General features: G+C 32.9%; 1 long non-coding RNA gene across 1 annotated transcript; it reads right to left on the bottom strand.

The window, feature by feature from the left end:
- Positions 1-22,949: 22,949 nt before the first annotated feature.
- LOC130450135 (uncharacterized) lies at positions 22,950-44,057 on the bottom strand. Its single transcript, XR_008910544.1, has 2 exons — positions 43,983-44,057; positions 22,950-23,799 (listed from the first exon to the last, which is right to left on the bottom strand). It is a non-coding gene; the product is annotated as an uncharacterized LOC130450135 (long non-coding RNA).
- Between the last annotated feature and the right edge of the window lie 28,032 nt (positions 44,058-72,089).

The following is a 72,089-nucleotide window of genomic DNA, read 5'->3' as shown; positions in this document are numbered from 1 at the left end:
TAAATTATTTTTTAAATTATAATAATATTGTTTCAAATTATTAATTTGTTTATGAATAAATTCTAAATCTATATAATATATGAAAGTGTGTTTGGTATATATATATGAGATTACTGGTTCCTAAATTAATGGGTAATAATAAGTTATTTACGTTTGTAATTGTTATGTCTTCTGTCTTGGTCGACTTGTAAAGTAGTAGTAATATTAATACTATTGTCAGCTTCATTATCCTGTAACAATTTTTCTGTTTTACTTTTTGGTTTTCTAATTATGTTTTTGTGATAAGTTCCTTCATTTGTTTCTAAGGTGGATCATTTCTGTTTTCGTTACTCTTATTTATTATTTTTTCTTTAATATTAGCATTTCTATCTTAAATTTTTTCATATAATAATTTTGACGTTTCTTTGTGATTTTTTATATAATTGGATATTATTAAACGATCGGGATTATTTATATGACCTTTAATAATTTCAAATGGTGTAAATTGTGTTACAGAGCGAATCAAATTATTATATGCCAATATTGAATGTTTTATTAATTGATTAGGAGTTAAATCTTTATTATTTTCTTTTATACATCTGAAATGTTCAATAAGACTAGAGTGAAAACGTTCTACGGGTGAATTGGAATTACTATTTTTAGACGTTGTATAATGTAGTTCAATTTTGTGCAATTTGCAAAAATCTTGTAGGTCGTTGTTCTTGAACTCTGAACCACAATCAGCTGTAATTTTGTAAAGTAAACCGTGATGAGTGACATAATTTAATATATTATCAACAACTGAGGTTCCATTCACACTTGACATTGAATATGCTTGACCGTAACGAGAGAAAGATACATTTTCTCGTTATTGTTGAATATGAAAGATTTACTATCTTAATAACATTTAATCGAAGGGTTTATATTATATTTATCCATTTAACACAATTATTAATAAAGTTTTCTACGTCTTGTAACATTTTAGGCCAATAATATTTTTCGCTAATTATTTTTTCGTTCACTTTCAAATAATTAATATTATGCATTTCATATTGGTTTATTTCTAAAGGATAAACACTAGAGGCTTATTTAAAATTCTATAAATTGTCTTAAACGTTTCATTTGTGTTACATTGATTGTAATTTAAATTTTTGTATTGTTTTCTTTTTCCATTAGTTAAATAAACAAAGTTATGAATTATATTATTAAATTTCTTATATATATATATATATATATATATATATATATATATATATATATATATATATATATATATATATATATATATATATATTCCAATTAATAACTTTTTATTATTATAGTCTCTACAAGTTTACTAATTTTTTTATATTTTACTTATTTTATTTTCTATTCATTCTAAATCTTATCTATTCTTATAACATAATAATAAAAAAGAAAGAAAGGTCTTTGTATAAAAATCCATTTTATAATTTCTTGAATTGCGTACCATTTTAATGAATGATAATATCTACGTTTCCAAAATAGTTCTTCAATTAAACTTTCATATAGTATAGCATTTAATTTTCTATTGAAATATTTTGAACTTATTTCATTATTATTTCTATCAAATTCTTTGTTAATTGTTTCATAATTAATCTCAACTTCGTCATTTTCATTATTTATTTCTCTTTTATCAATGATATTACTTTGATTTTGTTTATCCAGTATATTTGTATTTAATTCAGGTTTTATAACATAACATTCTTTTTCTAATATATCATTATCTATTTTTATAACATCATTTATGTCTTTCTCTTCCATTGTCTCATCATTATTTATTTCTCTGTTTAATTCTATTACATTTTCTTTTACTTCAATTTCATTATAATTTTCATTCATTTTTAATTCATCTAATCCTGTATATTGTAATTTTACATTTAATTCCACTTTATCAAATAATTCTAATTTTCCTTTTGTATCATTATTCATTTCTCCTACCATTATAATATTTTCTCCTGAATTTTTTTCTGTTACATTTAATTTATCTTTTTCTTCTTCATCAAATAATTTACTGAGATCTAGTTCTACTTGTTCATTTATTTCTTTACAATGATTTAATTTCGATTCTTTAATTTTTATGAATTTTTGAATTTTTGGTGATGAATTATTAGATGTGAAATTTATTTCTATTATTTGTTCACTGGGGTCTGATTCGTTAGATTCTATGAAATTTTCAAAGAATCTTAATGGATCATTAGGAGTAAAATTTATTTGGTTGGAAATATCTAGTATTGTTTGCATTATTATTATTATTATTGTTATTAATGTTTACACGTCTATTAGGTTTATCGGAAAAATTTCTCGATGTCGTAGACATCGGTTCTGGTCTTGGTAACCGGTTTACAAGTATTTGGTTTGGACGGAAAACATTTTTCCTGGTGCCAAATACTTGTGCATTTGTCGGATAATTTTGCCTTCTTTGTGGCATAGGATTTACATTTATCGGTTGACTAGGAAAATTATTATAATTGTTATTATTATTATTATATCTTTCATTATTATAATTATTGTTGTTATTATATCTTTGATTATTGTTTTCATAGTTATTTCTGTTATAATTATTATCATAATATTGTCGGTAAAAAGAATTGTAATTACTATATTGGTTATTTTTATTATTTCTTATTTGGTTCGTTTGAACATTGTTATTATTATTATATTTGACTCTGAACTCATAAAATTGGCCATAGAGTTTTTCAAAATTTTCGAACTCATCAACATAAGCCATAGCATCCTCTAAGGATACAGGCTTTTTTAAATACATGTTATTGCGTATGATGCCTGAAAATCCTGCTATAAAGGTGTTCAAGGCTGGTTTTTCGCAATGGTTTATTTGACATTTTTTGTCAATTTCACCTAAATTAAATTATTACTGATTCTTTGGATTGTTTGACTTTTCAGCAATTGAAGTCTATTTCCAAAGGCTATCAGACACTCATTTTTAAATGGTCGTGTTCTTGTTAGTTCCTGTAATATGCAATCTAAATCACGTCTGTCTGCAAAGCATTGTATGAAAGCTTCCTTTAGTTTAAACCAGGAATTTAGTTCAATCCTATTTCCTACCATCATTTCTGCTTTATCTATTAATTTTTCTTGGATACATTCCAAGACATGATTATTAATATCCTGATCATTATATACCGAATACGTCTCTATTAAATTCTCACATCTGTTAATAAATTTGTTTAAAGTATTTCTGTTACCGTCGTATGATTTTATATTTTCCAATTTTAATTTAAATAATTCCCAATTTAGGGTTTTTGGACTAGCTGTTGCCATTTTGGTATAATCTGAACTATCTTTTAAGTTTAAATTACCAAATGTATTCAATAAGTTATCTAAATCGTTTATAAAAATTATATATTCAAAATTATTAGATTATCTCTTCCTTGTTCAAAGTTTGATAAGGATAGATAAAAAAAAGGAATAAAAATAAGGAAACTTGGCACTTACAGCTATCTGAAGTCCTAAAGTTCCTCGTTGAACACGTAGATCTAGTGCTGCTGTACTGAAGTACCTAGTCGGAATTTTTTATCGCACTTTGCGTGAAAAATCACGACCGCACTAATCCGAATGACTGCGCCAATTATAATTTTCGGTTTTCGAAAATTATTTTTAAAAATTTATTTTACACAAAATTACAATAAGTTGAATGAATATAATTAATCTCACAAGCGAACTAACTATAAACATTACTAAGTTGTTTACAATAAATCATATTTATAATAAAATAAATGCTGATGAAGTGTTTACGATATTTAATACAATTGCGTTTCATAAAATGTCCTTCAAGAATTTTCTTCATGTAACTGGGCCTCTCTTCTGTTAAATATCAAAAAATCTTAAAACTTTTAGTTGTAAACAACTAATAAAATCAAGTTTGAAACAAAAAAGGAATTTTTTGTATAATTGGAATTCGAAAGCGAACAGAATATCGTTTTAGTGAGAATGATTTTGTATAATTTTGTAGGGATTTTGATTTGAGAATCGCAAATTTAGTGAAAAAGTAATTTTCCGTAAGAAATTTTCATGTTATATTTTGTTTAATTTGAAAACCGCGAATATATATATATATATATATATATATATATATATATATATATATATATAGCAATTTAATAGTATAAGTATTAATTATCATTAATTATTTAAAACGTCGTTTGAAATATTATTTAAGAAATTTTTTGCTTCATATTGTTTTATTAATGATTTTTTCCATACAATGATAATATAGATATACAGGGAGAATCGATTGAGAGATATGACTTATTTACAACTAGGATAACTTGGTTATACGATATTAGAATAAATTAGATGTCGGTTATTTAGATTTACAGGGTGACGAGAAACTTTGGAATGGTTGAAAATAATGAATGTTATTTGTACTAGAAGTAATCTCGAAACAAAAATTCTTGTATATTTCAGCATTGAACTTCTAATTATTGTCCATACAAGGACACTCTGTATTCAAAGAGTGGAGCATATCAGCTAAACAACTATTCGAATATTTCTATTAATGAAAATTCGGTTTCATCACACCTCGTTTCTTTCTTCTTTAATATTGGACATATTCCATCACCTCTTAGCTATTTTTCTGCTAGAATGTTATTTTTTTCTGTATTACTGCACACACTGGTATGTCTTTATTATTGTTTCCTTCACGAAATCCACAATGTTCTTCCTGTTTCATTCAAAACTCCTACAAAGTATTTAGCCCATCTTTTAATTTTTCTTGTGAATCAATTAAGGACTCTTCTCTCGTTGTCCCTGATATAAGGTACTCTGTAACTCTGTAATTAACTGTGTCCTCTCGTGATTTTTTTGTTCTATTGGTAAAAGTTTATTAATTCTTTGTTTTTAAACTTGATGGTAAATGAAACTTTTCTCAGAGTTGACTTTAGTTTCCGTGTAAAATTCAAAAATGTGTTCAACTAATTTTGGTATACACCGTATTATGAATAAACTCTGAATTTGTGCACACTTTGTTTACTAGAAACAACTGAATTATAACATGTAACTCACCCTATACACATGATCTGCTGTCCAAAATGTCCATATCACATCAAATTAATTGTCAATAAATCAATAATAAAAGTATTCTTATTACGATCAAGTAATGCTATTTCTCAATAGTCTTTAATAAAAGTCTTGTACATTTTTTTTAAAAATACGCATTTCAGAGTTTACAAAAATACCCAAAATTATTTTCGTTCTTTCTATCGATGTCGGTATATAGTTAAAAGAATTTAATATTTTATGATGGACTTCCTTTTTCTTATTTTGAGGGATTGCAGCTTTTTTATACTTTTATTGGTGCCGAAATGTGAATTTATTTATTTTCGAGGAACATCACGTTCAATGGAACCTTTTTTGATCCTTTCATGTTTATTATTTTACAAAATTTTATATCCTCTCAATCGTTATTTAAGAACGATAACCGCCCGATACTTTTATGATCGTTGGGAAATTTCAAATTCATAGTATCAACATTACATTGTCTTTTTTCTATTTTCTAATATTATCGATAAACATTCGAAATTTGCACAAGATGACAAAAAATTTTTGCTTTGTCATATATGTTTTAAAAATGCCCAAAATTAGGCATTTGATTCAGTTTTTCACAACATTTTTAGTTCTTTTCATAAATTCCCAGCTATATTTGTTCGAACTTTTCGATAAATTCATATGTAATGTGTCTAAATTCATCGTTCACCAAGCAAATAATATATTTATTTGAAATTACTTGTAACCATTAATTGAAAATAAGACTTTAAAAACTAATATATGAAAGTACAAACAATACCGATAAAGTTTGATATAAAGCGAGGTTTCCTCAAATTTCCCGAATTATTATGGAGGGGTATCTTTATATGGAAAATAACCATTTTCTTCTCTATAATTTGAATGTAAATTCACTTATAAAAACTGAAACACATTATGATGTTTCACATACGGAGTAGCGAGAAAAACAAATTTGGTGTAATCTTAGTGGTAATCAACTAAAACGAGCTTCACGGAAAATTCCCGTTTATGAAAATTGTTACAGATAGTTTCCAATATACGTGTCGACCCAATAAATGTCTTTCGAACAATTTTACCATATTTTTGTAAGTTATTAAAAAAAAATGATGCGAAAACTTTTTTTCTGATACTGAGATAGGGACGAGGACCACATGATATTTTTGAAAAATTTTCAAATCACAGCATAAACATTATACTGTCATTCTTTTACTCTTATGTTTTGAAATATAATTGCTAATCATCCTTTATATACGGCAATGTTACTTTTCGTGCTCCATATTCTCAATTTTTTCAAAAAATCACTCAAGATGTATTATAATATGAAATCCTATTCACTGATTAGTAATTTCAGCCAATAGGTATATTTTCAAAAAAACAATGGTTATTCTATAAGAAATTCTTATGGTGAAGTTAAATTATTTCAAATATTCAAGATTCCTTCGGACAATTTCAAATATCAATTAATTCTATCACTCTATTTAGATTGCAACAACATTCTTTTATGTAAAACTTTCATACGAACTTTCTGCAGTAGCTTTCATATTTTCAATGTTACTGCAAAGCGTTATCATTTGAAAAATACAGTAAAAAAAATTCATTTGCAATAGAATACCAAGAAAGGATTTAAATATTTATATAATCTCTTCACCAAATTAAATTGTTATATATTATAAAGGCAATATAAAAATTTGAGATAACCATCCCATTAACAGTTTGACAAAAGTTAAATTTTGGGAAATGAAAGTTCAGTTAGCTTCGTAGTTTTCATTGAAATGATTTCATTTGTGTTACTTATTAGGTGTATATTGAGAATACTTATTATTTTCTAAAGATTATGATGTTTATATTGTATCCAGAATTTTCTTATTGTAATCACCAAGAACCAATTATTATGAGATTTGTCAAGAAATAATGAAACTATTGAAATTTTTCTTGTTTTATTTATCATGGAAATTTTCTTTCGACGAGCGAGCAAGAGTGGGACGAATTTTTCACTTATTTTAAACTACACGATGATAAATGAAATTATATTATAATTTCAAAAGATGCCAGATCTGAAGGCTAGGAAGGTTATTCGTATTATGCTTTTGGAATACAAAGTTTGCTTTCCAGCTTCCACAGCTTTAAGTTTTGACGGTTTATTTTTCAAAATTTTGGATTTTCTTAATTTAATAACCACAAATCAATTACCTATTATGAGAAGTTTAAAGAAATAATTTTTGGTTTAGATTTTTAGCACTAGCAACGCCATCTTTACAGAGAAGCTCATACTGAGCTTATTTTAATATTAATTTCTACTATTTCGTATGTCTCGGCTCTCGACTTTTTGTCACTTATTTACAAAACTGAAAGGAAGATGGCGTTCGCTATTTTCACACTAATTTATTTTTTCATTAAAACTAAAGTTGTATCGAAGTGTAGAAACATATTTTTTATTGAGTTAATGAGTTAATTATGAAGAAAATATGAATAGAAAAGTCTAAAAATTGAAAAACACACTCTTCGAACTGTCGATGATGGTCGAATACCCAATAGTGCCACCTCTTATTGAAAAGTTGTATTTCATTACTTTTAAGTAATAATTTCAGTAGAAAACATTTTTCTTAAGTGCCTACTTCTCTTTGTATCCGATATAAAATTATATTGATATACAGGGTGTGCCAATCCTGCTAAAAAGTTGAATATTCTTAATATTTCATTTTAAAACGATCAAAAACATTTTTTATTAGATGTCTTTGAGGTCCATAATTTGAAATTATTTCGAACAAGCGAAACATAATTTTAAAAAAATGTGGATGAGATTTTTTTTTAGTTTTTTGAGAGGTGTGGGTAAATTTAAATGATAATCGTAGGTAAATGAAAGACCTCTCTGTACTTAATTCAACTAGACATTACAACAAAAACTTTAATGACAAAAAGTAATGTCCATCGAAATAGATTAAATAAATTGCTTAACGGAAATTTTGAAAAAAAAAATATGTATGTATTATAATTATTTGATTTCTTATTAAGGTTCAAGTTATTTTTCAAACAATTTTAAAAAATGGAAGATTTGAATTTATTTTTTTTTTGTTTCAGGTGTTTGTGCGCGATTGGACGCGAAATTTTAACCCGTTAACGAAACGAAAAATATATAGTGTGCGAATCGATAAAGCGGTATGCCAAAAGGTAGGTGATTGTTGAATAAATAACGAAAAAACATATTTCTTCAATTCAAATTCAATTCAAACAAATATGTATTTCAAACTACAAATATATGTTTTTCTAAAATGGAAATGCTGCTGCATCAGGAGTATATAAATACATGTAGAATTCTATTTTCTATTATCGTTTTTCTGTGTCACGCTTCTTTCCAAAACTTAACCTGTTTGAAAAATAAATTTTTTATGTAATAAATTCTTTACAAATTAAATGTAAAACAATTTTCCTATAGTAAAGAAAATACTAAAATTTGTCATACACGTCTAAATAACATTTTTATAACAGTTTCAAGATTAATTTCAAATGAATGTTTTTTTTGTTATTTATTGGGTGTGCTATGAAAATTATTTCCATGATAATTTGTTGATGGTTACATACAGGAGTCATACAGGAGACAGGACACATACAGGATTCCAGGAACATTTTGATTGTTTACGTACGGAGATATCGTTTCAAATTCGTTTACATAATTACCTATTTATTATTAAACAGAGCCACTTTATTTTTGACTTAATTCGAAAAATTTTATTAAAATTTAGATTAAATATCAAGAAATTATACAATACATTATTTTCCAAAATGTCTTTAGAAACCATTTAAAATACAAAGATTATTTTGAGAATATTATCCAAATAACTTTGATAAAATTGATTAGATTCTGGTGAAATTTTGTGTAAACATTGATGGAGTAAATTAAAATTTGAAAGTTAAATGTCCACTCGTTTGGAAACGAGAAAAGAAGATGATATGTTTGAAATAACAATTAGGGCATTATGAAAGTTATTAGTTTCGATAAATTTGTTGAAAGATTCGAAAAAAATTGAGAGCGGCTCAATATATGAAAAATCCATCTGAATATGAATGAAGTTTTTCTCTATAATATTGAAACCAATTGCTAGTGGGTCTCCTGAAATCATCTTTGACACTTCGAAATTCCAGTCTTCTACGGACACCTCGTCAAATTAATTTCCAGTGCGAAAAGCCCAAACTTTTCTCCATTATATTTACGTTGAACGTTTCTATCGGGAATAAGGATTGGTGATTCGTGTAAGATTGATGTAACAACAGCAATATGGGTAATTGGTACTTGGTATTATGCTTTACACTTCTCTTTCATTGATCTTAGAGCCTTTTGAAAAGGCTAAAAATGAAATTCAGCGTAAAATAAAAAATAGCAGTTAATTTATATGAGCGAAAGGGATTGTTGATAGAAATTTCACGCACCCCACAACTCATTTTATAGTCTGGTCAGAAGAACTCTATGGATGAGATAGTTTTGTGAGGCTTAATACCTGGGGTTTTACCGATTATACCTGCTTTTCATCCATCACCTGCACTACATCTTTCCTCTCCATCAAACATTCAGCTGAATAATTTTTCTCTTCACTTTTACCAATTCATAATTTTCTGATTAAATTCATGTTTTGTGTCCTTTAAATTATTCTTTATATCCGGTGCGATCTCATCTTCAAACTAATAAAATCCATCTTTGACATTTCGATATTTTCCATCTCTCAGTTCAGTTGCATTTGCTCTGTGAAAAACCTATTAAATGATTGTAGCAAAATATTATTATTAGTGTGTTTGTCAGTTGAAACTAAGAAATATAAATAAAATTATATTATTCTATTTCCCTTCATTTCAATCCAAGGAAATTTAAATGAAGTTTTCAACATAAATGAGATTAAAGACTATATAATAAAATGATTTTGTTTCATTTGAACCTCTTCCTTTCAATTCCTATTTTAAAAATTGATTCATAGGTGGCGGCCGCATCTCTTAACTTTAAGGTAAGGATTTGTTGCAAACTGGAGACATTTTTTTCTTAATTTGTGTTGGCTTTGTATTATTGGCCAGTACTTAGAACCCGGAACTACTATTATGTCTGATGTGTGGAATTCCAATACCAACAACTACAAAAGTAGAAGATGAATTTTATACACTTCACTGTTAATCAGTTCACTGTTAATATGGAAACTGGAGCACATACATAAAGAGCAAAGAGAAGGTACAAGTAAGAATTAGTAACATATCGGAATATGCTAGATTCGTATTTGTGTGAATTTTTGTGGGGGAAAAGCTGATTTTTTCTATAATTTAATACTATATTTTGGATTTATTTAATTCACACAAGCCTCATTCTTGTGGGCGCAGAAATATTGATACATTATTGCATTCCATATGAATTATTAAAACTGTCATGTAACAAATATCGAGGAGTAATACAAAATTTTGAATATGAAAAAAATATAATATAAAAAATGATCTTTTCCAAAACAACATATGTGTGAAAAAGAACACCTCTGAGATGAAGAGGAGGCGCTCCATTATGTTAGAAACAAAGAAATCTAAACAAAATGAGTATTTACATATTGTAGTCTATGAGTTCTTAGCCTATCATAGAAAAGAATAATTTAATGAAATAAAACCAATATTATATCATTATAAAACCAGTATAAACAAAGTGACTCATTTTATTTTCTCAGCATATTGATACCAACGCAACGATTGTAATAAAAACATTTTCCTACTTTCCTCACATCGATTGTCAATATATATTTGCCTTTATCTGGCAATAAAAAATAATTGAAAATTGTCAAATATTGTAGGGGATATCTCGTTCAAAATATACAATTTTTTTATATTCTTTGGAACTACATTTGGCATTTGCTGGTCTGTCGACGATATTATATAACCAAAATGCTGCTACTCTATTTCACAGGTTAACATATTTACGTGTGTACTCTGTATTTAACTATTGCATATTGTAGAAAGTGAAGGTAATAAAATATGTGATTACTATATACATTTTTTCCCATACAAACTTTGAGGTATTTGTTTAATGAACAGGACAAATAAATATTTTTTTAAACACATCAAAAGGCTTAGTAGCTGAGCATAAATAAAGAAAGTGTTTTTTTTTAGGTCTTCCCAATATTGAAATGCTCCTCCATCTTTTGAATGTCAACTACAATTCATTGATGGAAATACAAATAATAATGAAAGAAAATTTGTAGGATGCCACTTCAAATTATTGTATTCATTATTTGACAGGAAAATGATTTTCCTATACTCAGTTGAATAGTTAGTATAGGAGCTAGTTTTTGAGAGAGAATTCCAGGTCAGTTGATTTTTTGTTATGTCGTTCTTCTTACTCTTTCGGTTAGAGTCTGGGCTACCTGGCTAGCAGTAGCAGTTGCGTTTGTTAATGCGCATCCTACCTGTACAAGTAATAATCCTGAATTTTTTATTAATTATTGAATGCGTAATTTTAAAAGTTTTGTCTTTAGATAGGTCTCCCAGACATACATTTTTTATTGCCAGACATTTTCAGTGTGCAAATTATTTATTCCTTAGAATCAAAAATTCAAAACATTTCAGAATGTCCGTATTTTTTATATTGTATTCTTTGAAGATAAAATAGTCTAAAGATAATATGCCAAAAAAATTAAAAACTCATGTAAAGTATTGCCCTATGATGCTAGTAGTCAGAGAGAAAGAGAGAGAGTTGTAGAATATGATCAAGAATGAGACAGAAAATAATTTCAAAATTACGTTACTTACATTCGTTCTATTCAGAACAAATTTATATATAAGAAATTAAAACATTGGAACACAAATAAACTTGGAATAAAGTTCTCCTATCAGGAAACTTGATTCATTTTGTATTTTATTGTCCAAATAGTGTGGCATTTTTTTGAAACTTATCAATATGTTCGGCCATTTCGTTATCAAATTTCGCAATTGTCTCCATAAGTTTAAAAAAATTGCCGTTACCTTTTTTGAAAAGTGTTTGAGTGTCCATCTTTTATTTTCCATTTGAATTAAATTTTGATTAAAAGAGTCGACAGTAAAACTTTTCTCAATTGATTTCTTCAAAGCAACCCATTTTCTAACACTCTCAAAATGCCTTTACTTGTTTCATGCCTTTCTAAATTCCGAGACAAATGTTGCCAGTCATATACATGCGGCCAACAGGCTGGATCATTTAATAATTTCTTATTTACCTTAAGAATATCTTCACTAACTTCAGTTTGTGTATTATTAAACATTGAACATGTGGGTCTTGGCTACATGGAGGTTGTGGTTCTTTATTGCTCCTGGACACAAATAACTTTTTTAATGATTCAGCTAATCGTTTTTTGTCTCTTTTTCTAACTTCCTTTTTCGGTATTGTGAATCAGAAAGTTTCTTTCGACCATCAGACGTCTAAATAATTGAACTATGATTAAAAATTTTGGCAAATTGTCTAATATAAAATAATTAAAACCTACCGTTCTGTCCGTTCACAATCAATGAATAAAAATAAATCAAATAGACACTGATCTCTTTCCCTAATTCGTAATATCGCAATCTTTACTCTTTGCTCTTTAGTTTTCAACTAATCAATTTAAATTAAACAAGTTAAAAAAAGGCTACGCAAACTTAGATAAACACGAAAACACGGCATTAGAAAAATAAAAAAATCCCACATTCTCAAAGTCGGCAAAGAGTCTAAGTGTCAAAAGCCAAAAGAAAAGCCGCGATCCCTTTATTCAAGTAATCTTCTAATATATTCTGTCATTTTTGAGGCAAGCGGCTTATTCTTACCTATTATCAACTATTTATTATCTTTCTTACGCCGCCCGATTCACCCGAACGCTCAACTCACTATTTTGGTATTGTAATAATAAGAAAACAATATTTCGGAGAAATGCCCCTACCAAAGAAAGACACTTTGCGCTTTGCGACTAAATATTGCATGATAGGGTTGCCATGCACCCCCGGCACGGCTCGGCCCTGATCTTTGGGAATAATATTTTTTTCTTTTTCCTGGATATTACCTTAAAATTATTTTATTAAAATATTTTTGAATTTTTTTCTCGAGAAAATTATTAGTTATTAAACTAAATTCAGTCTGAGGCTGAAGTTTCTGCTCATCACATAGAGATGACAAAAATACTTCTACTTTTGTTAACAAGTATGTGGAATGTCTGAAACTAATTTATTATACTAATTTGAATAATTTAATTCACACAAATTATGAATTTTTTTTTATTTGCGGGTTCAAAATGAGTAAATTTCTGTAACAACTCTTCATGATTGAGTTTCTCCATTCACTCAATGATTTTTTGGAAAAGTTTTTTATCATTAGACAAATGAAGAATTTGTTGTTCACCTTTATTCGGTTTACGATCTTTATTGCAGTAAAAACAAACATTATTAAGTTGTGGAACTGTTTCAATATCTTCAATGTTATGTCAGAAATATCATGAAAAACATTAGTTTCGTTGATACTTAAATCACAAGTCGAGCTAATAGCAACATCTAATGTTGACTGACTATCTAAACTTGGAGCAACCATCTTCTGAAAGTACCGCACTGTTGAAACAATAATTAGGATGTCCTGACATGCACTGATTATTTGAATTTTAAGCAACATGTTCTGGTATTATTTCACTATTTAAACTCAGTTCAGAATCTCCTGATGTTTGACTATTTAATCCCGAAGAAACAACCTTACATGCGATCTCATTCACGTCTTTCGCAATAGTTCTACTAATATCTACTGGAATACTCAATAATAAAACGTGCGGACAAAAATATAAATTTTGAAACGTTAATGACGCAAATGTGTGTATGTGAGACCTATCTAAAGACAAAAATTTTAAAATTACGCATTCAAAAATTATTTAAAAATTCAGTATTATTATCTAAACAGATAGGATGAGTATTAATAAACGCCATCACCAGCCAGGTAGCCCAAACACCAACTGAAAGAGCAAGAAGGACAACACATATAAAATCAGCTGACCTAAATTTCTTGTTTTCTAAACGTTGTCAGCTTCCATAATATAGAAAAACTATTGTTGATTTCGTTATTTGTTCCAATCGTTCGCGTATATTTCGTCAATTATTAAGGTTAAGACTACATGAAGGAACAGAAGTATAAATAATAGAGTATAACAGAAGCAGCAGCAGTAGCAAGCACATTTGTGATAAATTGTAACTTAACCTAACCTAACCTAACAAAACCAAAAATTTTGAATTATAGCATTGTGTAAACATTATATAATGCCTTTGTCATAGATCTAGTACTTCCATTTTGTTGATAGACTAAAAAATAGCAGCTGAAAAGACGAGAAACGATTGAACCTAACCACAATTGAAATGTGTTATTGATGAATCAGTTATATATGTAATACTCCTGTATGGACCGTTGGTATGGGAAAAAACGTCCCTACGTTACGGTGCCGACAATATTCATTTTCTCTCTCGTTCGACACACTTTATCTATACTGCGCATGCTTCATGCACGCAAAAGATGCGCAGAAGTGACTGAAGCGCCCGGAGAGAGAACGTTACACTATTTGTTTCACTTCAAAGTAATCTTTTTAGAAGAATTATCGTTGCTCTATGCATTAACTTGAAATTTATAAGTTAATAGATGATTCGCCACACTTGATTACACCTATTATTTTTCTCACAATTCTAGCTCGTCAGTAAATCACAAAAAATAGAAGTAGCAAAAGAGTCTACGGAATTCAAGTATCACAATCATCAGTGAGAAATTGTATTCTAATAGTAACGAAATACAAAACAAAGTCAGAAAGAAATGAAAATATTCCTCTGTCAATCTACTGAACAATATCTATTTTTCTGATTCAATTTTATTATGATCTACCATGGAAAAATCATCGCTGCTCTACGCATTAATTTGAAATTTAAAAATTAATAGATGATTTTCCGTTAACTTCAATAAAACATGTAGTTAAAGTATCTTGCCTTGTATAATAAATCCTTCTAATATTTCAAGCTTCTAGAAATCAGTGTAGTATCGTAGTGTCGGATCGTAAGGACTTTTTTCATATTCGAATGCTAATAATTTTTGAAATAAATCTATTTATGTGGTCTTAGTTTTTCTCATATTTGACCAGAAAACGAATATCTAATTCTTTCAAACGAAGGTTTCAACAAAATGGTTTTGTCTTTTTGGGTAATAGCACAATGCTATGCCAGAAAAAGTATCGAAATGTTTTTATTTTGAAACTGTCGAACTCTAATTCCATAATTTGTATCCCTTTAGGATTTTTTGGAAACTATTCGGTTTAATACGATCATGATGTCGGTCGTAATCATATGATAGGATCCTACTAAATGAAAATTTAAAGTTCTTGTAAAAAATGTTTTAAATTTGAAATTTCCATCAAATATTGGACGCGCCCGCCTTTCAAATACTGTCATCAAAATCTGGTTCTAGGTTAGGATCCACAATCAGCCGATAAATGATCTATCTCCTCTCAAATAATAATAGTGTCCGAGAAGCTCGTTTAATGATTTGACTTACCTGGAATTACATAAGCTAATTCAACAAGCAAAGATTAATCAATTTCTAAATGATCAGAAAGTCTTTCAGGAGTGTGTTCTAAATATGGAAACGTTTCGAGACCATATTTCTGATTGAAACTTTCTTGGAGGTCTCAATTTCAAAATCAGATGTTCTCTCCTTTTATTTCTGATATTTCCATTTCGTTTAGTTAAAAACTCTTTCTTAATGATATTTGATATGCAGCTCGCGTGTCTTTCAAATTCTCACAATTTTCTTACGTGTCATACTTTTATCGTTTTATTCTTAACTTGTTCCTGAGAAATGCGTTAAAGAAATTACTGTGCCAACGCTTGTGTTGGCGTCACAGAGCTGGCAGTGTGCCCAAGGTTCTGTCGATGCTAAAAAATTGCTTACGTCATTAAAATATATATAATATATATAATTGGATGTTTTCCCTGGCTTCTTCAAATTTTCTAGATCTTTTATAAAGAGTTGAGGTTAGGTTAGGTGCTTTTCTTCCTCTATTAGATCTCCTTACTGTGACAAAGTTTGGAAATTGATTGTACAGTTTGAATATTTGTATCTTGCCTATTGAAATTTCAGTTGAAGACATACAATTATAATTTGTTTTTAAATTGACTATAAAGCATCCTACAAGTTGGAGATTTGCATTTTTTTATTCAATCTCTTTACAGCAATTTCACTTATTTGTTCTTTTAAATTAGCTCAACAATATTACGAGGATTGCTACTTAAGTTTTGAGATATGGCATCACTCCATTCGTATACATTCAATACTGCATGAATATTTGGTTGTCGAAAAAGGTTTCGTTCGAGTTTGATACCGCATAATTTGGCAATCGCTCAAAAAAGAACTAGTGAAAATTAGCTGAAAAATCGTGTTACGTTTATAGGATCGTGAAAAGCGTCGAATCAAGGATCTATGCATATGATTCAGAAACTAAACAATAATTGATTGTATGAGTCTTTCAAGACGAACAAAATCCAACAAAAGTTGGAACCCAATGATTTCTTCTCATTTTCGCAGATCAAAAATAATTTGAGAGGTCAACGTTTTTGTACACCTGAAGAAGCGGTTGATGCGTTTTTTGAGGTTATCAGCGATTGAGACCGTGTAATCATCCATGTCCTGTCAAACCATGATATTTGCTTCCCATTGTCAACAAGAAATTTCCCTCGAACAGTTTGTCTTTCTTGTATAGAAACTGCGGTTTCTTTTGGGGGCCTTTTTAGGCAAGGCGCTAATTGGGAGACACGTATAGGACGTGTGAGGTAGCTTGACACGAAAGACTTGTACATGCTACACGTGCTGAGTGGTGGTGGTTTGGATTTGATTGACAGTCGCAACATTTGACAATCGAACAAAACATTTATATAAGAAATAAACAGCTCTCCGTATTCCCTTACCGCCTCTAGTAACTTTTCTTCTGCCATTTTGTGAGCTTGTCAATGTATTCAATTTTGTAGATTACAAAATTACGTGCTCTGCGTTACCTCAAACGTGCTATACGTCTCCCAATTTGCCTCTGGTCTTAAACTTGTACAACGAAAGGGTATAGAGGCAATCACGAATTAGTGCGCTTGTGAGGTTAGGTACATTATCCATAGACAGTTGATCGGACGATGCACTAGGTATGTCAGGAGGATTAGCACTTATGTTTCTTGACTATTTGTCTTTTTGTCTGTACAGGAGAATAAAATTCTGATTTGATAATAAGTATAAGTAGAGAGGAATACGTCCAAATAAAATACACAAAGTAGCAGAATGTTTATGGTGTGCTAACCCTCACCGAAAAACCAGAACATTGAGAGACCGGAACACTGAACTTGTCAATAAACACCTGAAAATGACTTGCACATCCCAGAAATAATACAGACAATAAAGGTAAATATCAACAAATTTTCTATAAAAACATACAAGGAAAACGTAGAAAGTAGATACCATTATGATTATGATAAGAATGATAAGAATGCATTAGAAATAGAATCATTAGATGTCAATATCGATGATCTTGATTTTATAATTCAAAGAGAAATCAAAAATGTACCTTATAATAACGAACCAATAGATGTTAATTTATTACCAGACTCATCATATTTAGATAATTTTGACGAAGTTGTGAGAGGCAAAGAAATAAGGAATATTGAAAATAACAAAAATGATCAAATAAATATTATATCCAAGTGCAACCACCAACAAAAGACGACTCTGATTCAGAAACCATACATTCTTCTCTATAAAATACAATATAAGAAATACCAATTTCAAACAGATCTCTAAATACTTATAAGAATCAAATATTACTAGCATGAGACGAAGTAAATAGCATAAGAACGAGGAGAGAAAAATATTTCGACAATATTCGTCTATTTGTAATTCTATCAAAAAGAGGTTTAGAAAATAACATAATTCTTCAATTTGTTAAAGAATATATTGATCCAAAACAACTATATGCACTATATTTTAGGGAACCTTTAAAACCAGAACAATAATTTATAGTTATCGTACAAAAATATTTCAAAAATGCATTTAAATTCGTTCAATGTATAATTGTTGTTAAAGAGCAGACAAATCACAGAGAAAGCTCTAGAATATAATCGACCGGCGTTCATTTGCTTAATTGACTTGACAAAAGCTTTTGACAGTGAGATTAAAAGACGTGGTTCACCTTTTATACAATAGACAAATACCGTTAGACATCATCAAAAAAATTGAAGACATATATAAGGACAACAAAATACAGGCCAGAATAGACGGACAACTTACAAAGGTAATAAACATAGGCACGGGTCTTCCCCTTCAATCCTTATATTTTCTCTGAGGAAGCTTATGATGCTGCCACTACAACTGATCGCCCACAACAAGAAAATACATCCATATCAGCTACTCCTCTAGACCAGCGATTCCCAAAGTGGTGGTCCTCCAGAAAATTTCGCTAGTCCGCAGAATCGTACTCTTTCTGTGCGTAGAATAACGCCGCGGGAAATAAGTCGTACTGCTGCTGAATGTTATATATTCTTAAGTTGTTCAATAACTTTAATATGCTCTACCCTGTCAAATGCCAGTTATGATATTTCGTAAGAAAAATATCTTTTTAAAAATAAACTTTATTTAATACAAGTTTACAGTTTCAGAGTTAAAAACAGAATGATTAAGAAAATGAAAAATGAATGATCATGATAATATAAAGTTCTTTTATCGTTAAAAGCTGACACAGATATTTTTATATAAAGTGAGCAAAACAACTTCACATAACTCCTCCCTCCTTAAGTTAAAACGACACCGTCAAAGGGGTTCTTTTGTTGGGGTTGTTGACTGGCTTTCTTCATCTTCTTCAGTTTGAAACGTCTCCAAAATATCCAGATTATTATGGCTGGTATTATGATTGCTAGAAGTCCGGGAATATTCCATATTGCAGGGTGTACTGTTTGATTTTGTATTGGTTCTGTTAATTCAGCTTGGAGTTTCAAATCCTTGATTGATTGTTTCTAGTTTAATGGGTTGTTTTGTGTACTTTTCTGTTCCAGCGAATTCCCAATCTAATTTTGGAAGTATCAGAGGGTTTACAGCGATTGTTTCTGGAGTATTACTAAACGTGGAATTTTCCGTATTGATTTGACAACCTGTAGGAATTTTGATTAGGGTATTTTGTTTAATCGATAGTATGCGTCTCTTTTATTATTATCATTATTTAATGTATGTTGAAAACGGTTTACAGGGCTTAATCTCATAACGAACTGAATATTTCTTTGCATCATGATGAATATAAGGCAAAAGGCTCTAGAACAAATTCTGAATTTATATGGACGTTACTTCGTATGGATTCTTCGATGCACTGTGAGATTTCCTTTTACACTGAATAGTTTGTTGCTGAACTCGCATCTGGAAACAAACAGAATTTTATTAAATACTAAAGCAAAAGTCGAAATTTATTAGTTACGATCGTAATAAAAAATCTTCTATTTACCAGCTGAATAGTTACGAAACTTTTGAAATATCATAAAAAAATTCAAAAGGTTATTCTATAAAGACACCAATAAGCACGTAAAAGTGCAAAGGAAAAACTATCAAATTGGTTAACACTTTAAAAACTTCCCTATGTTCTTACTTAAAAGGCGTTTCGCCTGAATGTGTTCTGTAATGACGCGTCAGTTTCGCAGGTACCGCAAAAGTTTTGGAACAAATCGCAGCCTTGCTTCAATAGTGTTACAACTCAAAATATGACGATTTTGAGTTATTGGTATCACTGGATTCAGAAAAAAAAGCTCTATCAATCTCAAAAAACCGTTCCAACTTGTGGGAGTTCAGTGGTCGCCAGGTAGCAGTTGAATCGGTGTAGACGATTCACTTGCTACCCCCTCCACTCGTCTATAGAGTCAAATCCTCAGTTGTGACATAGATTTCGATGAGATAACGTGCACGATTTGCTCAGTTGATATGTTATTTTGAGTTGTAACGTTCTTGATGAGTAAAGTTATTAATTTTTGGTGTGTTATTTCTTATTGTAACTATTGGTGATTGGAACGGCAGACTTTCATACAGGTAAGTCGAAATGTTACACTATTGGTGATTGAAAAAGCAGCTTTTCATCCAGCCAAGTCTAAATGTTGCACTATTGACGATTTTTCAGAATGAATCTTAACACACGAGGAACAAAAATATTAGGCCTTCTTGAACTAAAAACGCCTCTTGTTCGGGAACGAAATGTAGTGGATACAGCCAACTTTTCCCCACCACCTCTAGAGTCTTTACCTTCAGGTAAGATTCCTGTTTTTTCCAGCGAAGATGACGTCTTCCCAATAATTCAGACTCTGCCAACCACTACTGCTTCAAACGTAAACTCATCATTTGAAGACCTCATAACACAAGCGGAAATCGTTACAAACACGGATGGAATATTCGATCCAGAACTTGTCGAAGTTGAAGGGTACTCTACAGGTGCGACTGTTCATGATAATGCTTATAAAAACTATGACCCTAAAGAAGGACCTTCTTATTCAGTTGTAGTCGACGAAGAAACTCCAACCATCATTCGCCTCACTAAAATTATTCACAATCAAGATGGAAACGATCCTTCAGCTTCCCGTAGCAATGACGACGAGCAGGTTGACGATGAAAACCCGAACAGCAGTGACGACAGTGACTGGCATGAATCCGAAAATAGTGCTGAAAGTTCAGACTCAAAACATTCCTCACCTCTGGAATTTTCCAGAAAGCCTAATTTAGCTCCCCTTGAAAATTTCAGTCATGAAGAAGATGAAATGAGGCAGAAGAGAGGAAAAAGAAAAAAACGGCCATGCAACCCAGACAACTGGGTTATGAAGAAAACAAAAACCCTTCGAAATAGCGATCTTGGATACGTTTCTTACAAATCCAAACGCTCAGTCAGCGCCAGGAAAATCCGACCATCTTGTGAATCAAAATGCCGTTTGAAATGCTCAGAAAAAATCAAGGAAGACGTTCGCCAACAGCTTTTTTCTGGATTTTGGAGTTTAGGCGATGTCCAGCGGCAGAGGGAGTTCATCGTATCATACAGTGACGAAATAAAACCAAAATACAGATACTCCAGCACTCAAAACTTTCGTGCCATGAACAGAGCGTTCTATTTTGACGTGCATAACGTCCGCACGAGAGTTTGCAAACAATTTTTCATGGCCACACTTGACATAAATGCTCGAACAATACAGACTGCATTCTCAAAAAAATCCTCTACAGGATTCGTTGCCGAAGATCGACGTGGGAAACACAATAATCATCCAACAGTTGACCCAGAAATCAAGGAAAGTGTCCGCCAATTCATAAATTCGATTCCTCGAATCGAATCCCACTATTTAAGGGCTCAGACCTCCAGAGAGTTGATCGAAGGTGGCAAGAGCCTTGCAGACCTATTCAGGGACTATAAAGCAGGTCGGGAGCAAAAAGAGTTGCCCTCAGCAAATTCTATCATGTTCAATAGAATATTTCATTCAGAATTTAACATTTCCTTTTTTAAACCGAAAAAAGATCAATGTGATGTCTGTGAATCTTACAGTAATGCCAATGATGAAGAAAAGGAGAGTATGAGAGCTACATTCGAAAAACACAAGAAGGAGACAGAGCTGTCACGAGCAGAAAAAGGAAGGGACAAGGATAACCCATCCGGAGCTATAGTCGCAGTCTTCGATCTACAAGCTGTCATGCCATCACCAAGGGGGCTCGTCTCATCCTTTTATTATAAAAGCAAACTCAATTGCTTTAACTTCATCATCAGTGATTTGCATACTAGAAACGTAAATTGCTATTTTTGGAATGAGACAGAGGCAAAACGAGGAGCCAACGAAATCGGAAGCTGCGTCTACCTCTACCTCAAGGACCTCAAGGAACAACGCTCTGATGTTGAACTGGATGTTATATTCTATTCTGATAATTGTTGTGGCCAACAAAAAAATAAGTACTTGGTTAGTTTGTACATACACGCTACTCATGAATTGGATATCCGCAGCATCACACACAAATTCCTAATTCGTGGGCATTCCCAAAATGAAGGAGATAACGTGCACAGCGTAATCGAAAAACAAATTTCCCGACATTTACGTGCATCACCGATCTACATTCCAGACCAATATGTGACCCTGATTCAATCGGCGAAGAAAACAGGCCTTCCCTACAAAGTGCACGTTCTTAAGCACGAAACATTTTACGATCTTAAAGTCCTTACTGAGAGTTTCGGAAGCAATTTCAATGTGAACACCGAAAGATCAACGGTTACTTGGCATGACATCAAAATTATTCGTATAGAGAAATAGCACGCAAACTCCTTCTTCTACAAGACATCCTACGAAAATGAAGAATTCAAGGAGATTGACGTCAGAGGAAACAAGAGAAGTCGTCCCAGAACATCTATGCCGTCACAGATCTCAAGACAGCTGGTACTAGCTTATTCAAAAAAAATTCCTTTAGCAGAAAATAAAAAAAAAGACATTAAAGATTTGATTCAGAAAAGAATTATCCCTCAGTATTACTATGATTCTTTTTACAAAAATATTTTAGATCTGTAAGTCAGTCGGTATGTTTTCACGCCCCAAGAGAATTTATTTAATGAGATTTTTGTAAACTTACTTTCAATCTTAGTTCATTGTTCATTCTAGTTATTATCGTAAATTATTATTTTGTTTTATTGTTTATTACAATTATTAAATATTTTTGTAAATTTCTTGGATTTGCTACCTCGATAGAGGACGAAAAACAATTAAGGTTGTTTTTTCACTTTAGTTTGTTCAAATGTTCCTAAATAACTTAATGTGAGATTAGAGTTAAGTCTGAGAAACGTCAAATAACGTTATTTTTCACTAAGACTTTTGAACGTGATAAAGAACTGTTGGTGACTAGTTCCTACTTATATTATGCTTAAAGTGCGCTCATACCTAGTTCTATTTGAATTTATCTGTGATTTTTGAGATCAGATTATAAATCTGATTATAGTCTTGCCTCTACTAATGTTAAAAAAGGTAATTAAGAATTGTGATTTACTTATTAAATACAAGAAGGTATAATTTTCGTTATTAAACAAGAGTTTTTTTACGTTTGAAATTGTTCTTCTTTTTTCCCCAATTTTCCACTTTTTTTATAGTAAAGCAAGATCGAATCTACAATAAGGTATCGACTCAAAATAAAACGCAGTACTCACTGGAGCTTGTGGTTGTTGTAGTCATCAAGAGAGTGACATGTCAAAATATTTCCATCAATACCGTAACAACTCAAAATATTGAAGCGTCCAAAGCATGGATTAATCATGAAAACCGTTATAACTTGGAAAATTAGCTAATTTTCATGACTACGGAATATCAAATAGCGAAGAATACCAAATAACATTTGAAATTCGATTTTGAAGGACTATCTCACATTTTGTCAAGACCTTCAAGCCCAAAATAATTATATCAGCGACGGAAACAGTTTTTCGCGTTTCCTGAAAAAAGAGGATTTTTGAGTTGTGACACTATTGAAGCAAGGGTGCGAAATGTTACACCTGTAGGGATCTTCAGTTTGTTTGCCATGCGTACGGGCGTGATTTGTAAACGCTACTTTTGAAGTGTACATTGCTTCAGAATCCGTTGATTTATTGATAAAGTCAGTGGAGATCGTTAGATCCGGACTGCTGACGAGTTTTTCCACGGAGAGGGGTTCTTCGCTGAACGTTTGAATTTGAGCTATAGGTAGAGTGGCTTCGCTGTAGTAACCAATCATCTCTGGTATAGTCCAACCATCTTCTGTAACAATAAACAAATTCCATTCAACTATTTGGTTATAAAAATTGATATGTATAGACAATCTTTCAGTGTGAAATATTTGGCGTGTACTCTATAAGTGGACTGCCTACATTCAGATAATTATTACAACTATTCAAATATAATAAGAAGGGAATCTCTTCTTAATTTATTATGAAAAGTAATCATTTTTTTCAAGTTAGCTCAATGATTTTTTGACTACTTCATCTAATATTTGGTGCGTTAGTGAAAGTCAAATTAAAATTGTAAAAAAATAGTTGTGATTCGAGTGCCAATCCTACTAAACATACTATATACTTAAATGTATATATATATATATATATATATATATATATATATAGAAATGTGAATGATCCCCGACACTGCCACACGGCCAGCGGATTCCAAAGTGCAATAAACAATATTCACATAGTCAGCTCATTCCAAAATACGTATCAAATAAATATAAGTTCATTGCATTAAATTCGAGTTCATTCATTCGTTTTGTTATTGTTCATTGTTAGAATATTGATTTGTCTGTAAAGTTATTTTCTGTAGAAATTATAAGTCGTTTATTGTAAATAAAAATACTTTTTAAAAAAGGTTAAAAGTGTCTCAAAGAACATTTCTGGCGCTGCGAACAGGATCAAATTCGTACAGAAACACAAGTTTTCCTGGTCAACTTCAGTGGTTAAACGAGACGGTCCATCGAACCAAGGCGAGAAAAACGTAGTATGCAGAAGACATCACCAGTGATCATCCTCTTGTAAGTACAACGTTCCTTTTCACTTAATTTATGAGCACTTTTAGCGATATTTCTGAAAGTAACTTACATTTATTATTGTCAAATCTCTCTATAAACCCTTTGGACAGTTCTACTCCAGGTAATAGTTCTCGATTTTCTAAAAATCAAATTTTAAAAGTTCAAAACACTGATAGCTTGAATATGTCTCTTCAAAACAATGATATCTCCAGCCTCTGTGCCACTCTACCTGAATTTAGATCGAAAGATAATCTTCAACATTTATAAAATCGGTAGATAACTTAATTACGTTCCTTCGGTCACAGAATCTCACTCAACCTCAAAAATTCATATTAAATGCCAATATTATTTCTCGTATAAAAGGTGAACCTAGAGATTTTTCAAACTACTCAAATTTAACACTTTGGACTGATGAACGTCCAGCATTACTATCTAAATACGGAGATCGACGCTCCGAAGATATTTTACTAACTCAATTATCTACATCAGTTCAGTACGATAATGAGACCTATGACCAATATCACCAAAGAATCTCTAATAATTTAAATGATTTGCTTAAACACATAGCTCTTAATGATAATATAGAAACTGTAAATTTCAAAACCTTATACTTTAAAAATATTGCTCTCAAAACGTTTTGCACTGGTATTAACGAGCCATATTGTGAATATTTATCACATTTTCAAATAAATTCTCTCGATGAAGCCCTGCAAAAATTTATCTCCTACGATAATCATAAAAATCAACAATTATATATGAACTTTTTGAAGAGTCAACAAAATAGAAGACTACTCTCTATCCAAAAATCAAAACAAAATTCTATTCCTTCAAACCACAATAGATTTAATCAAACTTTCATGCGAAACCCTATTATTAACCCAATTCCCCCACGAAATAACTCTTTTTCAAACATCCCTATTTCTCCCATAAATAGAATCCAAAATAACCACCCCCTTAGAAATAGCAAAAGTTTTACTAGATCTCAGCCTAATAATACTTTTGGTAATAATCATACATTTAATAATCCATCTACCAGCAATTCTTTTGGAAATAATCCAAACCCCCTTGCTCCACAACACCAAAGAAATTTTCTAACTTCTCGAAATGTCCCACAACCAATGAGTGGTGTACAAACTATTTCTACTAGAAACCAACCAATGAATACTTCCACGAGAAAAACTTTCAATTTTAATGTTGATTCCCATCAAAATGAAAACTTCAACCCTAACGATACTATAGACTTTGACGATACAAATGACAATTTTGAAAACGAAAATTCTCATCCAGACGTCCAGGTTGAAAATTTTTACGAAGTCACTCACGAAGCACCAATTCAATAAATCTTAATAATATCCGTAACAACCCCCAACTACCATACTTCATTATGCCACAATCAAAATTAAAAGTTTTAATTGATACAGGAGGCTCAGATACAATTATATCTCCTAAAGCTTCTACCTTTTTCAACTCAAATCATATTTATAATAAGCCCGTCACACCCTTGACATCCATGAAAATAACACGGAAGTATAACTCCAATATTAAAAAAAGAATTTGACATTTTAGAACCCATCGACGCTAGAATTGCCGATTGGAGTAAAGACTTCGACATACTATTAGGAAATTATGACCTAGAACGCTTGCATGCTTTGATAGATTATCAAAGTAAATTATTTACATTAAAACGTCTTAATATTACTATTCCTTTTGACACCTTGCATAATAAAATTCCTGTAGACATCTTCAATGGCGATATTCTCCTACCCGAAACTATAATAAATAACATTAAAATTCCTGAATCTATCCATATTGTTGCAAACGGTTACATTAACGATATCTATTTACCAACTTCTTTGCCCTTAGAGCTTATACATGTCGAGCATTTAGATAAATACGAAATATGTAACAGTTTAAGTAAATTCGATCCTTCATTAATTCGTACTCAGTATTTGAACCAAGAAGAAAAGGAAAACATTTTGAAGCTTTGTAATAAATATAAGGATATTTTCTATGACAATAATTCCGATTTAACTTTTACTTTGGTCATTAAGCACGAAATAAGAACAAAAGACGAAAACCCAATTTACGTCAAAGGCTTCCGACATCCGAAAGCAATGCAAGAAGAAATTTCCTGACAGATTAATCAATTACTCGATAAAAAAATTATTAGACCATCCATGTCTCCTTATTCCGCCCCTGTTTGGGTTGTACCAAAAAAAAACGATGCTTCCGGCAAGAAAAAATTCCGTATGGTTATTGACTACCGCAAACTAAACGAAAACACTGTTGAAGATAAGTATAATCTTCCCAATATAGAAGACATTTTAGATAAACTAGGAAAAGCTACATATTTTACTACCCTTGATCTAGCCCAAGGCTTCCATCAAATTGAAGTCCACCCAAATTCAATCGAAAAAACAGCTTTTTCCGTACCACATGGTCACTACGAGTTTTCACGAATGCCATTTGGTCTTGAAAACGGACCTTCCACTCTCGAAAAATTGATGGATAACATTCTCCGACCTTTTCTCCACAAATGTTGTTTCGTCTATATGGACGACGTCATAATTTTCTCTATTGCTGCAATCTTTGAAACAACCCGAAAGGCAAATTTGAAAATTCAATTAGACAAATCTGAATTTCTGACGAAAGAAGTCGCTTTCTTTGGTCACATTGTGACTCCTAAAGGCATTAAGCCCAATCCTAGTAAAACAGAGGCCATTAAAAACTTCCCTATTCCAAAGACTGTGAAAGAAGTGAGATCATTCTTAGGACTCATTGGATATTACGGAAGATTCATCCCAAATTTCGCAAGAATAACATCACCCTTTTCTCGATGCACTCGTAAAGGAGCTATCATAGACCCAACGAATGTCAATTACAAAGAATGTTTTGAGAAGGGCAAACAACTCTTATGCAATGCCCCAGTTCTGCAGTACTCAGATTTTTCAAAACCTTTTGTTTTGACAACCGACGCTTCCAATATTGCCATTGGCTCTGTATTATCCCATTTCGTATTACTCCCGAACTTTGAACTCCGCCGAGCAAAATTATTCAACTATCGAAAGAGAACTTCTGGCAATCTTAGATTCCTGTAAACATTTCCGCCCATATTTGTATGGTCAAAAATTCACTGTCGAAAGCGACAACAATTCTCTAGTATGAATTTGCAAAATTGAAGACCCCAAATCTCGGTTAGCCCGATGGAGACTGAAACTGGAAGATTATAATTTCGATGTAAAGTACCGTAAAGGCAAAGAAAACCAGGTAGCCGACTGTCTTTCCAGAGTACAGGTCAACGCACTTTCAAATTCTTCTATTTGTGCCGAACCCCCTGATCCCCACGACTTCGATCTAGACGAATTCCTTGAAGAATTCGACAAAAATCAATCTCTCAGCGAGAATACCAAACACACCGCAACCGAAAACCCGATTTCCGGAATTCTTATATCTGAAGATCCAATCAATTCAGCAACAAATCAAATTATTATTGTCCCTAAATCTAGAGAATATGACATTATTTATAAGAAACCTTTCAAAAAACATAGATATACCGTAAACCTCACTGACAATTGGATAACAGAAATACCTGATGCTCTCAAAAAAATACTTAGACCAAATGAAAAATTCGCGATACATGTACCCCATGAATTTCGACCCTTCATCTGTGATTACTTTAAGAAAACTTTTGACTCGACCGTTAAGGCTATTTTTTGTGATAAGTTACTACAAGACATAGAAGAAGAACAAAGACAAATAGACTGTGTAAAAAAATATCATACCGAAAATCACAACGTCATAGTCGAAACCTATAAACATTTGAAAAATCAATTTTATTGGCCAGCCATGCAAATTACTATTTCTAATTTAATAAATCAATGCGAGATTTGCTTAAAAAACAAATATGAACGACACCCTTATAAATTACCTCAGTTAGGCCCATTATTAGGACAAAAACCTTTCGACATAATTCACATTGACTTGTTCCATTCCAAAAATTATTACCTAACGATTGTAGATTCATTTAGCAAATATGCTCAATGCTATAAAATCTCTGATAAAACTTCCGTATCAATTCTTAGCAAGCTAAGACATTATTTTTCCCACCATAATTATCCGAAAAAAATTGTTTGCGATAATGGCACTGAATTTAATTCTGCTGTAATTCATCTTCTAATTCCCCTGCTGAACGATTCCATTCCACCCTTATAGAAAAGCTTAGAACACTACGAGACCAAAATCCAGATGATCCCTTAGATGATACTTTCACACATGCAAATTTTAATTTATATATTTTATAATCAATCCACAGTTCCACTAACTTTTCATCTTTTTCAATTCTTTATGGCCCCTATGCCGAAGAAATACATTTCGATTTTGATCTTCCGCTATACGAAACATACAACCAAAGACATAAAGACGAACTCCAACCATTCATAATAGACTTATATAATAAACAAAAAGCAAAACGACAGAAAATTCTAGACAAACAAAATGAAAATACTGAACCAATTCCTGTAATCGATCCTACTAGTTCTGTCTACGTAACTAAGAAAAAACATCGACCTAAACTAAGCTCTCCATATTCTAAACTACATCCAAAAAAACAACTTAAAACTAAAATTGTTGGTAAGACCGATAAACAAAACACCACAAGTACTCACTTAAAATTCGCAAAACGACTTCGTAACGTAAAGAAAAAGAATATTTCAGATAGACCTTTACAGGACGACCCTATCCCTGGGACATCTGCTCAAGATACAAGAAATCCCCAATAACGGCTATTATGCAGAAGACATATAGGCAAATCAAATGAGATAAATCATTATCATAGACATATTTTACAAATGAATTTAGAAAAATTAACTGATACTTTAGAAACGAACCCTAATGACCTTTTCGATTCACCTTTAGAAAATGGACCTTTAGCCCCTTTGAAATTTCAATATAATCACCTTTTAAACGAAGCAAAAGATAATCTTCATAAAATTACCCATAAACATAAAAGAGCTTTGCTCAACTTCCTCGGAACCACTATTAAATATATATCTGGAAACCCTGATGATTATGACTTGGAATTATTGAAATCACGAATTACTGCTGTAGAGATTAAAGAAAATGAAATCATCAACAATCTTAATAAAGAGATATCTTTTGGACACTTTATTGATACGAGATTTAATAATCTTCTAAATTTGATAAATAATAATAGTAAAATAATTGTGGCTGCAGTAAATAAGTTATCATCCGATTTCAATGGATACGTTGCACTTCATAATGAAATTCTAAACCTTCAAACTATAAACGAATTCCTTTTGAAACTGATTCGAACTATAAATTTATCCCAACAAGACCTTTCGAATATTGAGCTCTTTACTTTAGATGAATTGGAAACTTTAAAACGAGAATTATTAGAAACATATTCTCGGAATGCCCTTTTAATCAGTGACGAACATCCCTATCAACTAATTGAAGCTTCTAAATCATTAGTTTGCGTTACCACCAAGACCATGCTCATAATACTGAAAATACCCATCCTTTATCCTCATTCTTACCCTACATCTAGAATCTACCCAATTCCCAATAATGATCACATTATGATCCTGCCACCCGCACATTACTACGCAAATAATAAATGGTACGAAATCTGCACCAGCTTAGCTGAACACATCATCTGTACGAAATCTATAAGATCGTAATGTAAAATCCCGAATATAGAGATTTGCACCAAGTCAATCACAACAGAGAACTTTTCACAAGAAACCAGCAATGTAATTCTATTAGGAATAGTTCATCCAACCATAATTCAAAACCAAGAAATTAGGAGAAGTAGCATCTTAATGACAAACGAGCCAATTAATATAGAAGGAATACGATACAATAAGAAAATTGCGCAAGAAATTACAGTGCCGCAAGTAGTCCCAATCAAGCTGCATCTGAAGCTCAAAATTATACTAGAAAAACTCCAAATTCCAGAGACGCACGGACAAGTTCAACCCATTGAACCAATTCCACTCCTGCCGCAATTTTAATAACAGTCTCTGTAAAGAAACGAAAAAGAATTTCCAAATTCTTATATGGTCCCAAACTACAACCCACTCAAATCCAGATTGTCCAAGATTTGTTCCCAGAGACTTCGAGGACGAAGTCAACAGCAAAGGAGGGAGGAGAAATGTGAAAGATCCCCGACACTGCCACACGACCAGCGGATTCCAAAGTGCAATAAACAATATTCACATAGTCAGCGGATTCCAAAATACGTATCAAATAAATATAAGTTCATTGCATTAAATTCGAGTTCTTAATTTGTTTTGTTACTGTTCATTGTTAGAATATTGATTTGTCTGTAAAGTTATTTTCTGTAGAAGAAAATACTTTTTAAAAAAGGTTAAAAGTGTCTCAAAGACGAACATTTCTTTATATATATATATATATATATATATATAAAGACTCTTTGCAAAGCATTGTTGAGGTACTCTGGGACGAAAAGTGTTTTGTCCATACAAACGTTATCCAAGATAACCTAGAGAAGATAGCGGTTTCAAATAACCTTGTAGTGTATCTAGACCCAAAAACGGCAGGAAAATCAATGGCCATTCGTAAAGTTGCAGAAGCCGTGCCTGAAATTAAAAAACTGGGTTTAATGAACAAACCAGAACCACAACAAGTAGCTTATATTGAGTCTACTAGTAAGGTACACTTTGATGAAACGGATGAACTACAAGAAATTGCGGAGAGTATATTTGTAGCCGGAATAGACGAATCCAAAGAAACAATGGAAGTGCTTTTTGAAATATATTGCTTAACGGCAAAAATAGCCGAACTTGCGCAGAAAAAAAGATATAAAGAAACTTACGGTAATATTTCAGAAGGAACTGAATTTATCTGAAATACGTAAAGCAGTAGAAATTGCTCTGATGCAGTTTGAACTAAATGTAGAAATTTTTGTCTCAGACGGTATGACACTAAAAAAACAAAATAAACGAAGAGAGTCAAGGGACGAAGCTTTATATATCGAGAGAGGAAATCGTTCGTATGTGGAGCTTTTGAAAGCAGTTAAAGAAGAAGTACATAATAGAAACTTGAACAATAAAGTAAAGGCAGCCCGAATGACAAAGGCCGGAGATTTGCTACTTACAATGGAGCGAAATAGCGGAGGAGCAGACGACATAGCTAACGCATTAAAAGATATAAACGGAGAAGGGAAGATAAGAAAACTTGGGGGACAGGAACCACGAGCGGTCTTACACGTCAGAAATATCGACGCGGTCACAAGTAAAGAAGAGATTGAAACAGCAATGAAGTCACTTATGGCCGGAAGCGAAACAGATTATGTTTCAGTCAGTATTCTTCGTCCTGGTTTCCGAGAGACTCAGATCGCAACCGTTCTAGTTGAAAAAAAAACTGGTAAAAAACTTACGGATAAGGGAAATATAAGAATAGGTTTTGTAAGCTGCACCGTTAGGCAGAGAGTTAATGTGCTAACATGTTACAAATGCTGGGGTATTGGACACACGGCGTGGCAATGTAGCGGACCTGATCGATCCAAATGCTGCAAAAACTGCGGAAAGGAGGGACACCAAAAGAATAAATGCACTGAGAAATCTTACTGTTTAATGTGTAGTGAATCTGGTCACAGACCACACACCATGCGTTGCCCAAGATACCGAAGAGATATCACAAAAGGCGATATAGTGGGAACAGGCTAAGAAATGGCTAAATTTGTACAAATAAATCTAGTTCGCAGGCGACCTGCACACGATCTGCTAAAGCAAACAATAATAGTGAACAATATAGACATTTCAATAGTGAGCGAACCGAATAAAATACTCATAAAAGATTCAAAATGGTACGTTGATGAAAATTTTGATGCAGCTATAGGCATTACCAATAACGATATTCGTGTCCTAAATAGCGGACGAGGCAAGGGCTTCGTGTGGATTGAATACACAGAATTAGTCGTTTTCAGTTGTTACATATCACCTAACCTTACATTAGAAGTATTCGGAATAATTCTGAACCAACTCAAAGACGCCATTGAAACGCGCAATAAGAAATGCTTAATAGCTGGAGATTTTAACGCGAATGCGGCAATATGGGGGTCGATTGAAAATGACAAAAGGGGTGATATGTTGTCTGAATGGGCCGCAGGCCTAGATTTGGTTTCACTAAATCATGGAAATACTCCTACTTTTTCCCGAGGAAACAGTTAATCACATATAGATGTCACCTTTGTCTCAAATGATATAAACAAAATGTTTGGGAGTTGGCAAGTACTGGACCAAGAAACATTGTCTGATCACAATTACATCTTCTTTGAGATACCGTCTTTAGAAACACAAAAAGTAGCTCCTGAAAAAATTATTAAAGGATGGAAAATAGAAGAAAAGAAAATCCAATATTTCATATCTGAGATAAAACAAAAAATACGAGAAGAAACAGACACCCTAAACCCTCAAGGTCTCATGGCGGCTATTAAAAAGGCTTGTCAACGCACATTTCAGCCCACATACAACTATAGTGGAAAGAAAAAACCAGTATACTGGTGGTCATCACAGATCAGTGAGGCCAGAAATGAATGCCTTTGTAAAAAGAGATACATGACACGTGCAAACAGAATATCCGGAAGCACAGTCGAAGAAAGAGAGAAAGCAAGAGCTGAATATAAAGAAAAAAGAAATTACTAGAAAAAAATGATAAAAGACGCGAAGAAACACTCCTGGAAAACTGTTATAGAGGAAGTTCAAAACGATGTTTGGGGAAAAGGCTACCAAATAGTGACAAAAAGATTTCTACTAAGACCTAAAACAAAAATCTCACAGGATATCATACTTAAGGAAGCAAGTGGACTATTTCCAAAATATGAAATAGCCACCTGGCCACATATTGACATGGTGAGGGCGGATATAATACCATGGACACAGGAAGAAATTGTAACGGCAGCAAATAAAATAAAACCAAAGAAGGCGGCTGGACCAGATAAGCTATCACCAGAGATATCTAAGTGTGTAGTGAAATACCTGCCAGAAAAGTGCCTCGATGTGATGAACAGACAACTGTATGCGGGGGAATTTCCCAAAATATGGAAAGTGGCGAAACTAGTGCTAATAGAAAAGCCCAAAAAAACGGACGATTTAAAAACGTCATACAGGCCACTATGTCTCCTGGACTGCATGGGAAAAATTCTTGAACACCTCGTCAAAAATAGATTACTTGCAGAAATAGAAGCAAGAGGAGGTTTTAGCAACTCTCAGTTTGGGTTTCAGAAAGGTATTTCCACTGTGGATGCACTAGCTAAAGTTCTAGAAATCGCAAAAGAAGCAAAACATGTGGCATGGGCAAACCGTAAGATATGCTTACTTGTAACGTTAGATGTAAGAAATGCATTTAACTCCGCACCATGGAGAGGAATAGCTGACAGCTTGAAAAAGCGAAACATATCGCCATACCTAATGCTCATGATCACAAGTTATCTAACGGACCGGACACTACTTGTAGGTAATACCATTATGGAAGTAACCTGCGGTGTCCCACAGGGCTCGGTACTTGGCCCTCTCCTTTGGAACTTATATTATGACGACTTGTTGCAACTGGATATGCCAAGTAGCGTAAAATTGCTGGCCTTCGCTGACGATCTTGCAGTAGTAGTAACAGGAAAGATAAAGACACAGGTAGTAGTAGAAGCTAACATCGTTATTCAAAGAATAGCTGAATGGATGCATTTGAAAAAACTTGATCTTGCACCTGAAAAAACAGAGGCGGTACTTTTGGGTGATCGAAAGGAAGCAAGAAGACTCACCATCGAAGTCTTGAATAACGAAATAATTATAAAAACCGCAAATTAAATATTTGGGTGTAACCCTAGACACAGGTGCTACAATGAAAAAACATATTGAAATCGTCTGCAAGAAAGCAGAAGCATCTGCTTTGTCTTTAAGTAGAATAATGCCGCAAAAAAATGGGCCTACAGCAAGTAAACGAAAAATATTATGTGCAGTAACTCACTCGATTTTGTTATATGCGTCTCCCGTATGGTATGAAACGCTGAAATATACCAAATACAAGGATATTTGCCAAAAAGTGCAAAGAAAGTTAGCTTTGAGAGTATGTAGTGCTTTCCGCACAGTCTCCACAAACGCGCTGTTAGTGATTTCAGAAATAATACCTATAGAACTGCAGGCTGAGGAACTATACAAAACAAAAGGCAAACAAAGGAATGAGAAGATAGAGATACGTACTGAAACATTAAATCGGTGGCAGGGCAAATGGGAACAAGCAGTAACTGGACAATGGACTAGAAGACTGATTCCAAATATTAGAACGTGGGTAAACAGAAAACATGAAGAGGTGAACTACTATCTTAGTCAAATGTTAACAGGACATGGCTGTTTTGAAGCATACTTCCACAGGTTTAAAATCAGTAATACAACGGAATGCACGTACTGTAGCCAAATGGATGACGCGGAACACACATTTTTCGTATGTGCAAAATGGAGCCCACAGCGAATTGAAGCTGAACAATGTGTAGAAGAAACACTTACTCCAGATAATATTTTACACCATATGTTATAGGATGAAAAAAAATGGAACATAGTATCGGTTATGATCCAGAAAATAATAGAGACAAAAGAAGAAGATAGAAGTAAGCACAGACTAAACTAAGTGTAAGGCAACGCTCGGAATGCTGAAGTAATACTTAACGGTAGTTCCAGCACTCTTCTCAGCAGGTGAATCCACGTATGAGGGGGAAGGGTTTAGTCGGTCGGCAGTACAACAGCCAATAGCCAACCCGACACTATCTAGGCACAATATTGATCAGCCTAGATGTCTGAGAGCAGATTCCTAATCCCCTCCCCCCCAAAAAAAATATATATATATATGTATATATATATATATATATATATATATATATATATATATATATATATATATATATATATATATATATATATATATATATATATATATATCCAGCGGTCAAATTGGCGTCGGTACTTTTACGGTATAGCCAGGAATCCTTCAATATACACCAATGTATATTTGCAAAATATATTCAACGGACAGGTTAGCAGCTTGATAATTTGGCAACGTTGAAATAGATATATTTGAGTTTATTAAATAACTTTCATTCTGCAGATTGGATGGCCGTATATGAATGTTATACTTGTAACGGAGGAAGTGGCATCTTAAAAAATATATTTAGAATCAACGTATTGGTTACGCCAAAATGTATGGTGATTTAAATGCATTTTGCTTTCTTGGTCTTAATTTACATATATCCATTTCTATGAGTTGTTTGAGCATAATTTGATTATTATTTATTCGAACGTATCGCTACATGTCGCAAGTATGTTTGGGACGAACCAAAAAATTAACCATTTTAGTTTAAAATTGTGATCATATTCAGAGATCCGTATTGAAGCTTATAAGCAAAAGGTGCCAATTCAAATCTAATTTTTTACTGACTATTCGAAGCAACATTCAAAACTCTCCGAACATTTAAGAGCTGATTAAAAAACTAAAAAACTGGACATTATTTCAGAGTCACCAATATGGTAGATCACAGAAACCCTTCTGTTGTCGATGTCTCAGAATAAACGTTAGTTTTATTTTGGTGCTGTTTTTTGGAAATTTCTCTATTCCATTTTTGTAATCTATGATAAGCAACCTGCATCCAGAATTGCTTATTTTTATTTTTTTATTTTATAAAAATATTGAATAGCTGAAAAAATTTTTTGGCTGATTTTGATAATACTAAGAAAAAAATAACTATTAAAGAGTCTCCTAGGGCTATTACAAGCGGGCTAAACACAGACAGACGAAAAAGGACCCAAACAAACAATATTGATGATAGTTATCCAACTGCAAATCTTCGTTATGCTTAAAAAATCGTAGGAAGAAGAATTTTCATTGGTTTATTGATCTTAAAGATGAAAGAAGAATCCGTGATGCTAATACAAAGATGGGTAGTTCTTTAATAATGATATGCGAGACCACATCCAGATTGAGTGATTTCAAAAGAGATGGGAATGCCATAGAGCATGCTTGGGATAAAATGGATAAAATACCATTGGCGAGCATGATCCTCGACCTGAATATTAGCTGTTGTTGAAACATTCCTTTTCATTAAATCCCTTGAAGAATTCCTTTGTTTTATTCTTTTATTTCAGCACTTTATCTAATTTTCATTATTCAAAGAGATGAGAAACGATTTTATGATTTTTGGTATTCAACAGTTAACAAATATATTCTCTTGTACCATAAAATTTTGTTTCAGCTTTTAAAATCTGATTAAATAAATATACTTAACTCTATCAATATCTTCAACTTTTGAACAGCTGTTCATTTTCAATTTTTTTGAATGTATTTGAATACAAATTCAGCATGTTTTGAAATTGATTACAATTGTTCAATAACGTCTTATTAGAACAAAGTTGAATTTTTCACATGAGACATTTTGTATCTTAGATTTCAATTTGTTGCAATTTGCCATCGTAACAAGAAATATTTTTTCATATTCCATATACGGTATTCCACTAGTTCCTCGTGAAAGTCGTATGCAGGTCACCACCTTCTGTACTTTGAAACGCACAACCCAAATATTCTGTCGTAGATAAAGGTTTTTAGGCCCACTCCAACTTAAAGATTTGATAAAACTCGAACCTCGTTTTGAAAAGTATATACATGTACAGAAGAACAACAAACTTTCTACAACAGTTTCACATTTTTGAGTCATCCTGTATTTCATTCTGCCAAATTTGAACAATGTGGCTCTTCTTTTAGATTGAATACCGAAACCTAAAAACTCTGAACTGTATAGTTTTTGTACTATTTAAATGTTGTTTATGAAACTTCCACCTATGAACCATTTGATTAGGGCCCTTAATAATACTTGCTGTGTCTAGCTGATTTTCATAATATGCTGATATGAATGCATCAAGCTATTCGACGCCATTTAAAGAAGAAAAATGGAGTTTCACTTTCGAAAAAGGATAACTCCTTCTTTGAAATTGATAAGCCTTAAGAAGTAGCGGTAAACGACTTGAAACTCTATCCATTTGCCGATTTTTCAATAAAATAGGGTCCTATTACGAATCCACTTGGAATGCTCCCATCTACGTTTACAGACCACCTAGTCTGACTGCGAAATGAAAATTTGTTGTAGAACAAATAATGTAAATTTGTGACTGTTCGCATATCTACTTTCATAAATTGTCCACTCGTTACCGAGTAACACAGCTGCTATTTTTTGCAAGAAGTTCTCTTCTCAGAATAATTTTATCGTGTCTTTGTAATTGCAATAAGCTGTAACTGATTCTTTGGGACTCTCATATTGGTATCTTCACTATTTGCTAGTACAACATGAAATGTAACTTTCTCTGTATAGTATTGAGTTCCTATTTTAACAAACATTAGTCTCATATACCTACCTCTTATAATGTTACTGATGTATTGAAACTTTTCTCTTTTTTCACATACTTTTATCCTAGCATTATTGTGGAAACTCTGCCAGTATGGCCGTTGGGCGGATTGAGTAGCTCAACGACCATGCTGCCGTTCCAAGCCCGGATAAAAGAGGAGAGTTGTAAGGCAAGGCTAGCTACCTACCTCATGTGAAACAGCCATTTACTCAGAGAACGAAGAAAGTAGCCTCGGATAGGACTGATAAAACTTATAACGACCCAGCAAAGTTAAGGAAAAAACGATTTTGGAAGCGACAACAATTGCGAATAGCCACCTGGAATGTTACATCAATTGCTAACAAAGACCAAGAAACCATAATAGAGCTTGAGAAACATAAAATAGACATATGTGTCTTGTCTGAGACGGAAAAGAAAGGAGCTGGCAACTTTAGAATCGCGGAGTATACATTGATATATAATGGGAAACCAAAAGATGAAAGAGCAGCATCGGGAGTAGGCCTATTAGTGCACGAGAAATACGACAAAAACATAATAGACATAAAGTATATAAGCGACAGACTGCTACAAACCACTTTTAAATTTACAGAAACAACTAAAACCCATATATTAAGCGTCTATGCTCCTGATACGAGTAAAAGTCAAGAAGAAACAGACTCATTCTATGATGAACTGCAGATCACCATCGATAAGATACCGAAGCAAGACGAAATTATGATACTGGGAGATTTTAATGGAAGGATTGGTAACGAGGTTATTAGTGGAATTAAGAATCGGTTTAACGAAGAAACACTCAACAGCAATGGAGAACAACTCATACAATTCTGTGCACATAATGAACTACGCATTAACAACACGTTTTATCCCCATAAACAACAGCACAAGTATACGTTCGAGAACACAAGAGGACATGAATCGATTATAGACTACATTATTACAAACAGAAATATTCATCCCTCAAAAATATTAGATGTCAGAACATTAACCTCAGTAAACACAGGGACTAACCACCATATGGTGCTAGCTATAATGCGGAACTGCGTACAAAGGAAAACCCAGAACAAACCGAAAGTGACAGAAAAGCTGAACATAGAAAGCCTTAGCGATGATACCACAAAATACCTCTACCAGCAAAGACTAAGGAAGGCAATAAATGAAAACAAGATCTTGAAAGATGATACTGTAGAACTAGCATGGAAAAGATTAAATACTAATATAAGGACAGCTGCAGAAGAGGCATTAGGCAAACGAAAGGTGAACCTGAACGGAAAGCCCAACACGAAACCATGGTTCAAACACGAAATCAAATCACTTGCGGAAGAAAAAAGGACAGCATATCTTCAATATAGAAGTCAAACAATTACATATGCTGATTACAAAGTCGTGAGGAATAGGACAAATATGGAAATACAAACGATTAAGAGACAATTCTGGGAGAAATACTCATCAGACATGGAAAACGACTTATATGGGGGACAAAAAAAGATCTGGAATATGATAAGGAACATCAAAAGACCAATCAATGAATACATCCACACGAAAACAATAACGTTAAAAGAATGGGAAAGGTATTTCCATGAACTCTACGGTGACATAATAACAAGCCAATCCACTGAACAGAAACAAGAAAATATATCTGAGGAAGGAGAAGACATCCAACAACAATTAATATCAAAAGACAAAATTGAAGCAACAATGCGCAAGATGAAAAATAGGAAATCACCAGGGCTGGATAACATTAATAACAAGCTTCTTAAATATGGTGGCAATGAATTAATAGACCAAATGCATGTCATGTTCAACAAGATATACGACCAGAGAAAAGTACCAGAGGAATGGAAAATAAGCATAACGGTCTTTAAGAAAGGGGAAAAGAAAGATCCAAATAATTATAGAGGGATCAGCCTCCTAAGCACGACTTCAAAATTACTAACAAAAATTATTGCAGAAGAAATCTCAAGTAGCGGCATGAGCGTAGAACAACAGGGATTTAGAAAAAATAGATCAACCATAGACGCTATATTCATCTTAAGACAGATTGCCGAAAAGGCCATAGAGTACAATAAAACCGCGTTTATGTGCTTCATAGACTTAACAAAAGCATTTGACAGAGTGAGATTACATGACGTCATTGAGCTACTAAAAAAACGAGGCGTAAACCAAAGGACAATAGACTTCATTCGGGACATGAACAACGGAAATAGCACATATGTAAGAGTAAACAACGAACTCTCCAGTAAAATGCCAGTATCAACAGGGATCAGACAAGGAGATAGTCTCAGCCCAATACTCTTCAACATTATAATGGACGAAATCATAAAAGAAGTCAAAACGGTAGGCAGAGGATACAGAATGGGAAAACATGAGTATAAGATAGTTTGCTACGCTGATGACGCGGTTGTGATATCTGAAGATGAGGATAATCTGCAAAAACTGCTACACAGATTTGAAACAGTTGCAGGAGAACTCAATATGATCATATCGAAACAAAAGACACAATCCTTGACAATAGCGAGAGAACCAAGAAGATGCAAACTGGCAATTTATAATAAAAGTGTAGAACAGGTTATGTCTTTTAAATATTTAGGGGTTAACATCACGAGCAATAGGAACTTGAAACAAGAAGTCAAAACGCAAACAACAGCAGCATCTAGGATATCAGGATTCCTTCGAACCGTGATATGGAGAAATAAATTTTTAAGTATCGAAAGCTAAACACGGATATATAAAACTTGTGTCAGACCAGTAATGACATACGCCATAGAAACGAGGGCGGAGACTGCAACTACTAAACGGATTCTTAGAACAACCGAGATGAAGACATTACGCTCAATCACAGGGAAAACACTAAGAGACAGAATAAGGAGCAATGAAATCAGAAGAATGTGTGACGTTCCGGATATAGTGAGATGGGCCAGAACTAGAAGAAGAGCATGGAGAGATCATGTCAATAGAATGAACAACGATCGACTGGCGAAAATCGCAAAGGAAGAGAAACCCAATACAAGTAGACCGCCTGGAAGACCACCAAAGCGCTGGTATGAGAGCTGGTCCTCGCAGTCACAACTTAGGCTGCCTCTTTGAAAACACAAGACACAGTCTTAAAATAAGAAGAAGAAGAAGAATTATTGTGGAAAGATAATTTTGAACTATGTATTCCAAAAAATAAATGGCGTTGAAATTTTTACGGAAAACTGGTCATATGTTTTGAAATACCCGGTGTAAACCATTATCAAGTTCATATGGTTAGAATTGGGAAATAAAGCAAAATTTAATATTGACTGATTACGAACTGATGATAAATTTGGCATAAACTGAACCTAGGATCGAAAAACCAGTAAACAATATCTCATTGAGATTTGTTTCTTCTACTTTTATTGATACTCTTACAAATTATTCTGATCATTTTTGTTGCTCTGTCAAGGGTTAGTAATTTATGCTTGTAGTTTTATAATGCTGCTCTTCAACTCAGGTTTTTTGCTTTTAACGTCTGACCCAACCATTCTGTATAATAAATATGGTGACAGTTCTTTATTATCAATTAGTCATTTATGAAAAATTACTCAGATCTAAAAACCTTAATAAAACTTCTAATAACTTTTCGCGCCCCGTGTATCCAATACTCACTGTATTTATATTTACATACTTATACATTTAACGGGATGGACGACTTCTCTAGAGTATCTCTACGTTAATAATAATTGGCGCCCCTTTTTCGATAAGCTTCGTAAAGGGTTGGCATGGCGTCATAACATCATTCACGGAGACAAGCAGAAAGTTTTTTCGTAGTTTTTAATAGTGTTGCAAGCAGTCAAAATGTCAAGACGTAAACGAAACGAACTAATTATGAGACTAGCATTAGCTCAGGAGAAAGACGGTATGTGTACTCAAAAATTTCCTAATATTGTGTAGATTATTTATCATGATAAAGATATCAAATAACTGTGACTTTTACAATAATAGATAGATTTCTTCGGACATTTTTCTATCTAATTAATTATGGATATGAATTTGGGATTTTATTTTGTGTATATGTTTGATATGTCTATTAGATTCTATTTAATATATATTTAATAAGAACACAGAGAATGCGTGTAAAATATATTGTTTTGTGCAAATTTTCGTGGGATATGTGCTGAAAATGTTAAAGTTACAACCTGTTAAATTAAGCGTAAGGGCATGAAAACAGTTTCCAGCTAATTGGTGGTGACATCTTGTGAATACAATACATACGTCATTATATTGTACAAAATAAAAAAAAAATATTATTTTATTATGAAAAACATTTCAAAATTTCCTCAGAGGTGTCATGTAGATGTCAGGGAGTTTTTGGTGGTGACACCTCAATGTATTCCGAAAAAATGTTTTGTAGAATTGACTGTATTTCTAAAAAATTTTGAGAAATTGGCTCAGTACATCAACAATATTATTATTATTTCTATCATTACCAATCTTGTTGAAATAACATTTGGTTTTAGTTTCAATATCGGATCCATCTCTTACTTCAGAATCCGAATATGTTCCTTCGTCCACCGTATCAGATATGTCAACGTTTGAGTCCTCGCTGCTACAAGCACCACCAGCTGAAACAAAATATGAACCACAGGATGCAAACAATATATTAGGAACTCTTGAGATGAATATTTCAAATAATATGAAAATTGATGTTTCAAGTGATGAAATCGCTGGTGATTGTCTTGCGGAAAGTACTAAATTAATGTCTGAACAATCTTTGAATGCAATTTTGGGCAGTTATGTAGAACAACATTTAGAAAACCTCCCTGATGGTTCCGTAATAGATATTAGTTATTTGAATGAAATAAATAACACACCTTGCAATACATCTAGCCAAGTTCCAACTACTACTAAGAGGATCAGAAGGAAACATAACTGTTTATTCTGCGGCATAAAAACTAGCAATTTTGTTCGACATATAGAAAGATGTCATTTTGATGAAATACAGGTACAAGAAATAATGTCTTTGGATAAGAAATCAAAGAAGAGGAAAAAATTAATTGATAAGGTACGTAGAGAAGGCGACTTCATATCTTCGAAAGTTGTACCAGTTATGAGAGTACAAAATAATACCAATAATTACATCGTTTGTAAGTTTTGTCGCGGGTACTATGCTCCAAAAAGTTTGAGAAGACATACGAAGAAATGTTTCTTCAATCCTAATCCATCACAAAAATTGCAATCTCAAATTGAAGGTCAAGCGATAATGGTAGGTCAATTCGGTCCCAATGATCCACTAAGAGTTAGTGGATTGTTGAATATGTTTAGAGCAGATGATATATCATTTATAGCAATGAAATATCCCATAATCTGTGAAGTTGGTAGGAGATATTTAAAAAGTCACAAAGAAAAACATTTGCGAGTGGTTGCAAAAAGGCAAATGAGACGTTTAGCTAGACTTCTAAAGACCTCGCGGGAAATTCTCAAAAACAATAGATTGGAACTACTTCAAATACTGAGCCCTAGTAAATTCCAAACTTTAATCAAAGCAACTAAGCTTATTGTCATTTGTCATTATTTGCCATTAAAATGGGAACTCTAATTAAGAATGCAATCAACGCAGCATTATCGTTAGAAGTACAAAATGAAAATTGTAGAAAAGATTTTGTCGATGAATTGAAAATATTGACAAGATTAATTGAAACTCACTGGGCGCAAGAAATATCAAGTGAAGCTGGACAGAATTTAATGGTTAACACATTCAACAAACCTTCTTTAATACCGGCAATACAAGATATTAAGGTAAGTTTGGTTATTCATAAAAACTTCATTTAAACTCATGATAGAGATTGATTTTCCAGTTAATTAAGAAATAGTTATCTGCTTATATATTAACTAAACGTCATATCGATAGCTTGGGAGGGATAAGCTTAATTTAAATTTGAAATAATATCGTCTAGTAAAATGTAAGCGTTATACCTTCTATTTATCATAATTATTAGAATACAAGTATCTACAAACTATTCCCATATCATAATTATACTAACATGAACTTCTAGGGACAACTGTTTTAATATTTCTGTGCCAGAAACTCAAGTCACAGTTTAAAGCTTACTTTGAACTGTGCTCAAGTATCCTTCAAAGATAATAAAATTCTCAAATTCTCCAAAAACGATAACACCCGGGCATCTATAAAGTCCGTTTCGGTTTCGCAGGTGAAACTTTCGATTTATTTCTTACATCACAAAAACCTAACATTTTGTGAAGTAGAACAATTTTGAAATGTGCAGTTTAAATCTGTCCATATTTTATTCTGTGCACAATTTGTTCAGCAAATTTTTATGATAACGTTATCGACTATTGTCACACTTCAAACTTATCCAATTTATATTAGAATGAAAATATTATTTCGAATACGTTGAAATAGAGAAATGTATGTGGAAAAAATACCTTTCTCGCCAATCAGGCGCCGAAAAATGATAAACAGTCTTATCGATTATTTCTGTGTTACGAAGAGGGTAGATATGAAGGTTCTATTTGGAAAAGAAGGAATATAAGAATCATTCTAAAATCAAACAATGTTGCATGTTAGTAATAAAAGTGGTGAATTTAAGAAATTCTTCGTTTCATTTAAAAGTCGATAACATTTATTCCTTATTTCAAATACTAGCGGAAGGTTTACAGAATACCTATTATAATATTGGATTGGATTTTTATTACCTCCCAGCACATGCCCCAAAATCCATATGTCCCTCGACCGTGTCGGGTTGAACCTTTTCTTATCGTCCTTAGTCAACCTCCTACCCGTATCTTATCTGACCCTGCATTATACCAGCATTCCGACACGTCTCAGTTGGATATACAGAGGAACTTTTAATAATCGATTACAATAATATGTTTGTCTTTAAATATAAAATTTTCCAGTAAATTATGAAAAGTAGCTATCGTGTACCTTTGATTACCTTCATCTTAATTCATTATATTCAATATTCTTGTTAATTACGAAACTAGGTTTGGTGTCAAATCTCTATCTTTTCATGTTGTAGCTATGAAACTGATATATTATTTGATTACCGACATTTGAAAACTACCTTCAAATGAACATAAAAGAAGACATGGCAAGTCTAAAAGAAAATTCCTACAATGAGACCGCATATAGGAATCTTATGGATTGTGTTTATTGTAGTATCATACTATTCAACAAACGAAGAGTTGGGGAATTGCAACGTATGACATTGGAAGTATACAAAAAAAAATAGTGACTTACTTCCTTGTTCAGAATTTGAAAATGTTCTCAGCGATACGGAGAGGATTTTATATTCTAGTTTAAAAAGAATAGTTATTCGAGGCAAACGGGGCTCGTAGATAAGAATGCAGGAGTGGCGATAGCCATTATAAATAAAAACTTAGAAATAGATAAGACGCTTCGAGGTGATAACTGCGTACAAATAGAAACCAAGGGCACCACTATGACGGCCGTTTATATATATATATATATACCCGAATATCAGCGATAGAGAATACCAAAAGGCCATAGATAAAACATTCGAAACGGCTACCAAAAACTACGGAAAACGACTATCCATAATGACCGGAGATATAAACGCGAAATCCGCAATATGGGGATCTCCTATATCTGATATCAAAGGACAAATGTTAGAGGAGTGGTTGGCCCAAACAGGATGGGTAGCAATCAACAACGGCCATCACACCTTTGAAAGAGGTAACTCTAAAACACATATAGATGTTACTCTCTGTCATACCAGTCATCATAATAAGATCACCAACTGGTGCACAGAATATGTCAACCCTTATACACACCATGGACATATTCGATATCAGATAAAAACGAAAGGAGCAATAGAAAAGATGAGCCCTAACAACAGGAATAGGACTTACTTGGACACCGAAAAGTACGTAGAAATATTAAAAAAAAGTAATGGAACATACGAGGAAATACTGAAGGCATATAAAGATGCCACCAGTAATGACGACGCTAATACCTCGATGCAACCATTCTGGTGGAATCCTGAAATTGAAAATGCCAGAAATGAATATAATAAACAAAGACGTAGATATACCCGAGAAAAACTCCCACAGCTAAGACAAAAGTGGGAAGACGGTATGAAGGAACAAGGCAAACTACTAAAAAGACTAATTCTGCAAGCCAAAAACAGATGTTGGGAGGACCTCATGAAAGACCTCGAAAACGACATATGGGGTCAGGGTTACAGGATAGTGACGAGCAAGATGGCTAATAGAACACAAGGCCAACTCAGTGTGAAAAGGAGAAAAAATATCCTCCGCACCCTCTTCCCTACAATAAGAGGGAGAACGACAAACAACGACGACGATGACGAACCCGCACTACACGAGGAACCTAAGAGTTTCACCAGCAATGAGCTCGATATAGCGATTAGGGATATTAAAAACGGCAAGGCACCAGGACCAGATGGCCTGCCAAACGAAGCTCTAAAAATCGCGGTGAAAACTAAACCGTTGCAAGTATTAAACTATTTAAACGAACTATTGAAACAACAACGGTTTCCCGACTGCTGGAAAACAGCGAGAGTCGTTCTACTTCCGAAGGAGAGTAAAGATTCAAACGAGGCAGGCAGCTACCGCCCTATATGCCTGATCAACTCTTTCGGAAAATTACTAGAACGTATGATTACAAATAGATTGGCTGAGGAGATCGAAAATAAGAACCTCTTATCTCCACACCAGCATGGCTTCCGACCCAAAAGATCAACGGTGTCGGCAATTAATGAACTAAAGGACATGGTAGGTAAAACCAGCCACAAATGGGGTGTACTTGTGGCTGTTGATATAAAAAATGCCTTCAATACCGCGAAATGGTAAAGTATAGTCATGGCTTGTAAGGATAATGGAATCAGCCCTTATCTAACGAAATACATACCGAACTACCTGAGTGGCAGGAGGGTGACTTCCAGCATCATATCACACAGGTGCACGATGGGTGTTCCGCAGGGCTCCGTCCTTGGACCAGTTCTGTGGAACATCATGTACAATGGTATCCTAGTATTGGACTATTGCCCAAAAGTTTCCACTATCGCGTACGCTGATGACCTCGTCTTCTACATCGTAGGAGACAAAGAAAATGAGGTCAGGAATAGAGCAGAGAACACTGTAGCTCTAGCGGTCCGTTGGATAATAACAAACGGACTTAAAATTGCTCCTCAAAAAACGGAGATACAGACGGTGAAGGGACCACGGAAAACAAATGGCCCCTTCAAAATGGTAGTGGAAAGACAAAGAGTCGTGGCCAAAAAGAAAATAAAATTTCTGGGAGTAATATTAACAAAAAACCTTAACTTCCTAGAACATATGAAATACACGGTATAAAAAGCCGATAAAAATATTGCACAACTACAGAGACTGATGACGAATGTGGGAGGGCCTGGTTATTACAAGCGCAGGGTTCTGTACCAGGTAATGCACAGCGTCCTCCTGTATTGCCCGCGGACCAAAAAGACGTTGAGGAGTAAAACTCGAGAAAAGAATCCGTAATCCTACGTTGTGAGCTACCGTGACTACGGGATGAATGGCTGCGCGGAGTCAGTCTCGAACGTGTGCCTCTGGGATACCTGGCGACCTCCCAGAGTATCTAGCCTTTGCGAGGTAAGGGCGCACTGCCTCGCCGGACCTTCATACGTCCCTACTCGTGGGAATCACATGGATAACAAACAAATAAGAAGAAGGAGGAGAAGAAAAGAACAGTGGAGGAGGAAGTGAGAAGAAAAGAGGAGGAAGAGGAAGAGAGAAGGAGATTTGAGTGGGAGCTGATGGAAAGGCAGAACAAGAACAAGAAAATAAACAGGAGTTCGGATAAAATAATAACGCAATCAACAATTATTGAAGTAGAAGAAGAAGAAGAAGAAGAAGGAAAACAAAAGGGAGATGAGAGCAGTGAGGGAGCACTGCTGAAAAAAAGGGGAAATAGAAAATAAAAAAGAAAAGAAAGAGGACGAAAAAACGAAGAAAAGAAGTTTTTTTTAATTATATTTGAAAGAAATTTTCTGTTTATTTTTCTGAAAGAAAGAATTTGTTCATGTTTTATTATACAAAATAAATGAAAAATCATTGTGTTTGTGTTTAGTAATCTTTGTTGAATTTCCTTTACCATCCATATATCAATCTATCATCTATTAAATTCAATCCAGTTATCTCCTCTTTTGTGTGACAACTAGTATAATTACGATGTAGACGACGAATAAATATCATTCAAAATATAATTTGTTATATCTACATGTCAAACTCTGTCAATTTCAAATTACGTATTTTCTTCTTGAATTAAATCACAATGCAATGATATAGGAAAGCAGAAAAACTATCATCTGCTGATCTTTACAATTACGACTTGAGAAAGCAATTTTACAGATTGATATGTTCGTTGATGACTTCGTATTGTGGGTTCCATATCTAAAGTGTCTTCTAATCTAATTCCTGTTTCTTATGTATGTATGTAGTACTTCTAGTTCTGTATAAGGTTTAGTGGATGATTTGAGTCGAGTAGATGTTTAGCAGAATGAGATTTTTCTGATTGTTTCAGTCTGTACGATCTTAAGTGTTTACTCCACCCCGTCTCATATCAAAATTTCGTATGGTTTGGCCGTTTCACTATAAACCTCCGTCCCGTTAGTCGTGATCCACCCTATATATGTTATGATTTTCTCAGTAGTAACGCCTCGATGTATTTCGAGAATATTTTTGAGATAACTGCAAATTTTCATTGCATACTTTCAAGTTACTATGACACCATGTCAGAAACCTAATAATCGAAAGAGATATCTCTCAGTGTTTGTTGACATTCCTTAGCATACTTAAATTACCTGATGTCTAGGTTATCTTTTCAAAAAACATCACAAATTCATATTATTGTTGTAATAAAAAATGAGAGCAGAATTCATAATTAATATAAAACAAAAAGTATTACTTAAAAGCAATAATTTTAATCAAGAAATGAAGTTATCAGACATCCTTCAAACTGTTTTGATAGATATAAGGATTGCCATATACTGGTCTTTATTGTATTAATGATTCACTCATTATTCAAAGCGATTCATATTGAATCATGGAGAGTTTGATGTTATGATATTGAGAATTCACTTTTACCTAACTGAACCTAATCATTGTTTTGTTGATTCATTGAGTATCTAATTATTACATTTTATGTCATAGATAATGTAACACTAACGATAATTATACACGCTCAGGGCCACCTGGTCAGGTTACGTTAGCTTCGGTTTGCAAAATAGAATTTTCTCAATTTTTCACATTGACTTGTTCAAAAATGGATAATCAACATTTTTGTTCATTTTATTACTTGAAGAAAAAAGATATTAACAATTATTCGTCAATAAGCGTTTACATGAACATCCAAAACCATTATTTTCTGATATTCTCATATCTTCTATAAACACTTGAGAGATTTTTATTGGATTTAGATGATTTTTAGATTTTTTTACAGACGAAAATTGTCGACATATTACTTATAACGTTTTGATACGTTGCCTCAGTTGATGAAAAAACAGAATATTATCAAGAGCAACATTGGTGCGACGGAAAATTTGATTTATACTAGTAACTGATATGATTACAACGATAATATTTCATTTTAAGATGAACCGTTGAATTGGCAACGTTGTGCGGATGCCTGAGTGCAAATAATATAGATATACAGAAGCCAAAGTGTCCGCTAAATGGTCAATATATACACGGATGCCAATGTGACCGTTCATTTAATCCTACATATACAAATAAGCGATACCAGAGCCATACAACAGAAACTCTGTGAACTTTAATTTAAAATCCATTCAAATATGGTGTAAATTGCACTCCGGCCCATTTTTACCTTATGTGATAGCTGATGAAATTCCAAGTCGAATGCACTATCTTTTTTCGATTTGTAAATTGGCATCTGTATATTGGATTCCACTTTACCGCTGATGCCACCTTAACCGCAATTTTAGCATGGGGGGATTCCACTTCACGCCGCTAATGTATATATATATATATATATATATATATATATATATATATATATATATATATATATATATATATATATATATATATATATATATATATAGATAAAGTGGTTTCAATAATCTGACTACTGTTATTGTTGGCTGTCAAGACTATACAGAACAGGGTAACTAATTTTATAAGGTAATGGAACTTCAATGGGGAATTCTCCTCAATTTGGGTTTTTGTATTAAATGAAAGTTCACATCAAATAACTATAGATTAAATATAAATTAATTTTTAATTCACTCTCTAAATACCTAAAATAATTATTAGAAATGTTGGTTTTTAAACTTTGAAGCGTTTTGTTGCTACAGCACATGTTGGCAACAGCGCTTTAGCATGCCTTCTCCGAGACAGAAACGGAAGATCTCAAAAACACAAACAAGACAGAGAAGGAAATGAGTTTATTGTGAATTTTATGACTTATTAGTGACTTATTTAAATTTTATGACTAGATACAAACATTATAATATTATTTCATTCCCTCATTGAGAGTAAGTTTAAAAATTAAAGAATGTAAGGTTGATTTTTATACAGCTTGTATTTTCAGGATAAATAATCAATATTTCAATATGAAAAAGCTGTGTTTTGTACCTTCATGTTTAATTCCTCGGAAAGTACACCCCATAAATTATTTATATTTGTTCCGAGAAACCCAGTAGTGGGAAAAACTTGGTTTGATGCTGTTGGGCGTACATTAGTAAAAACAACATCATATTGTTGTGAAGATCATTTTAATGTAAGTAATACAACATATTTAATATTGTGTTTATTGAAAATACTATAATTTCACTTAAAAAAAGATTCTATAGACTTTTCTTTTTACATGAGAACTGGGAAAAGTCCACGTATTAAAACTGGCATCACACCTCATTTATTTCTACAAGATAGTTGCAAAGATTTCAGTTTTTCACAACTTCAACAAAAACAAGAAATATCATCTGAGAGTGAGGAAAATAGTGAACCTGAACATGCATGCATCTCAACTACATCTAAAAATACTAGAGATGAAATGTACTTGGAGACATTGCCATCTACTTCTTCTAGTACTTCTTCATGGTTACAAACTACATCTAGTGAATAACAATTTAATAGTGATCTGAGTGAACACGAGGAGCAAAATGTAGACTTTAAAAATTTGAATAAAAAAAGAGAAATCCTTGCGATTGAAATGCACCCTCGATTTTATTTAGGTTTAACTAGTGAAGTTAACTATTTAGTGAAAATTATATATATTCATAAGCATATATCAGAAAGAGACATACTAGTAGTTTTGAAAAAGGTTAGATTAAGCGATACATTTTTTCGATTAGGTTTGTATTTTGGTTTAGGTTGTTCTTAAGTCAACAAGATTTTCAAAATGAATGTTTTAAAAATAGAAGATGTTATGAAGCACTTCATTTATTGGCCTGATACTGTGAAAATTTTGCAATTTTTGCCTATACCATTTAGATATAGATACGATAAAGTAGTTTCAATTATAGATTGCTTTGAGATCAGTTTTGAGAAACCTTCTGATCCAATATACCAAGCGATGACTTGATCACAATATAAAAATTGTAATACAATTAAATATTTAATATCATCGACACCTAACGGGTTTATAAATTTTATTTCAGAAGGTTACGGTGGTCGAGCTAGCGATTTGGTAATAGTTAAAGATTGTGGTTATTTAGAAAAACTGCCACATTTTTCTGCTGTTTTAGCTGATAGAGGATTCAAACACTTGAGTGCTATATTAGCTACAAAAATGTGGTTTTAATTAGACCTGTAAGTGTATCCACAAATGAACGGTTAACACAGGCAGAAGTACGTGAAAGCAGAAATATTGCTGCTCTTCGAATTCACATAGAGCGAGTCATTAGTCGAGTGAGAGAATTTGCTCTATTATCTCCACATTCTCACGTAGACATACATTTTGTCGGTTATATAAATGCCTGTTTAACTATAGCTTGTGGAATTATAAATTTACAACCGGAGCTAATTAAAATGACATACTAAAAGTAATCATTTCAAAGATTATTTAAAGATTTTTTGTAGACGATCAAAATTAATGTAGTCTTGACTACATTATAACATTTTTTTTATATAGTAATCAATTTCTTTGTTCTATCTTATCACAACATCAATGAATAGACCATTTTTAACATTTACAACTGTATAATATACATATTTGCCATTTGTGATTTTTTCTGTGTCAAATATAAGCATAAAAATATGATTTTCCTTTATTTAAACATTGTGTTTTAATTTTTTGTGGTCGACTATCATGACATAAGATTGTTAACATCTTTAAGCTTATACTCAAATATTGGCATTCCTCTAAATAGTAGACTACTAAAAAAAATTAAATTATAGATTAGATATCAAACTGTAGCGTTAAAAAAAATAATTTCTTTGACCTTTTCAAACCTCTGGTAGATATACTGAAATTTTGCAGTTTTCTTGAACTATACTAATTATGTTTAGTGAAGTTTAATATCTTACAATAATCTGGCCGGTCGGTAATGAGAGCAATAAAAAAGCGTGATCGGCTCATGGGATGCTAGTGGTACCTTTTATAACGATTCGTATTGGCTGAAGCAATGTCTGAGAAAGTCAAGTTCACACAGCTGCACGTTACATTAATTTATTATTATTATATTCTAAAAATTTACCATTTTTACTTTGATAAAAATTAATAATTAAACTACATTTTTAACATGCGCTTTTACAGTAATAATTATGTGACTATATAATAGCGCATGTTAAACATGTACTTTAATTTTTATTATTCTTTAATATTTGGTATTATAGTTATGTTATACATTGACTATCCTCTATGAATGTGGGACATTGATAATTTAATGGAAAAATAAGTGGAACCTCTAATAATAAATTTAAGAGCTGATTCGTCCTCGTGGGAATCAGATTCCGATTTAGATTAAAATAAAAATTCATCCGCCCTTATATCCATCTCAACCACCTTTTTTGAAAACAAAGAATTTATTCAGGAAAGGACCTTGTGTTGTTTATAAAGATTATTATTATTAATTATTATTATTATTTATATCGTTTTGTATGAATTTACTTTATAACCTTTGATACGTGTTTGAATAAAATATATAGCACGACATTTCTTTCTTAGATATTACTTTACAGTATTAGGTACCCTGCTTACATTTTTATTTAATATACCATAAATTTGAAAAACCGTCTAGCTATTTAAGGTTAGCGAAAACAAAATTACGATTAAAATAATAATTATATATATTTATAGACACTTTTTAAAAAATTAAGGCAACGTTTAGTAGTTAACTAAGTGAACGGAGATTTTAATGTATGAATGCTATGCAATTGATAAATAAAAGTATTATTTATATGATATGATATTAAAATAAAGTACAGTGAAACTCGGTTAAGTGGGACCTGGATAAGTGAGAAACCTCCATAACTGGAACTCATGCTGAGGTCCCAACACTTTGGCACTGAATTACCTCTGTTAGTGGGACGAGGTAAGCCTCTATATCTGGGATTTGTTCTTCAGATTTATCATCATAGTTACCTCTATAACTGAGACAGCGAGTAAATTTTATATGCATAAACCTCTGTAACTGAGATAACATTGTTTGTTTACTCATTCTTATTCTACCCACAAATTCCACACATAATTTCAAGTACGTACAAATTTTGAGCTTCAATTACCTTCAGTTTTAGTTTCGCTTTACTATCATACAGATGTTTATTTGAAAAATGCCAAAACGAAAGCTACAATCGTTATCATTACGTGAAAAACTGAAGTTAATATTCGTTTATGAAAATGGGAAGACACGCGAAGAAGTTTGTGCCGAATTTAATGTGCCAAAATCTACTCTTTGTAGAATAATTCAGAGTAAACATAAAATTTAATCACAATGTTCTGAAGGACAAGGAAAACTAAAACGTGTACGTTTATCAGAATATCCTGAACTTGAACAGTGTTTGCTAACATGGGTCAAGCAACTTCGTAACAAAAACGTTCCGGTAAGTGGATCGATGATTAAAGAAAAGGCACAAGATTTCGTGCGAAGGCTCGATATTCATAATTTTTGTAGCAGCAATGGTTTTATGGAAGGGTTTAAGAAAAGAAACGGTATAGTTTTCGAAGCAATTTGTGGAGAAAGTAACGCTGTTGATGTTAACAAATGTAGCCAATGGATTGAAGACCTACCACTTCTATTACGCAATTATTCTGTTGATGATATTTTGAACGCAGACGAAACGGGTTTATTTTACCATCCAGCACGCCTGGGATACCTTCCCAGAAGTCTTTTGAAGATTTTCCCACCCACAAAAAAAAGGTTAGGTTAGGTTAGGATTAGGTTAGGTTAGGTTAGGTTAGGTTAGGTTAGGTTAGGATTAGGTTAGGTTAGGTTATGTTTAGTTAGGTTAGGTTATGTTGGGTTAGGTTATGTTGGGTTAGGTTATGTTTAGTTAGGTTAGGTTAGGTTAGGTTAGGATTAGGTTAGGTTAGGTTATGTTTAGTTAGGTTAGGTTATGTTAGGTTAGGTTATGTTAGGTTAGGTTATGTTTAGTTAGGTTAGGTTAGGTTATGTTAGGTTTCGTGCCCGGAGAGGTCGAGTCGAGGAGGCAGGAAGTGAGTCAGCCCAAATCCTCGACGCGAGTTCCCTGGGATGAGGTTTGGTCTACCCGACACGACGCGTCCCAATGGCTCATAGGGTGTCTCCGAAAGGTCCCGAGTCGCTCAACTTTTTGTAAGAGGAAACATGACCGACCAACCTTCTCGGATAGGTGATGTATAAGGAACAAATGCGTTCCCCAATAATTGCCCGCGGACCAAAAAGACGTTGAGGAGTAAACCTCGAGAAAAGAATCCGTAATCCTACGTTGTGAGCTACCGTGGCTACGGGATGAATGGCTGCGCGGAGTCAGTCTCGAACGTGTGCCTCTGGGATACCTGGCGACCTCCCAGAGTATCTAGCCTTAGCGAGGTAAGGGCGCACTGCCTCGCCGGACCTTCATACGTCCTACTCGTGGGAATCACATGGATAACAAACAAATAAGAAGAAGGAGGAGAAGAGAAGAACGGTGGAGGAGGAAGTGAGAAGAAAAGAGGAGGAAGAGGAAGAGAGAAGGAGATTTGAGTGGGAGCCGATGGAAAGGCAGAACAAGAACAAGAAAATAAACAGGAGTTCGGATAAAATAATAACGCAATCAACAATTATTGAAGTAGAAGAAGAAGAAGGAAAACAAAAGGGAGATGAGAGCAGTGAGGGAGCACTGCTGAAAAAAAGGGGAAATAGAAAATAAAAAAGAAAAGAAAGAGGAGGAAAAAACGGAGGGGGAAGAGATAAAGGTGAAAATGGAGGAAATAAAAAACATGATAAAGGGGGATGCGGAACTAACAAAAAAATTTGAAGAATTAAGGGTTTTAGTCGAAAAAAGTATTTTAAATAGAGGGTATGAAAAAAGAAATAGGGAATGCAAGGAAGAGGAGGAAAAAAATAGAAAAAAAGAAATAACTAAACAAATAGAAGAATTAGACAATAGGGAAAGGGAATATGAAAAATGGGAACGTATAGCAAACGAAGAATGGGAGGAGGAGGTTTATAAAAAAACAAAATGGGAAAGGGAAAGGGTAGAGGAAGTCCTAAGAGATAGAACAAGTAGCGCGGTAATAATAGGGAAAGAAGGGGGAGGGGAAACGGTAGAGGCCATAAAAAAATTAAGGGAAGAAATTTGGGGAATCCTAAATGAACTAGAGGAGGGACAGACGGATATAGTAGAGAACAGGATTAAAACAAAAAACAGGGAGCGTGAATGGCACGATTATTTGGCTAGGATAGGGGAGGGGGAAAATTCAACATATGAAGCCATAAAGGAGATGGCTAAACTGGTTGCGGAGAGGGGGGAAAATAGTCAATGTAATCATCGGAGAGGGTGTCAGGAAAACTAAAATAAGACAAATATTAGAGTATGTAGGTAGGAGGGAGGACATGGAATGGAAAGTAATTACGAAGGGAGAGGAAATAACAGGTGGAGGAAAAAAAGGGGGAGGGGGAGAGTCGCTGTTTATAAAAACGGGTGATAAGAAATTCTCGGATGTTTTAAAAAATATAAAAAATGTAGTAAATGTTGAAAAAATAGGCGTTAAAGTCGAGTCCGTCCGGAAGACGGGAGGGGGTGACCTCCTGGTAAAAGTCAAGGGCCAAGGGGCGGCCGAAAGTCTAAAGGAGGAAATAAAAAGTAGGATTGGAACAAAAATGGATATGACGGTGAGGAGAAAAGAATCAGAGGTAGACCCTTCGGTCACTCCATCGGAACTAAAGGAGGCCGTATGTGAGTGGAACGGAATTGATAAAGAAGAAATAGAGGTGAAAGGCATGAGGGAGAGCAGGGGAGGCGGACAGACGGCCACCGATAAGAAAAGAAAGAGCGGCTGCCCTTAGATCGGCACAGAGAATAAAGGTGCATTGGCAGTATTGCACCATAAAGGAGAGGTTTACCTCCCTTAGATGCTACCGTTGCCTGGAATATGGCCACAGCACCTACAACTGTAAAGGTAAAGATCGGAGTAGGTGCTGCTTCAGCTGGCACCGACACAAGAGTGCCAAAATGAGGCATGGTGCCTCTCTTGCGACGATAAAGGACACAGGACGGACACGATGACGTGCCCTAAATACAGAAACGCAGTATTTGGTAAATAGCGACTGGAGATATTAGAATTAGGGTTATAGTATTTAAGCATTGACACGCCTTTAGGTTAAAATAAAAATGGCCTCTAGCAAGACCGGCATCAGGGTTCTGCAGATAAACGTAGGAAAGGCTAAACTATCCCATGACCTGACCCACGCTAAAGCTGCTCAACTCGAAGCGGATCTTCTTATCGTTTCAGAACCGAATAAAAAACTGACTGAGGGGGGTGGTTGGGTACAGGATAAGAGAAAGGACATGGCGGTATTCTTCAGAAATAGGGATATTGGGGTCAGAAACATACAAAGAGAGGCGGGCTACGTCGTGGTCGAGCTTGATTGCGAGATCACGATCGTGGCTTGTTACGTTTCCCCCAATATCTCTATGATTGATTATAGAAAAATAATAAAGAAAATAATGAATACCGTCACCGGCAAAAAGAACTTTCTGATCGTCGGGGACGTTAACGCAAAATCGTCTCAGTGGGGATCCCCTATTAATGATGAGAGGGGCGACCTCTGGGACGATTGGATGGCCCAAATAACATAATAGCATTAAACAACAAAAAACCCACGTTCGTAAGGGGCACTAGCAGGAGTCACATTGATGCGACTCTTGCTAGTGAGGGGTCATCCAGAAAAATTGTAAATTGGGACGTTCTCGATGATCAGATATTTACCCACCACAGGTTTATCACCTTTGACATTAAAAGTAAAACAATCAAAATAAATAAAAACAAAAATAATAATAAAAATATAAATAAGGGAAAATTAATAGAGAAAATAAAAAATATAGAAACAGACAACAAGGTGGTGAACTACGAGTCTCTTCAGTTAGTACTAAAGGACATTAAAGAAAAAGTACTAAAAGAAAACAAAAACAAAAAAAATAACAACAGGCAAATGCCATATTGGTGGAACGATGAGATAGAGAAACTCCGAGAGGATTGCCTCCTTGCCCGGAGGACATACACAAGAAGCGGGGGCGAAGAAAGTTATAAGGATATTTACAAACAGAAAAAAAAGCTCTGGGCAAGTTAATAAAAAATGAAAAGAAGAAAAGATGGCGGGCCATATGTGAGGACCTAGAAAAGGATATATGGGGCGACGCATATAAAATCACAATGAAAGCATTGAAGACCGTCGCCCCATAAAACTTAAACGAAGAGCAGCGGCTAGAGGACGCGTCCCTAAAAAAAAGGGAAGAAAACTTCTCTAGGGAGGGCAGCATCGACGCGGCTCTACCAAAATTCACGACGGAAGAAATCCTGGCCACTGCCGAAGATATCAAGCAGAGTAAAGCCCCCTGATGGCCTGCCACCAGAGGCAATCAAAACCCTGATCAAAACGAGGCCTGAAACTATTACATCCGTTTTTAACGAACTACTGTGCAGGCAAGAGTTTCCTAGAGAATTAAAAATAGCAAATTTAGTATTGTTATTAAAACCTGGGAAACCCCCCGATTCACCGGCCTCATATAGACCGGTATGCTTGTTAGACTGTCTGGGAAAATACTACGAAATCTTAATAAAAAAAAGGTTAGAAAAATTCCTGGACAGCAGTACAGCTCTGTCGGATCAGCAGTACGGCTTCCGCAAAGGTCGTTCAGCAGTGGACGCCGCAAAGTGGGTACACGATGCGGCAAAAGCTTCGAGAAGAAGATGGGTGGTCCTTATAATGCATTCAACTCGGCCAACTAGGGCCTAATAATAAAAAAATTACAGGAAATGAAGTCCCCAGGATATTTGGTAAACGTAATAAAGGACTACCTAACGGAAAGGAGGCTATGCGTATCGAGAAGGCAACAAATCCAATTGACCGCCGGAGTACCCCAAGGGTCGGTACTAGGGCCGACCCTTTGGAACATACTATATGACGGGGTACTCCGACTAGAACTAGAGGGCGGCGCCAAATCGATCGCATACGCTGACGATCTAGCTATATTAGCGGAAAGCGATATCAATTGGGGCATCGTAGATATAATTAAGGAAAACTTGATTAGAATAAAAAGCTGGATAGAGCAGATGGAACTGCAAATAGCAGTAGAAAAAACGGAAATAATAGTGCTTAGAGGATCTAGAGCGTTCCGGGATCGAATCCAATTCGAACTCAGAGACGGCCAATTTGTCAATTCCCAAAAAACGGTAAAATACCTAGGCGTAACCTTCGATAATAGACTGATCTTCTCGAAGCACGTGGCAGCAGCGGTTAAGAAAGCAGGGGAAAGAACTTCCGCCCTACAAAGGATGCTACCTAACATAGGTGGCCCCGGTAGCCAAAGGAGGAGGGTACTATTAGAAAATATTCATTCGATCCTCCTCTATGGGGCACCGGTATGGGCGGAAGTTATGAACATACGAAAATATAAAAATTGATACATAGCCGCACAACGGAAACCGCTGCTTCGGGTCTGCAGCGCATACAGAACTGTATCTGCAATTGCGCCGCAGACGATTGCGGGCGTGATCCCCATTCACATAATGGTGGACGAGAGGGTCATAATCTACAGAAGAGTCCAGGCTGACAGGGAGAACAACACAGAACGGATAAGAAAAGAAGAAAGAGAAGTCAGCTTGGACAAATGGCAGCGAGAGTGGAGAGAGGAGGGTGCCAAAGCCGCGTGGACAAAGACACTGATACCGGATGTGACGGAGTGGTACAAGTGCGCACACCGCAGAACGAATTACTACTTACTACTATATACGCACGGAATAAAAAAAAACGAGAGACGACCTATGCTCCACCTGCGGATTTATATATAATTTATACAAGTTTTTAAATTTTTATTAAATGTCTATACACAAATTTTAAAGTTTTATATATACAGCCTAGATTAATAAGCTTTTTTTATATATACAATTTTAAAAATATACAGTAAAAATTTTAACGTAGAATTAGATTAGGATAAGTTCTTTTATATATATATATATATATATATATATATATATATATATATATATATATATAAAATTTTAAAGTAGGCTTAGGTTTTTATTTTTACAACAGCCAATTTTAAACATAGTATAAGATTAGGATAAGTTTTATTTATACTCAAACTAATTAAAGTTCTTTTATATATACAAATTTTTTAAAGTAGGGTTTAAGCATAGGTTTAGGTTTTTATTTATACAACAAACTTTTAAAGTAGGGGAGGTATTTTATCTGTACAAATTTTAGGGACTTAGTGTTTATAGATATATGTTTATACGGTATTTATTATGTGCTGTCCCTTGTATTTGTTTTTTTTTGTTCTTTTTTTTTTTTAAATTACAGACCCACAAGAAGAAAGAAAAAGGAGTTTAGAGTAAAGCCGGCGCATGTGACGCAATGTTCACTAAGAACGGTTCCACAAGCGTCGGTGGAGAAGAGGGTGGGTTTTTAGCTGGTAGGCGCCCGGGTAACGGGTGAATCCAGCACGCCTGGGACACCTTCCCAGAAGTCTTTTGAAGATTTTCCCACCCACAAAAAAAAGGTTAGGTTAGGTTAGGTTAGGATTAGGTTAGGTTAGGTTAGGTTATGTTTAGTTAGGTTAGGTTAGTTTATGTTAGGTTAGGTTCCACTCCTAAGAGCTGTAAGACCTTGACGTTGGTGGAGTGGTTCAGTAACTTCCTCTCTTCTCGGGCCGTCTCGGCGGACGGGGGGAGGGGAGTGAAGCTAAGAAACAGCTCAAAAAAAACAGGAGTAAACCTGGAGAAAAAATCCGTAATCCTACGTTGTGAGCCACCGTGGCTATGGGATGAATGGCTGCGCGAAGTCAGTTTTGAACGGTGCCTCTGGGATACCAGACGACCTCCCAGAGAATCTAGCCTTAGCGAGGTAAGGGCGCACTGTCTCGCCAGACCTTATTTCGTCCCCACTCGTGGGATTTGCATGGAAAATGTAACAAAACAAGAAAAGACGTAGGAGGAGAAATATCTCGTCGGAGACAGAGACATCTCTGTCTCACGACTGAAAGAGAATAGTAATTGATGAGGATTGTACGTCGTCTTCTGGTGAAGACGGCAATAAAAATATTGACGAGGATGAAAAAACTGTCGAGGATGACCTCGCCCGCTCTTCGAACGGGAGCTGATAAGGAAGCACAAGGAAATGGTGAACAAATCCTTCTCAACGGTCAGACAATCGACCATGATGGAGGAGGAGGACATAGTTGAAGAGGAGAAGGAGTCAAGCGAGGAGTTTGACTTCAGAAAGTCTGACCTATTCTCGATCCTACTCGGTATCGAGAAAAAGGTCACCACACCCTACTGGTGTCAAAGCTCGAATAAAGAGGAAAAAAAAGCAAAGAAAAAATACTGGAGGGAAGAAAACTCCAGGAATGACGAAACAACCCCAGAGGCTATTAAACGAAAGCTCAGGGAGGTCGAACAGATCCTCGCGAGCCTTAACATCAACAACGAGGAAATTAAAAGGAGGATGGGGGAAATGAGAACCCTCACAAACAAATTCACCAAGGTTACGGATGGAAAAAATAATACATCCGATATTACTCTAAGCGGCATAAAATGGTTATTAAAACTATTAAAACCCAAAAATTAGATATGAAACCCATTTTTTTGGTTTTTATGGCTAGCTTTTGGGTTTTATAGATATTTTTTGGGTTTTTATAGCTAATTTTTGGATTTTTCTAGCAATTTTTGGGTTTTTATGGCTGATTTTTGGGTTTTTCTAGCTAATTTTTGGAATTTATGGCTAATTTTTGGGTTTTTATGGCTAATTCTTGTGTTTTTATAGCTAATTTTTGGGTTTTATAGTAAATTTTTGGGGTTTTATAGCTAATTTTTGAGTTTTTCCAGCTAATTTTTGGGTTTTATAGCTATTGTTTGGGTTTTTCTAGCTAATTTTTGGGTTTTCCCAGCAATTCTTGGATTTTTATAGAACCCAAAAATTAGCTGGAAAAACTCAAAAATTAGCCATAAAATCCAAAAATTTGCCAGAAAAACTCGATAATTAGCTAGAAAAACTCAAAAATTAACCACGAAAATCCAAAAATTGTTAGAAAAACCCAAAAATTAGCTATAAACCCAAAAAATAGCTATAAACCCCGAAAATTAGCTGGAAAAACTCAAGAATTAGCCATAAAAACTCAAAAATTAGCCACAAGAACCCAAAAATTAGCCATAAAAACTCAAAAATTAGCTGTGAAACCCAAAAATTAGCTAGAAATACTCGAAAATTAGCCATAAAAACCCAAAAATTGGCCTTAAAACCCCAAAAATTAGCCATAAAAACCCAAAAATTAGCCAGAAAAACTTGGAAATTAGCTAGAAAAACTCAGAAATTAGCCATAAAAACCCAAAAATTAGCCATAAAACCCGAAAATTAGCCAGAAAAACTAGAAAATTAGCTAGAAAAACTCAGAAATGAGCCACAAAAACCCAACAATTGTTAGAAAACCCCAAACATTAGCTATAAAAACCCAAAAATTAGCTATAAAACCCAAAAATTAGCTGGAAAAACTCAAAAATTAGCTATAAAACCCAAAAATTAGCTGGAAAAACTCAAAAATTAGCCATAAAACCCAAAAATTTGCCAGAAAAACTCGATAATTAGCTAGAAAAACTCAAAAATTAACCACGAAAATCCAAAAATTGTTAGAAAAACCCAAAAATTAGCTATAAAACCCAAAAAATAGCTATAAAACCCGAAAATTAGCTGGAAAAACTCAGAAATTAGCTAGAAAACCCAAAAACTGCTAGAAAACTGAAAAATTAGCAATAAAAACCCAAAGAATAGCAATAAAACCAAACAATTAGCTAGAAAAACTCAAAAATTAGCCATAAAAACCCAAAAATTTCTAGAAAACCCCAATAATTAGCAGAAAAACTCAAAAAATAGCCATAAAACCCAAAAATTAGCTAGAAAAAGTCAAGAATTAGCTCGAAAAAATCAGAAATTAGCCACAAAAATCCAAAAATTGCTAGAAAAACACAAAAATTAGCTATAAAAACTCTGGAATTAGCTAGAAGAACTCAGAAATTAGCCACAAAAACCAATAAATTGCTATAAAAACCCAAAAATCAGCTATAAAACATTAAAATTAGCTAGAAAAACTCAAAAATTAGCTATAAAAACCCAAAAATTAGCCATAAAAACCGAAAATTAGCCAGAAAAACTAGAAAATTAGCTAGAAAAACTCAGAAATGAGCCACAAAAACATAAGAATTGTTGGAAAACTCCAAACATTAGCTATAAAAACCCAAAAATTAGCTATAAAACCCAAAAATTGCTAGAAAAACACGAAAATTAGCTATAAAAACCAAAAATTAGCCAGAAAATTTCGAAAATTAGCTAGAAAAACTCAGAAATGAGCCACAAAAACCCAAAAATTGTTAGAAAAACCCAAACATTAGCCACAAAAACCTAAAAATTGTTAGAAAAACTCAAACATTAGCTATAAAAACCCAAAAATTAGCTATAAAACCCAAAAATTAGCTAGAAAACCCCAAACATTAGCTATAAAAACCCAAAAATTAGCCATAAAACCCAAAAATTAGCTATAAAAACTCAAAAATTAGCTATAAAACCCAAAAATTAGCTGGGAAAACTCAAAAATTTGCCATAAAAACTCAAAAATTAGCGATAAAAACCAAAAAAATTCTAGAAAACTGAAAAATTGGCAATAGAAACCCAAAAATGGCTATCAAAACCCAAAAATTAGCTATGATACCCATAAATTTTTGGGTTTTTATGGCTAATTTTTGGGTTTTATAGATATTGATTGGGTTTTTATAGCTAATTTTTGGGTTTGTCTAGCAATTTTTGGGATTTTATGGCTAATTTTTGAGTTTTTCTTGCTAATTTTTGAGTTTTGCCAGCTAATGTTCAAGTTGTCTAGCCAATTTTTGGGTTTTTATGGCTAATTTTGGGTTTTTCTTGCTAATTTCTGGACTTTATGGCTACTTTTTGGGTGTTTATGGCTAATTAGCAACAAAAACCCGAAAAATAGCTATAAAACTCAGAAATTAGTCATAAAAAATCAAAAATTAGCCATAAAAACCCAAAAATTAGCTATGAAACCCAAAAATTAGCTATCAAACCCAAAAATTAGCTAGAAAAACTCCAAAATTAGCCATAAAAACTCAAAAATTAGCCATAAAAACTCGAAAATTAGCCATAAAAACCCAAAAACTAGCCAAAAAAACTCGAAAATTAGCTAGAAAACTCAAAAATTAGCTATAAAATCTCAAAAATTAGCCATAAAACCCCAAAAATTAGCTATTAAACCCAAAAATTAGCTAGAAAACTCGAAAATTAGCCATAAAAACTCAAAAATTAGCCATAAAAACTCGAAAATTAGCTACAAAAATTAGCCATAAAACCCAAACATTTGCCAGGAAAACTCGAAAATTAGCTGAAAAAACTCAGAAGTTGGCCACAAAAATCCAAAAATTATTGGAAAAATCCAAAAATTAGCTATAAAAACCGTAAAAATAGCTATAAAACCCGAAATCTAGCTAGAAATACTCGGAAATTAGCCATAAAAACTCGATAATTATCTAGAAAAACTCAGAAAGTAGCCACAAAAATCCAAAAATGGTTAGAAAAACCCAAAAATTAGCTATAAAAACCCAAAAAATAGCTATAAAACCCGAAAATTAGCTAGAAAAACTCAAACATTAGCCATAAAAACCCAAAATTTGCTGGAAAACTAAAAAATTAGCAATAAAAACCCAAAAAATAGCTATTAAAACCCAAAAATTAGCTATGAAACCCATGAAAATTAGCTAGAAATACTCAAAAATTAGCAATAAAAACTCAAAAATTAGCCATAAAACCCAAAAATTAGCCAGAAAAACTCGAAAATTAGCTGTAAAAACTCAGAAATTACCTATAAAACCCAAAAATTAGCTAGAAAAACACAAGAATTAGCCATAAATACCCAAAAATTAGCCATAAAAACCCAACAATTAGCCATAAGAACCCAAAAATTTGCCATAAAACCCAAAAATTAGCTAGAGAAACTCAAAAATTAGCTGGAAAAACTCTAGAATTAGCTAGAAAAACTCAGAAATTAGCCACAAAAACCAATAAATTGTTAGGAAAACCCAAAAATTAGCTATAAAAACCCAAAAATCAGCTATAAAACCCAAAAATTAGCCATGAAAAACCAAAAATTAGCCATGAAAACCCAAAAATTAGCCATAAAACCCAAAAATTAACCAGTAAAACTAGAAAATTAGCCAGAAAAACTGGAAAATTAGCTAGAAAAACTCATAAATGAGCCACAAAAACCCAAAAATTGTTAGAAAAACCCAAACATTAGCTATAAAAAAACAAAAATTAGCTATAAAACCCAAAAATTTGCCAGAAATACTCAAAAATTATTTTATAGCTAATTTTTGGGTTTTTATGGCAAGTTTTTGGGAATTTGTGGCTAAGTTTTAAGTTTTCCTTGATAATTTTTGAGTTTTTCTAGCTTATGTTTATAGCTATAAAACTCAAAAATAAGCTAGAAAAACCCAAAAATTAGCTAGAAAACTCAAGAATTAGCTCGAAAAAATCAGAAATTAAGCACAAAAACCCAAAAATTGCTAGAAAAACACAAAAATTAGCTATAAAAACCAAAAATTAGCCAGAAAATTTCGAAAATTAGCTAGAAAAACTCAGAAATGAGCCACAAAAACCCAAAAATTGTTAGAAAAACCCGAACATTAGCCACAAAAACCTAAAAATTGTTAGAAAAACTCAAAAATTAGCTATGAAACCCAAAAATTAGCTAGAAATACTCGAAAATTAGCCATAAAAACCCAAAAATTGGCCTTAAAACCCCAAAAATTAGCCATAAAAACTCAAAAATTAGCCATAAAACCCAAAAATTAGCCAGAAAAACTTGGAAATTAGCTAGAAAAACTCAGAAATTAGCCACGAAAACCTAAAAATTGTTAGAAAAACCCAAACATTAGCTATGAAAACTCAAAAATTAGCTACAGTACCCAAAAATTAGCTAGAAAAACTCAGAAATTAGCTAGAAAACCCAAAAATTGCTAGAAAACTGAAAAATTAGCAATAAAAACCCAAAGAATAGCAATAAAACCAAACAATTAGCTAGAAAAACACAAGAATTAGCCATAAAAATCCAAAAATTAGCCATCAAAACCCAAAAATTAGCTAGAGAAACTCAGAAATTAGCTGGAAAAACACAAGAATTAGCCATAAAAACCCAAAAATTAGCCATAAAATCCCAAACATTGCTATGAAAACCCAAAAATTAGCCGTAAAAATCCAAAAATTAGCTATAAAACTCAAACATCAGCTAGAAAAACTCAAAAATTAGCCATAAAAACCCAAAAATCTCTAGAAAACCCAAAAAATTGGCAGAAAAACCCAAAAAATAGCTATAAACCCAAAAATTGCTAGAAAACCCCAAAAATTAGCAGAAAAACTCAAAAAATAGCCATAAAACCCAAAAATTAGCTAGAAAAAGTCAAGAATTAGCTCGAAAAAATCAGAAATTAGCCACAAAAATCCAAAAATTGCTAGAAAAACACAAAAATTAGCTATAAAAACTCTGGAATTAGCTAGAAGAACTCAGAAATTAGCCACAAAAACCAATAAATTGCTATAAAAACCCAAAAATCAGCTATAAAACATTAAAATTAGCTAGAAAAACTCAAAAATTAGCTATAAAAACCCAAAAATTAGCCATAAAACCCTAAAATTAGCCAGAAAAACTAGAAAATTAGCTAGAAAAACTCAGAAATGAGCCACAAAAACATAAGAATTGTTAGAAAACCCCAAACATTAGCTATAAAAACCCAAAAATTAGCTATAAAACCCAAAAATTGCTAGAAAAACACGAGAATTAGCTATAAAAACCAAAAATTAGCCAGAAAATTTCGAAAATTAGCTAGAAAAACTCAGAAATGAGCCACAAAAACCCAAAAATTGTTAGAAAAACCCAAACATTAGCCACAAAAACCTAAAAATTGTTAGAAAAACTCAAACATTAGCTATAAAAACCCAAAAATTAGCTATAAAACCCAAAAATTAGCTAGAAAACCCCAAACATTAGCTATAAAAACTCAAAAATTAGCTATAAAACCCAAAAATTAGCTGGGAAAACTCAAAAATTTGCCATAAAAACTCAAAAATTAGCGATAAAAACCAAAAACATGCTAGAAAACTGAAAAATTGGCAATAGAAACCCAAAAATTAGCTATGATACCCATAAATTTTTGAGTTTTTATGGCTAATTTTTGGGTTTTATAGATATTGATTGGGTTGTTATAGCTAATTTTTGGGTTTGTCTGGCAATTTTTGGGATTTTATGGCTAATTTTTGAGTTTTTCTTGCTAATTTTTGAGTTTTGCCAGCTAATGTTCAAGTTGTCTAGCCAATTTTTGGGTTTTTATGGCTAATTTTTGGGTTTTTCACGCTAATTTCTGGACTTTATGGCAAATTTTTGGGTGTTTATGGCTAATTAGCAACAAAAACCCGGAAAATAGCTATAAAACTCAGAAATTAGTCATAAAAAATCAAAAATTAGCCACAAAAACTCAAAAATTAGCCATAAAAACCCAAAAATTAGCTATGAAACCCAAAAATTAGCTATCAAACCCAAAAATTAGCTAGAAAAACTCGAAAATTAGCCATAAAAACTCAAAAATTAGCCATAAAAACTCGAAAATTAGCCATAAAAACCCAAAAACTAGCCAAAAAAACTCGAAAATTAGCTATAAAACTCAAAAATTAGCTATAAAATCTCAAAAATTAGCCATAAAACCCCAAAAATTAGCTATTAAACCCAAAAATTAGCTAGAAAACTCGAAAATTAGCCATAAAAACTCAAAAATTAGCCATAAAAACTCGAAAATTAGCTACAAAAATCACAAAATTAGCCATAAAAACCAAAAATTAGCTATAAAACCCAAAAATTTACCAGAAATACTCAAAAATTAGCCATAAAACCCAAACATTTGCCAGGAAAACTCGAAAATTAGCTGAAAAAACTCAGAAGTTGGCCACAAAAATCCAAAAATTATTGGAAAAATCCAAAAATTAGCTATAAAAACCGTAAAAATAGCTATAAAACCCGAAATCTAGCTAGAAAAACTCGGAAATTAGCCATGAAAACTCGATAATTAGCTAGAAAAACTCAAACATTAGCCATAAAAACCCAAAATTTGCTGGAAAACTAAAAAATTAGCAATAAAAACCCAAAAAATAGCTATGGAACCCATGAAAATTAGCTAGAAATACTCAAAAATTAGCAATAAAAACTCAAAAATTAGCCATAAAACCCAAAAATTAGCCAGAAAAACTCGAAAATTAGCTGTAAAAACTCAGAAATTACCTATAAAACCCAAAAATTAGCTAGAAAACCCAACAATTAGCCATAAGAACCCAAAAATTTGCCATAAAAACCCAAAAATTAGCCATATAAACCCAACAATTAGCCATAAGAACCCAAAAATTTGCCATAAAACCCAAAAATTAGCTAGAGAAACTCAAAAATTAGCTGGAAAAACTCAGAAATTAGCCATAAAAACCCAGAAATTGCTAGAAAAACAAAAAAATTAGCTATAAAAACTCTCGAATTAGCTAGAAAAACTCATAAATGAGCCACAAAAACCCAAAAATTGTTAGAAAAACCCAAACATTAGCCACAAAAACCTAAAAATTGTTAGAAAAACTCAAACATCAGCTATAAAAACCCAAAAATTAGCTATAAAACTCAAAAATTAGCTAGAAAACCCCAAACATTAGCTATAAAAACCCAAAAATTAGCTATAAAACCCAAAAATTAGCTAGAAAAACTCAAAAATTAGCTATAAAACCCAAAAATTAGCTGGAAAAACTCAAAAATTTGCCATAAAAACTCAAAAATTAGCGATAAATACCAAAAACATGCTAGAAAACTGAAAAATTGGCAATAGAAACCCAAAAATGACTATCAAAACCCAAAAATCAGCTATGATACCCATAAATTTTTGAGTTTTTATGGCTAATTTTTGGGTTTTATAGATATTGATTGGGTTTTTATAGCTAATTTTTGGGTTTGTCTAGCAATTTTTGGGATTTTATGGCTAATTTTTGAGTTTTTTTTTGCTAATTTTTGAGTTTTGCCAGCTAATGTTCAAATTGTCTAGCCAATTTTTGGGTTTTTATGGCTAATTTTTGGGTTTTTCTTGCTAATTTCTGGACTTTATGGCTAATTTTTGGGTTTTTCTTGCTAATTTCTGGACTTTATGGCTAATTTTTGGGTGTTTATGGCTAATTAGCAACAAAGACCAAAAAATTGCTAGACAAAACAAAAAAATTAGCTATAAAAACTCTAGAATTAGCTAGAAAAACTCAGAAATTAGCCACAAAAACCAATAAATTGTTAGAAAAACCCAAAAATTAGCTATAAAAACCCAAAAATCAGCTATAAAACCCAAAAATTAGCCACGAAAAACCAAAAATTAGTCATGAAAACCCGAAAATTAGCCATAAAACCCAAAAACTAGCCAGTAAAACTCGAAAATTAGCCAGAAAAACTCGAAAATTAGCTAGAAAATCTCATAAATGAGCCACAAAAACCCAAAAATTGCTAGAAAAACACGAAAATTAGCCACAAAAACCTAAAAATTGTTAGAAAAACTCAAACATTAGCTATACAAACCAGAAAATTAGCTATAAAACTCAAAAATTAGCTGGAACACCCCAAACATTAGCTATAAAACCCAAAAATTAGCTAGAAAAACTCGAAAATTAGCTATAAAACCCAAACATTTGCTAGGAAAACTCGAAAATTAGCTGAAAAAACTCAGAAGTTGGCCACAAAAACCCAAAATTTGCTGGAAAACTAAAAAATTAGCAATAAAAACCCAAAAAATAGCTATTAAAACCCAAAAATTAGCTATGAAACCCATGAAAATTAGCTAGAAATACTCAAAAATTAGCAATAAAAACTCAAAAATTGGCCATAAAAACTCAAAAATTAGCCATAAAAGCCAAAAATTAGTCAGAAAAACTCGAAAATTAGCTGAAAAAACTCAGAAATTAGCCACAAAAACCAATAAATTGTTAGAAAAACCCAAAAATTAGCTATAAAAACCCAAAAATCAGCTATAAAACCCAAGAATTAGCCATGAAAAACCAAAAATTAGCCATGAAAACCCAAAAATTAGCCATAAAACCCAAAAATTAGCCAGAAAAACTCGAAAATTAGCTAGAAAAACTCATAAATGAGCCACAAAAACCCAAAAATTGTTAGAAAAACCCAAACATTAGCTATAAAAAACCAAAAATTAGCTATAAAACCCAAAAATTTGCCAGAAATACTCAAAAATTATCTTATAGCTAATTTTTGGATTTTTATGGCAAGTTTTTGGGAATTTGTGGCTAAGTTTTAAGTTTTCCTTGATAATTTTTGAATTTTTCTAGCTCATGTTTATAGCTATAAAACTCAGAAATAAGCTAGAGAAACCAAAAATTAGCTAGAAAACTCAAGAATTAGCTCGAAAAAATCAGAAATTAGGCACAAAAGCCCAAAAATTGCTAGAAAAACACGAAAATTAGCTATGAAAACCAAAAATTAGCCAGAAAATTTTGAAAATTAGCTAGAAAAACTCAGAAATGAGCCACAAAAACCCAAAAATTGTTAGAAAACCCAAACATTAGCCACAAAAACCTAAAAATTGTTAGGAAAACTCAAAAATTAGCTATAAAAACCCAAAAATTAGCTATAAAACTCAAAAATTAGCTAGAAAACCCCAAACATTAGCTATAAAACCCAAAAATTAGCTAGAAAAACTCGAAAATTAGCCATAAAACCCGAAAATTAGCTAGAAAAACTCAAACATTAGCCATAAAAACCCAAAATTTGCTGGAAAACTAAAAAATTAGCAATAAAAACCCAAAAAATAGCTATTAAAACCCAAAAATTAGCTATGAAACCCATGAAAATTAGCTAGAAATACTCAAAAATTAGCAATAAAAACTCAACAATTAGCCATAAAACCCAAAAATTAGCCAGAAAAACTCGAAAATTAGCTGTAAAAACTCAGAAATTACCTGTAAAACCCAAAAATTAGCTAGAAAAACACAAGAATTAGCCATAAAAACGCAAACATTAGCCATAAAAACCCAACAATTAGCCATAAGAACCCAAAAATTTGCCATAAAACCCAAAAATTAGCTAGAGAAACTCAAAAATTAGTTGGAAAAACTCAGAAATTAGCCATAAAAACCCAAAAATTGCTAGAAAAACAAAAAAATTAGCTATAAAAACTCTAGAATTAGCTAGAAAAACTCAGAAATTAGCCACAAAAACCAATAAATTGTTAGAAAAACCCAAAAATTAGCTATAAAAACCCAAAAATCAGCTATAAAACCCAAAAATTAGCCATGAAAAACCAAAAATTAGCCATGAAAACCCAAAAATTAGCCATAAAACCCAAAAATTAGCCATAAAACCCAAAAATTAGCCAGTAAAACTCGAAAAGTAGCCAGAAAAACTCGAAATCAGCTAGAAAAACTCATAAATGAGCCACAAAAACCCAAAAATTGTTAGAAAAACCCAAACATTAGCTATAAAAAACCAAAAATTAGCTATAAAACCCAAAAATTTGCCAGAAATACTCAAAAATTATTTTATAGCTAATTTTTGGGTTTTTATGGCAAGTTTTTGGGAATTTGTGGCTAAGTTTTAAGTTTTCCTTGAAAATTTTTGAGTTTTTCTAGCTTATGTTTATAGCTATAAAACTCAAAAATAAGCCAGAAAAACCAAAAAATTAGCAGAAAAAAACTCAAAAATTAGCCATAAAATCTCAAAATTTAGCCACAAAAACCCAAAAATTAGCCATAAAAACCAAAAATTTGCTATAAAACTCAAAAAATAGCTAGGAAAACTCAAAAATTAGCTGAAAAAACTCAGAAGTTGGCCACAAAAATCCAAAAATTATTAGAAAAATCCAAAAATTAGCTAAAAAAACCCAAAAATTAGCTATAAAAACCCAAAAAATAGCTATAAAACCCGAAAATTAGCTAGAAAAACTCAAACATTAGCCATAAAAACCCAAAAATTTGCCATAAAAACTCAAAAATTAGCCATAAAACCCAAAAATTAGTCAGAAAAACTCGAAAATTAGCTGTAAAAACTCAGAAATTACCTATAAAACCCAAAAATTAGCTAGAAAAACACAAGAATTAGCCATAAAAACCCAAAAATTAGCCATAAAAACCCAACAAATAGCCATAAGAACCCAAAAATTTGCCATAAAACCCAAAAATTAGCTAGAGAAACTCAAAAATTAGCTGGAAAAACTCAGAAATCAGCCATAAAAACCCAAAAATTCCTAGAAAAACAAAAAAATTAGCTATAAAAACTCTAGAATTAGCTAGAAAAACTCAGAAATTAGCCACAAAACCAATAAATTGTTAGAAAAACCCAAAAATTAGCTATAAAAACCCAAAAGTCAGCTATAAAACCCAAAATTTTATGGT

The sequence above is a fragment of the Diorhabda sublineata genome, chromosome 11, assembly GCF_026230105.1.
Source record: "Diorhabda sublineata isolate icDioSubl1.1 chromosome 11, icDioSubl1.1, whole genome shotgun sequence".
Taxonomy (NCBI): Eukaryota; Metazoa; Arthropoda; class Insecta; order Coleoptera; family Chrysomelidae; genus Diorhabda; species Diorhabda sublineata.
The sequence above is the reverse complement of the archived record's forward strand: the minus strand, read 5'-3'. Positions and strand labels throughout refer to the sequence as shown.